Genomic DNA, 72089 nt, shown 5'->3' with positions numbered 1-72089 from the left:
AAATATGAATTTGATTCGTTCATTTGTGGTAATGTCTAAATTAACCAAATAAGGAAACTCATCACCCAAGTTTTAATTGGACCGAAACTTGGAATCATGCAAGTTGTATAGTATGATGAATGAGAACTTTCGAGCATTGGAAAAATTAAGACTAACTACTTGTTCACATGGATGTGTGAGTCAAGAGAAGGACTAAGGGATCAAGTACACTTCCTTGTGCACTTGTCAAAGTCCACCACAAAGATGGATAAGACTATTCGTCATAATTTACTAAGGTTTAGTAAATATGATTATACTTACAAGCTTAAGTATAATTCTGAAACATTGGAAAATTTTTCAATGTATGACAGAACGAATAAGAAGAATCAAATTAGGCAGAAGGATAAAAGTTTCTTAAATCTGAAAAGATGGGAGAGTACTTTAGTATCATGTTTTAAGGTCATCTTAATGATTTTGAGACCTTATCACAATTCATCCTCTAAGTACATTCTAATAGTTAAGAAGAGGAGTTATGAATTGTTGAAGTGGTTAAATCAAGAAGATGATTCATACTTCATTCCAAAACAATTCATAGAGTTATACTCTAAGATTGTAACTTGAGTGACATGTCTTAAAGAAGGTTTAAAACACTTGTCAAATGTAAGAGTAAAAGTTTTATACTCTTGTACATTTGAAATTGGTAAGTTGTGATGTTTTGGATAAAACAAAGACCAACTAAGGCTAATTGTGTTAAGTGTCTGTCTTGATTAGAATCCACACTATCTCTTGAATATTTGGCAAGAAAGACGTATAGGTCAAGGAGACAGTGGGAGTCTAAAAGATCCTGAAAAAGGTTTCAAGAAGTAATTAAGAATAAAACCTATATTTCATCGCTAGCACACGAGTAGAGGTTTATAACCTATCGTGCTGACATTTCTGTGCCCATTCCAGTTAAGTTGGCTATACATTTGAGTTCTACTTGTTCTCAATTTTTTGCATAACTACTTGGAAGCAATGGCAGACCCTTGAGCTGCCAGGTGGCAAGAAGTTAAGATTGCACAAGTTCAATCCATATGAGTTTGGATTTGTCATTATCCTTGTCTTGTGACTATGGTTTTGACAATTCACATGGATAAGAACACATACACCATTAAATCTAAGTGTCATAAGGTTTCTCTTCGATTCATGAAAATGATGGTAAGGAAACTCTTTCACTAAGTAGATTTTGAGTAGATAGCAATTGTGGGAATGACAAAAGGTCTAAACATTATGATTACGACATCCCTCTTCATAATTGTTTAGACACACATGTGAGCTAACTAAGAGAGGTGTATGATATTGATAAAGTCTTATCAAGGCAATCTAGTATCAGAATTCTAAACTTTGGTAAGAAAGTCAATAAAGTATTGATTTCTAGAAGTTCAGTTGATTTCTGGGTACATGTCAAAGCTAGTGGGAGCATAAGTGTTATGCTAATAATCATCATGTTATTGGGAGAATGATAATAAGATAAGTATTGCAAGTCAACAATGTTAGTTATAGAAAACAAAAGTTTCAATTCGTGAGGTTGCAGGGGTTGAAAAAGTTGTTTTGCTATAATTAAGGGAGAGGAAATTATACTTCATCTCAAATCTAAAAGCTTAGACTGAGGTCTTAATCGTATTTAGTCAAGAATATATATGAATTTCATGTTGGGATGGCTCAACATAAGGAAATTCTATATATGGGTTCATTATTTGCGTTCTAAAATTCGGTTATGATTATGACATCCCTTTTCATAATCTAAATTATGAGAACTTGGCAAATAGAAATGGAAATATTATAGCAAAAGACTGGTTTAGTCTTTATGTGAGACATCATGAATCGTGTCCCATATGCTTCGGATATAGGATCGATTACATGTGCTATATTCACTCTTTCTAAGTTTTTCCAAATGCCTGGGCATGAAGATGGGAAAAAGGTCTAGAAATTGATATGACTAAAATGATTAAGCAATTGTTGAGGACAATCTAAGGTTTACCGAAGATTGGTTGCTCAAGGACAGTTGGAAGTATAGTATTAATTCTGGAAGGACCATATTGACATAATCTGTAAGGAGGCAACTCTTGTTCAGAAGTGATAGTCAAAATGAATATGGAAATGCTTCAAAGTTAGAAAGTATTCAATCTGTATGATTAGGAAACTTAATGCAAGAAGGATGTTTCCAAGGAGTTGATCTCCTTTGGAATACTCTGTAATGATTGTTGCCAAGTCTTTGTGAATTTGTGGATAATCATTACAAGAGGATCAATGCATATAAGTTTAGAATCTAACAGATTTCAGTAAATGACATGAATTTGGAATTCTTGCATTTGCAATAAGATTTTGGACTGTGAAATGAGAATCATTGGAGTTATGTTCAATTGATCTATTTCACAAAGTAAAGATCATAGACAAACATAGTATGCATACTTGGTGTGTGGCATGACTAGTGTTTAGAAAAACATTGTGTACATGCTTGGAGCATGGGACAACTATTGTTTTAATTCAAGAATAAAGTTGATAGCTGAAACAGTATACAATGAATAATGTGTAATCATATGGTGATAAATAAAAGGTGTTTTATTTATATTCATAAGTTCTGAGACCATATTGGATTCGATTATTATTGTGTTTCACTTTGCATGTTTTGACTTCCAGAATAACTAGGTCATTGTTCTGATTGACTAAGTTATTCAAACCATCCACAGTCGGTCATATGTTGGAAGTAGATACGAATCAAGACTGTCATGGGTTGGCTTGTAGAGGTCTAAGATGTTGGACAAAGGGCTACTAACACTCATGAGTGCTCATAAGTTCTGAGTATTGGATTCAACCCGCGCTCATTGGAATCACTTCATGGATTTTATCACGAATGATCATGAGACGATAATATCTTATATTCTTCAAACCTAGAGATATGAGTTGTTACTATGAGTTGGTTATACATTGATTGCACGAAAACGCATTAGTAACTCGATGTTATAAAACGTGCCTTTGTGTATGATTCAACAAGTAGTAGAACAAGCCATATGAGTCGAAGTTTATCCATTCCTTTTACCTTCGGGATAAAAGCAATATATGTGGGCCCCTCGATGATTTGATGATGACAAATGGAAGTGCTCGGCCGGGCCAGGACTGATTTGATTTGTTCAATTAGTCAGTCGTCATAAATCGGAAATCGGGAAACAACAAATGGACAGAGAGAATGATTATCATCCATGTATCAGTCCATATGATATCTAGAATGGAGGAATATATGATCCCTTATCTAATGGACGCGTCATTGATTTGTTCAGAGTTCGACAACGACTTTAAGAGCTACGATTGCTAGTCGGGTTATGAAGTCGTACTTGCAATAATAGTTTTAGACTTATCCAAGTGGGTGATTTTTGGATTAGATGTCTAAGCCCATAACTATTATTGGTATGTACTTGACCTGAGAGTAGCATGGTCCATTTGGGTTGCATATCATCAGGACAATTTGTTAGGATGGACTTTTGAGAGAAGGTTATTTATGGTTTATTAATATATTATAAGTTATAATATATTAATATGAAATCATATGTTTTAAGTAGTATCGATCAAGAATTAATTTGGAATTAATTTAGTGATCAAAAGAGACTAATTAAATCTATGGGGACTAATTATGATAATTAGTTATATTTATATGTGTTGGGCTTATGACCCATGTTGGACCAAGTTTATGTATGGATACATAAAGAGTTGGGCCACATGAACCATGGATCATAAAACCCATGGGTATGGATTATGGGTTATACCCATGACCCTTGGAATCCTACATATAAATAGGTTACTCCATAGCCAAAATCACCACTTCTTTTCTTAGAGAAATATGGAGGTGTTTTGGTGCATGGAATTCTCTCTCAAGAGCCACCTTTATCCTAGGTGTGTTGTGATTCCATTTGAGGCATTTCATACTATTGGTGCTAAGCTCTTAAGGCCAAATACATCAAGACTTCAAGCCACATAAAAGGTATGTTTCCCTAACTAGTATATTATATGGTTTATGTCAAATGCATGCTAGTTATAGGTTTAATGCCTTGGAAACCATTTGCAAATATAATTAGTGAAAACATAGATCCAAGGTATTTAGGGTTGTATGTGCACCATAGGATGCTGTATTATACCAAAACCCAACAGTTATAACCTTACATCTAGTTGTTATACATCATTTCATCCATACATTCTTGATTTTCACTTAGATCTTCAAGTGTTCTTCAAAACACCAAGAACACACACTAGTGTTCTTGGACCTTAAACACCCAATCAAGCTTCTAGATTGTAAGTACACTTATCCTAGCTTGTTATGTACTTGAAATGAACTTGTTTACATCTAGAAATCAAAAAGAAACACAAGATCAATGGTGTTTATGGCCAAAGCATGTTCTTGGGCCGTAAACCCTTATAAGTGGGGCATAGTGCACCCTAGTCCCTTCCTTGGCCTTGGATACTAGTCTAGATTAATTCCTTGAAGTGTTTAGGACCTTAAACATCAAAAAGATCAATTCCACATAGAGTTTACGGCCGTAAACTCATAAGGAAATGGTCCTTAGGCCGTAAACTCTATAAAGTGGTGCCATTGTTCCCCTAATGCTTCCTAAGGATTAGACTTGATCATAGGATGCTCAATCTTGACTTATAAGACCTCAAATCACCAAATGGTACTAAGTACCATGAGTTTACGGCTGTAAAATCATGGGGGAAATGACCTTAGGCCGTAAACTCCTTAAGGGGTGGTCCTTGGGCCATAAACTCAAATGCAATGGCATACAACCTTTAGATGCAACCCTAAGGTACTCCTAGCACTTGAATCAAAGTGTTATCCATGTTTTAGGGTGTCTGTACTTGATTAATTGGTTGTTAAATGACTAATTGGATACATATATGTGTTATTATATGTTAATTAGGATCCGTGTGTGTGCTCAAGTCTTCACTTGACACTTAGCATCCTATACCATCCGTTCATCCAAACCACTCACTACAGGTGAGTTCATACTCCTTAATTAACCTTTATTATGTTTTTAAATGCTTTTATGGGGTGGGGGAATACAAGTTGAGTTATATTAGTTATTACATCAATTGCATGTGATTAATAACTAACATACAAATGGATTTACTATGCTTTAAACTGTCTTGTCGACAGAACTACTTTAAAATGATTCCCAAACACTTTTACATGTTAAACTCGTTATAAAACTTAGTTTTAGTTTCCAAATATTTACTTTCAAAACTCTTTAAACTTATATATTGTCAAATCATGTCCAATACATATATGGTTATATAAGTAAGGTTTGAAGGACTTAGGACTGATAATACGCTCTATTTCCTGTTCCTTGTTTGGTTGTGGAGTTAGAGTCCCCTATCGTTTGTCCGAGTGTCGTTTTATCCTTAGTTATATATCATGTGTATATGTATAGACATAAAAGCCTTCTGTCTTATTTCAATACACTCAGCTATACAATCGATCTCGCTAGTAAACTATAATATGTATAGTTTGATGATATACTACTTACTACTTCTAGTACAATGTAACATACAATGAGTCAGTTCATACATGAGTCAATACATACTGTAAACAATACACTACACTATACAACTGAACATACTATAATGAGAGTCAAAGAGAACATACACTAATACATACTATTCATACACACTACATACTACACTAGAGAACTCACTATGATGAGGGTTAGGAAAGTCATACACTACATTATTACATACACTATATACACATTATGAAATAAATGTGAGGCACTACCTCGGGGCACAACATTTCTGTTATGGCTCGTCTTGTATCCAGAGTCTCCTGAAGGGAGAATGTGAATTCGTCTATAGATCTATACTGGACTGACCGTCCTACACCTTGCTGCTAGCTACAGTGGGACTTGCAGGTCTTCGGGTGATGAATGCCATAACATTTCGATCAAGTATGGTTACAATTACATCACATTATACATTAATTAAAAATTTGATTAAGGTAGTTAGTATCATAATAATTATAACATTATTACACTATAGTACTTCATTATTTTCCCATTACATCTACCTTGTGATCTCCTCACGGGAAAGGTAATGTAAAACTATATTTTACTAACGATAGTCACGTTTGGGAAAAATACTCATTTTTACAATGAACATACATACATTACACTTGATGCCTTGGTAGAAGGTTGCTTTTAATGGAAAACATAGGGTTTTGCTAGGAAATACAAACAAACACTTACAAACATCTTACGTACTCTTACATTCGAACACTTACAAACATTTTCATACAAAACATGACACTAAATACTTATGGACTCACCAACTTTAATGCTGATAAACTCTTTCAAAATAACTTATATTCTCAGGTCATCAGTAGACAGGTACCGATGCCAACTTTTGAGAAGATGGAGCACTTACAAGACTCATCTTTTATTTTGATTCATATTTTTGGTGTCTATAAACTGTACAGAACACACTTGTATTAAAATACATTATTAATGCAATGGATGATGTTGTTTGCTTGTTTACTATATTTCTGTGTTGTGATACTGTATAAGATGTCCTCCGCCCCAGAACGTTTTCGCCGTTCTTGGTTTTCGGGTGTGACAGTTGCTGAAGCTCCACAGTCGGTGCAAACTCTGCCCTAAACCTGGTCACAAAGTCAAACCAGGTCATAGCCTCATTGGTTGCGGCTCCCAAGGAATCACCAACTGACTCCCACCAGTCTCTAGCTCTGTCCCTCAAACATCTCGCAGTGTAACGAACCTTCGACCCCTTAGGGTAGAAGCTCGTCATCTATGCAGACTCCATGTATGTAAATCATTGTCTGGTAGCAATGGGGTCCTTCGCTGCATGGAAATCCGGCGCACCACTGCCCCTGAAGTCCTTGAATGACAGTGTGCGTGATCCTGATTGGCTAAGTGCCATGACGCTCTTGAACGCCCTGAGGCGATCCTGCACGAGCTCTATGATCCCTTCCTTGATCGACCCAAAAATCACCGAGATCGACTCGAGGATGCCTCTCGTGATCTCGGATGCGATAAACTCGCGTAGTCCCTCATCCGCAGGCTCGTAACCTGCACCCGAACCTAATCCTGAACCGGATCCTGACCCTGAACCTCCCCCTCCATGACGTGTGATCATCACTATTCTGAAACAGAACACATAATCGTCAGAATAATACATAAATATAGGGAACTCTCATACCCTCTACAGTTTCCCGATTCCATCTTAGCCTTCCTTGACTCGAGTATGAATCCTCTGCTTCCAGTAGTATGGACCCATACTACCTTCCACATCTATCCGTACTTTCCTCAAGGATTGCTTCGACTTCACCAAGTCCCTTCTACTACTGTTGCACTCTTTGCAAATCCCATCCTAAGCTTACCCTAGGGTAACTCTCCAACTCAACCTCTGCCATCAACTGCGTAAGAAGTCCCTGCTACCTTCACTCAACTAACTTGCGAATACCATCGCATATCGCTAAGACCAGATAATTCTTCGAACGAGAGGTTCTGCCCTACAACGGTTGGACTCAAACAAGAGCTGGGAAATAGGGCTAAACCTAACCTTCTAAAATTATCTAGTTCTCATAATACGTAATGTAATGTATTCACTTATTAGTTAAGTAAAGATAACTAGAACTCCTATTAGCACAAAGCAAGCAACATTCGGGCATTAAGAAATCCTATCAAACGTACTGTATCCAAGCCATCATATATCTGGCTAATTAGTATTATCTTATAGCTCAAACATATATAGCAGGCATATCAGACATCTTCCTAGATCCTTATCCCACTGGAAACCTTCTTTTTGATAAAACGGTAATCTATACGCACTGGTACTCAACCACGGGGGTTGAGATTCCAACATTATCTATCGCAAACAACATCGGGTTATTTGGAATCATTCTCTTTCTATTTTCACAAACATTAACACACATACATTAATATAAGATCGTAAACAAATATTTCAAACCATTTCTTTTTAGAAAATATCGGATTTCTAAAAGCACTACGAAAACTATTCTAAACAAGTACAAAAACCATTTTTATACAAAACTGCTTATGAACTCACAAACTTTTTAGTTGACGCTTTTCAAAACGACTTGTATTATCAGGAATTCCAGTAGCAGATAATAAGCTTGGCTATGAGATCAAGTGGTGCGGCTTCAAGAAATTTTACTTTCTTACTTTTGTGTAACTGATGAACAAGTTCAATATGTAAACAATGTAAGTGTGTATTTCCAATGTATAATGTTTGGTTGCTATGTTTCATTCATATTCAATTGTTATGATAGTGTACAATGACGTCAACTGCCCCAGACGTTTCCGTCGTCCCGGTTCGGGGGTGTGTCACCAAGCCCAATCGATTGTCATAAATCCTAATCCACGATCATATGGAAGAATCATCTTACCCGATGAATCGTTTAGAACAATGGTATGACTACATAATTAGGGGATTCCTTGGCCAGTATAAGACATAATGGCAACCCAAGCCATCATAGTATTTGATAAATATGGTTTCCCATTTCATATATGTCTGTTGGTTATAAGTCCATACTAGTAACGTAATTCACAAGATTGTGTAGATTAATCAAGTGTTGTCATCTTACTTTGATAGATGACCAGACATACCCCCGGTTGGCTGATACATACATATAATTTCTGGCTATCTAGAAAGAGGATGTATAACTTTATAACTGAAGATGCTTTATCAGGGATTTTATTTATAACTTATTTACTATTAACTTTTATTTATTTATTGACCACCAAATCTCATGGTTGCAGAAAACGTTAGACGTTAGCTCATCGGTAGACTAGGATGTAGGGATTAATCGGCTAGGCGGAGATTAATCGATGGATTAATCGAAGACCATTAAATATTAAGGAAATGATTAAAAAAATTATAAATCTGACTTTAATCGTAAGCATATAAATAAATAAGGATAAAATTTTAATAATAAGTTTAACAAGCACACCAATTTATCATCCAATAAATAAGAAAAATTATTCAAATTTTAATATAGCTTAAGAAAAAAAGTAAATTTTGGTATTTGTATATTTGAAAACATATAAATTTTTAAAATTTTGGAGATAAAATTTAAAATTTAATTTTTTTTAATGTTTTTTGTATATTAGTTGACCATTGAAATACTATAAACTTTTGAAATTTTAAAAAATTTGGTTTAATATTTAAAAACTTAAAAATCTGAAAATTTGGCTGATCAGGCCGCCTAGGACCGATTAGAACCATCTAGCTCCGACTTTGACCACATTTGACCATAACAGATTAAATCGACCGATTAGCCTTAATCCTATTCAGTTGAAGACTGCCTAACGATTAATCCCTGATTAATCGGTCGCCTAGGCCGATTTTTACATCACTACTAAATCTTATTAAAACATATAACTTATGTCTTTTTTTTATTGACGAATGATAATTCAATATAATATATATTTAGTGGTCATTATATACTTTTATATCATGTACAATTAACCCTCTATCTTTAAATCATATTTAATTTGAGTCCTTCAAATATATTTTATTTTATATATGTTTTATTTATTTACTAATAAACAATTATATCAAATAGTTAATAACATTTTATATATGTATATAATACTAGTATTTGAGTCCGTGCTTTGCTGCGGGTTCTTAAGTGTTTTTATTACGTATTAAGAATGAGAAATAATTAAATCAGTATAACATATCAGAGTTTATTACAGTGTCATACGTATCTCAGTGTATGATAGTGAAACCCTGAAAAAAATTGTTCAATGAATAAAAACGCATCTTAGTGGCTTAAGATAATAAAACCCTGCAAATTACATATGTTGTATTAATACTTTTAGTTTGCCCACCGCGTGTTACAACGGGTCGTAGAAAATATAGAGATTGGTACCATTGTACATACGGATCTCGCAACGTGTATTTATAAAAATGTAATTTTTCAGGATCGAAAAGAAAGAAAAAAAAAAGTTAAAGTGCCGCAGATGGCAAAAGAAACAATTCAACGTAAAAAAATAAAAAAAGGATATCAAGGGGTAATACATATTGATTATAATGGTAAAAATCTAAAAAAAAAGGGAAAGATGTTACAAATAACAAGTTAATTGAATTGTAAGGGCATAGAGTAAAAAAAAAAAGACAGAAAAAAAGCTGTAAGTGTAAATTAGATGGATGGTTTATGAATAGAAAGTAAAAGTGTAAGGACTATTTCTACGGTTAAGCTCAAAACAAATTAACAATTGATGCGTGAAACCAACGAAAATCAGCCTCGTACAATATGCATTACAAAATTGCTTGTACATTATGCTTTAGGAGATGTACTTTTAGCTACAATACATCTCCCTCACATTAAGAATTTAGTAGTTATATATATTTATAATTTTCATGCGTTTTTTACAATCATATCGTACTAATTTTTCTAAATGATGTATTGTAATATATTTATTTTGAAATAATATATTGTAATAATTCTAATTATTTAAACCATAATGTGTGTTTAAAAACTATTAATTAAATGAGAGGACTAATATATAGAGATAAATTAATTATTACTAAAAAAGGTAAATGGAACAAGTTAACGATTGAAAATGTTATTTAATTAAATCTTAAAGTCAGAGGAATAAGAACTTGATAATAGTTTTAACTCTTGATATAAATTTATGACAAAACTTCAAAATGGTCCTTGTGGTTTTCAAAAATATCAAGTTTAGTCCCTAAATTCAAAAAACCTCACTGATGGTCCCCGTGGTTTCAAAACTTTTAACATTTGGTCATTCCGGCTAAATCCGTTAGCTTTTGGCCGTTAAGTCAGGGGCATTTTTGGCATTTTACTACACAGGGACCATTTATGAGGTTTTGCAATTACTTTTTTTTAAATAAATAAATAAATAGTATTTAATATGCAAGGGTCCCACCCCATCTCTCTCTCTCTCTCTCTCTCTCTCTCTCTCTCTCTCTCACAGATACCATTTAAACATCACCACCTCACCTCCTTTTCTCTCCCTCCCGTCAATCTACTACACAAATCGAAGAAAGAAACAAGGACAACCAAGGACTGCCACCCTCAACCACCCACCGGTGACCCCCACCGCCGTGAACCACCATAAACGGCCACCCTCTCTCCCCCATTGTCGTTGCTTTGCACCTTTGAATATCGGATTAAAACAGTCATACTGGAAAGCACCTCTAACCACCTCTTCCACTGAGCTTATTATCGTCCTCGGTAGTCTCTCTGATGTCTCCAGCGTTATCATTCTCGTTAGTCCCTGTGGCTATTCCATGTCTGATTCCCTCATCGTAAGTAAACCTAGTCATGGAATGGAATTCCCAAATCCTGGTAACCAAACTCATTTATAATTTCATATTCTGTTATTGTATAGGTCCAAATTTGGGCAAGCAACAAAATACACAAGGAAGAAAGACCGTGTGTTGGAAAATGGGATGTGAAATCAATGCTCACATCTTCGCCGGAGCTTTGTGGTCCAGAAGAATGCAATACTCAAACGCCTCGCCACATCAAATTCGACTTCCGAAATCCTGTTCGATGTCGTATGATTTGTATAAAATTGAGTATCCAGAATGAATTTTAATCATTACAAGAATGAATTTGGACAAGATATTAACAAGGTATGAACATTGACTTATTGACGACTTTTTTGGCAATTTTAAGGGCAACAATAAAGGGATTGACGTATCCTATGAAATACTTTGAGAAAAGGTTAAAGCTAGCAATTGAGAAGACAAGGACTGATGAAAGTGCACTCTCAAGAATTGTGGCTACACGAGCTGAATTTGACATGAAAATTTATTGACTTTTGTTGCACACACCAACCGTTTGACAGATTGCTCCAAAGAATAATGATTTTCTAAAATGTTGTTTTTTGATTGGATTTGTTGTACAAATTGTAAACCCAAATGTGCATATTGACTCTCTACAACATCACACAAGAAGCCATGGAGGAGAGCTGGAGAGGTTGGTAGAAAAACAGAGAAGAAAGGGAAGGAAAGAGCAAATCGGAAACATCACAATAGGTAGGGGTTCGTGGGTTTGCTTAGCAACCGAGGGGAGGTGAAGAGGTGGACAACCGATTTTTCTGATGGGCTCTTTTCCTCGACTGTTAGCTTATCTCACCAGAGTTGTGGCTTCTGGGAAAGCAGGGGTCGAGCAAAACAATAATAGAGGGTGTTTGGGGGTGATGCCTCTTAACAAGAGAGGGAGAGAGAGAGAGAGAGAGAGAGAGAGAGAGAGAGAGAATATGGTGTGTGTGTGTGAGAGAGAGAGGGGGTGAGACCCTTTAATATTAAATAATTATATATATATATATATATATATATATATATATATATATATAGATAGATATATATATATATATATATATATATATATATATATATATTAAAAAAATAAGGTAAAACTTCATAAATGGTCCCTGTGGAAGTGAAATGACTGAATTGTCCTTCACTTAACGGCCAAAAGCTAACGGAGTTAGCCGGAAGGACCAAATGTTAAAAGTTTTGAAACCACAAGGACCATCTGTGAGGTTTTTTGAACTTAGGGATTAAACTTGATATTTTCGAAAACCATAGGGACCATTTTTGAAGTTTTGTCTAAATTTATCATTGAAGACGCTCAAAGAAGGAGTTTATTTATAACATACTAGTTTATAACATGTGGAAACCACGATTACAAAATTAATTAAAATTTCATAGTGAAAACTCAAAATTATTAGTTAATTATTTTAAAATAAATTATTAATTAAGAGATATTTTTAATATATAAAATTATAATCGTTGATTCAAATAAATACGTGAAATTATATCACCTTATAATATTTATTAATTTTATTTTATTTTTTATTTTAATGTTATTGTTTTAATATAATTAGGGTGATAAATTTCAAATTTGAAATAGAAAATCAATAGATTATAAGTGACATGACATTAATTAGGAGACCTAATAAGATGACACATGACAAAAAAACTACTCTTTTATTAGTATAATAATTTATTATTATTTTTTTTATTGACCACTAAATCTCATTTACATATAACTTATTTGTTTTTTATAGACCAATGACGATACACTATAATATATTTTTGAGTGAGCAAATATACTTTTATGTTATGGGCAATTAAACTGCTATTTATTAATCATATTTCATTTTAGCCCATTAATTATATTTTATTTTAAATATGTTTTATTTATTTACTAATCAACTATTTCTATCAATTAATACATAATGACATTTTATTTATGAAACATAAATTTATAACGATTGTATATTCCTTTTAAATCTATTTTATAACTATGACGTATTAATTACTTCATATTAATTTTTTCAAACTGATGTATTGTAAAGTATTCCTTCGAAACAATCTATTGTAATATTTCTAATTATTTAAAATACGATGTGTTTAAAAAATAACTAACTAAAATGATGCGAATCTTGTAGAACATTTTAAATAGATATGAATAAATTAGCAAGGTATTGTAGTTATAAAGCTAAAAAAATTTCAAAAAAAAAAAAATTAGATTTTGTATTTTTTAAAATATTCTTTTTGAATCTGATAAAATACTATTTTGAGTTTGCTGAATATTTTTTCACTAGTTGGTTTTTTAGTTTGAAAAATACTTTTTTCTTTTACTAAGTGGACTTATTGGTTTTTCAAAATAATAAGTTTTTAAAAACGGAGATGCTCTTTAAAGCATTAGTCGACAATAGGAATGGCAACGGGGCGGGTTCGGGGCGGGGCATGGATTCCCAAACCCGCCCAGATAACTTTCGGGTATCTTATCGGGGCGCCCCATTGGGTTTCGGGTTTCCCCGTCGGGTTTCGGGTATCTTATCGGGTTTACAACAATTGATAACGAAATCTTTATTCTCTTTTAGGGTACCCCAATGTCTTATAAAATATACATGTTCTAGCAACTCTTTTAAATTAAAAACATGATGCATCACTTTAATAAAATAAACTGTATGTTATATTAAAAATTATTTGATTTAAGTTTTTTTTTTTAATACGTCAAAACACATAAAAATGATCATTAACACCAGATTGTTAATAACTAAAAAAATTGTCCACGATAAGTATTTTATATTTGAACGCGTACAATTAACAGCAAAATTTTTTGAACATATATATATATATATATATATATATATATATATATATATATATATATATATAATCGGGGCGGGACGGGACGGGGCGAAGATAACCCACTCCCTGCCCCAAACCCGATAACGACCCGTTACCCGACCCGAAATGATCGGGTTTCGGGTTTCCCCGTCAGGTTCGGGTTTTTTTGCCATCCCTAGTCGACAATGACTTGACAACACATGCACAAACAAGAAGGATCGTACGCATTCTTTGTAGCGAACACTCCTACACACATACCCACACTCCATTTATACATATAATCAACATCAGATAATGTTTCACCATCACAGCATACTCTAAAGTCTAAAGGTACACAGTTCTATGACATTAGCTCTTTTTGTTCTTTCGACTAGCCGCACTATACCTTCAATTTCCTGAAACCTTCAATGGCGTCTTCATCTTCATCATCTGCTATACCAACTAGAATATGGACACATGATGTATTCCTAAGCTTTAGGGGAGAAGACACTCGCAACAGCTTTGTAGATCATCTTTATACGGCTCTAGATCAAAGAGGAATAAACGTGTTCAAAGACGATCCGGCGCTCGATAAAGGGAAACCGATCTCCAAAGAGCTGCTGAAAGCCATTGAAGAATCAAAGTTTGCTGTGGTTGTTTTCTCTAAAAACTATGCGGACTCGTCATGGTGTTTGGATGAGCTTGTCAAAATCATGGAATGCCAAGATCAGATGGGACAGATGGTGTTACCGGTGTTCTATCACACAGATCCATCCGATGTGCGTGGAGTGAAAAGAGACTTCGATACTGCCTTTCAGAAACACGAGGGCAGGTTTAAGGGAGAGATGGACAGAGTGAACAATTGAAGGAAAGCTTTAGCTGCAGTTGCTGGTTTATCTGGCTGGCATATCAAGGAAACAGGCAATCATCAGTAAGTTTTCCTAGATCTGTTGCTTGACTTACTCTCAGGAACTTAGTCTTTCTGTAGTGGCGAATCTTGCTAGATCTGCAGCTTCAGTTACATACATGGACCTGTGGACATAGTTTATTATGTTTTATTAGAATATTGTGTCAAAAACGATAAGGATTTTGTTCAAAACCATTTATGATCCAGCTGTAGGATGGACTAATTTTTATTAACCAATTTAGTTCGGTTTCATCTATTTAGCATGCTAACCTTAATTTCAAACCTGTACAGGGGAGAATCTGCCATCGTCATCGAGATTGTGGAAAAGATCTTATATGGTACACGACCATGTGATATGGAGAAAAATTTAATTGGTATCAAGTCTCGTATAGAAGAATTATACTCATTATTGTGTATGAAAGCAAAAGAAGAGGTGCGCATGGTAGGGGTGTTGGGAATGGGAGGAATTGGTAAGACAACTATCGCCCAAGCTTTATTTCGAAGAATTTCTTGTATGTTTGAGGGTTGTAGCTTTCTTGAAGATGTCAAAGAAAATAGTTCTGGTAAAAAAGGTGTACGTGACTTACAAGAACAGATTCTAAGAGATACTCTAGTGACACGTCGCCATAATTTTCTGGAGGGTCCTGAGCATGGAGCCGATGTGATACGAAGACGACTTTGCAAAAAAAAGGTTCTTCTAGTTCTTGATGATGTGGATGATGTTGAGCAATTAGAGTTCCTAGCTGGAACACCTGATTGGTGGTTTGGTCCTGGAAGTAGGATCATTATAACCACTAGAGATGAACGTTTACTGTTAGATGCAAATGTCATTTACAGACCTGATTTTTTATGTAAGAGTGAAGCTGTAGAGCTCTTCTGTTGGCATGCTTTTCGGAAAAGTAGCCCTCCTGAAGGGTATGAGGAGCTCTCAGAACGTGTAATACGGTATGCCGGCTGCCTTCCTTTAGCCCTGAAAGTGCTAGGCGCATTCTTCCGTGGAGGACAAGTAAGTGTGTGGGAAAGTGCTTTAGATAGATTAGCTGAAGTACCAGATGGTAAGATTGTTGACAAACTGAAGTTAAGTTTTGATGGGCTGCATGTTCTTGAGAAACAAATATTCCTAGACATTGCATGTTTCTTCAAAGGGAAAGAGGTAGAACATGTAACTAGAGTACTGGATAGTTTTGGTTTTCACCCGGGGAAAGGGATTAGTGTTCTTATTGAAAAATGTCTTATAACCGATTATAATAAAAAGCTAGATATGCATGATCTCATACAGGAAATGGGTTGGCAAATAGTTCGTGAGAGTTTCGTGGATAGCAGGCTATGGAAACTTGATCAGATCCATGATTTCATCAAGGGAAAGAAGGTAAAATTATTTAGTGTCTTGAAAAAGTTGCTATCGTTGTTTCTATTCATTTATGTTTCTAGTGTCGCCTAGGTACATGAATTTAATCATAGCTAGTTCTTTGTAGCAGAAGCAAAAAGCAATTGAAGCGATAATGATGATGGACAATGAATACCTTGTTGATGACTATGATGGAAACTTGGCTACTAGTGCTGATGTTTTTGCACACATGAAAAATCTTCGGCTTCTTGATATTGATGGGAAATTCACTTCTAGCATACCTACATTTCTCCCTGACGAGTTGCGATGGCTTCGTTGGACTGAGTACCCATTCTTGACTCTGCCGTTAGCAGATAGGTGTAAGCTTGTTGGGCTTGAAATGGCCAAAGGAAACCTCAAATATTTATGGAAGGGGCAAAAGGTATTTGGCTTTCTATTTGTATTGATTATGAAACGACCTCAATATTAAGTTTTTTTTTTTTTTTTTTCAATTTTTGTTTTACTCGTCAGATTCTACCAAACTTGAAATTCGTTCACCTCGAATGGTTGCCCGGCCTCACATCATTTCCAGATGTATCTGGGGCCCCAAATATTGAGAGGTTAATCTTGTCAAACTGTGGGAAATTGGAGGAGGTTCACGAGTCTCTTGGATCTCACAGAAGGCTTGTTTACTTGGACATGAATGGTTGCAGGAGTCTCAAGTGTCTCCCATCCAGGCTTGAGATGGAATCCTTGGAGACTCTAATTCTCTCTGGATGTGAGAGTCTTGAAAGATTCCCAGAAGTCTCCCCATGTATGGCTAAACTATCCGAAATAAATCTTGATTCTTGCTCTAACATAAAGGAGTTGCCATCATCAATAAGATACTTGTCTGGATTAAGATTCTTAAGTCTCGCAAACTGTGTGAAGCTTAACAACATACCAAACTCAATTTGTGGCTTAAAATATCTCAAGTGCCTTCGTCTTCACAACTGCGTGAAATTGAAAAATCTTCCAAAGGAGCTTCAAAAAATGAAACTGTTAGAAGAGCTCTGGTTAGGATTTGATGACTTTAAAAGGCCAGAGACGTGTGTTGGTTTTCATAGTTTCAGAGGTTTGTTGTCCTTAAGAAAATTAGATCTCAGTGGGAGGCAAATTGGAGAGGAAAGTTTCCCTGAAAATCCTGATGCGTTTTCCTCCTTGGAAGAATTATATTTAAGTGGCAACTCTAAATTAGTCCGGTTACCATCATTCATTAGCCGTCTTTCTTGTCTTAAACGCCTGGAGTTGAATGAGTGCTGCAGACTTGAAAGTTTGTGTATGCTTCCATCAAGCATACAAGTGTTGAAGGCAAATGGTTGTACCTCATTGAGAAAGATTGGAGATCTATCAACGGAGGGTAAATGGTTGTACAAGATATGGCTAATTAATTGCCAGCAACTCTCAGAGGATGAAGAAAATCAAAGATACCTTCATAAGATGTTCCAACTATCTTTCATTAAGGTCTCTCTCTCTCTCTCTCTCTCTCTCTCTCTCTCTCTCTCTCTCTCTCTCTCTCTCTCTCTCTCTCTCTCTCTCTCTCTCTCTCCTTTTTAGGGCTAGATGAGCGCATTCATGTCGAGAATGAGTCCTGGTCCCACCATGTTTTAGCTTTTTGGGCAGAACAAAAACCACAAATTTTGTTCCATTGGCATCGTTCCCAACTAGCATCCATAATATATGATAATAACAGTCACCCCAATATCTTGGAAGCAACTTTTGTATTGTTTACGACAGAAACAATGCAAGCATGATGTTTTTTGTTGATTACAGAAATGTGCAGCTGTAAATCATCGTTTAAGTATTGCAATTCCTGGAAGCAAGATTCCAAGCTGGATCAAACAACAAAAGCGTGGGGACAGAATAGCTTTGAAGTTACCTCACAAATGGCATACCCGGGTGATGGGTTTTGTGGTGTCTGGTGTGTTTCGTGGGAGCTGGAAGTCGCATCTTGCTTGTCCTTGCATCACCTTCAGCATTGTAAGTGATGGAAACATGATTCCTAAGTCAGAGGTTGATTCTATGATGCTTACCACTGAAACAGACGAGAATAAGAATGTGTGGATTTGCTATATGCCGTTAGGTTTCTTTCAGCAGATGTATCAGGATCTTCAACCTGAAGATTGGTCTCTTATTGAAGGTAATCTTGACATTACTGTAATGTTAAGAAATGGCACACGATCCCTAAGATGTGGGGCACATATTATCTCCAAAGAAGATGTCCAACAGACTACAACTTGTATCTCTGATTACGGGAGCATGGTGCATTTTAATGATGAGGATCTTGGATATGATGAAAGTATCTCTGGAAACACTTATGTCTATGAAGAAAAGCTTGATGAGAAGAGCTTGATGCCTTTAAGAAGTAGAACCTCAACGAGTCGTCCCACAAAGGAAATATTCTGTATCGCACTGAGTTCCTCATGTGGTGGTATCTGATCCTTTTGTTCCAAGGCCACCTTTTTTTTCACGAATGGATCACTACTACGATAAGACCCGTTTAACTTACAATAACGAATAAATTACAATATTACCATTCATTAGTATTTAATATGTCTTCTTTTAAATTCAAATTTTAAATTTTAAATTTTAAATTTCAAATCTAAAATTTCAAATTTAAATAAATTTTTGTTTAAACTTTTTGTTTTTATACGGGTCTCACAACTAGTATTATAATAATAGTCATCAGATCCCAATATCTTCTAGGGAAATCTATAGAAAAAAGTCCTAAACTTTTGACAAAAGTTTTAAAAAAGTCCTAAATTATTATTTTTGAATAAAAAGACCAAAAAAAATGTTGGCTTTTTCCAGGAATGCTAACAACTTCTTTTCAAGAAAATAAAGTAAACAGGGGATAGAAGCTCAAAGTAGAGGAAGCTAAAATCAAAATGAGACAAACATACACAGGGCATAGGCAGAAAAACTGCAATGTTTCATACATAAAAATGGAAAAACTAGAGGAATGCATCTCTAACGGGGCATAAAGCCTTACAATTTAAACACTAAGAAATGCATGAAAATCGGAAACAAGCTAACTAAATGCCAAAGACCAGGAGAATCAACTTTCCACGTGCTTTGATTTATTCTTGTGCCTTTGATTTATTCTTGGACTAAAATTAACAAGTCTTGAATTATCTCAACACTTTCCCCCTTAATTCAAGACTTTTGTACCTTCTTGATTCCAATCAGCTCCTTCATCTCTTCATATTTTATTCTTCCCAACGGTTTTGTGAGGATATCTGCTTTCTGTTCTTTACCAGCCACATGACTAACTGTTATCTTTCCATTTTCAACACATTCTCTTATGAAATGATATCTTATGTCTATATGTTTGCTGCGTCCGTGGAACACCGGGTTCTTCATTAGCTCAAGTGCAGATTGGTTATCGACATGTAGTGCTACAGGTGGGACCTTTTGACCTGTAATTTCAGTGAGAAGGCGATGTAACCAGATACCTTGACAAGCTGCCATGGTGGCAGCTATAAACTCAGCTTCACAGGATGAGAGGGCCACTACCCTTTGCTTTTGAGATGCCCATGTGACCAAGTTTCCATTTACATAAAAAACCATTCCTCCGGTGCTTCTCCTGTCATTAACATCCTTGGCCAAGTCACTATCTGAGTACCCTGTAACTGTGATTTCTTTCTGTCCCCTTCTGTAGGTTAGCCCATGATCTAAGGTTCCTTTAATATACCTTAGAATTCCTTTGACTGCCTGTAAATGCTTTGTGGTTGGTCGCTCCATGAAGCGACTAACTACCCCAACTGCAAATAATAGATCAGGACGAGTATGTGTCAAATACCTTAGTCCTCCAACTATACTTCTGTATTCAGTGGGATTTACCAGGTCTCCATCGTCTCTTTGTAGCTTCAGTTTGTGCTCCATTGGTGTTTTTGTGGGATTGCAGTTCAACATCTGGGTCTTGATCAAAATGTTCTTTGCATAAGTTTCTTGCTTCAAGGTTATTCCAGCCTCACTTTGGCTCACTTCGATTCCCAAATAATAACTGAGCATGCCAAGATCACTCATCTCAAACTTGTTATTCATCTCTAGTTTGAACCTTGCCACATCATCTTGATTGCTTCCAGTCACCAAAAGATCGTCCACATACACACCTATTATCAAAATGTGACCTTCTTTCTTTCTTGTATAAACAGAGTGTTCTTGCTGGCGTCTAACACATCCCAGGCTCTTCAAATACTTATCCAAACAAGCATTCCAAGCTCTGGGTGCTTGTTTTAGCCCATAGAGAGCCTTTTTAAGTTTGTACACCATTCTTTCTTTCCCTTTTTTCTCGAAACCCTCAGGTTGGGTTACGTATACTTCCTCTTCTAAATTCCCATTCAGGAACGCTGATTTCACGTCAAGATGATGTACTTTCCAGCCATTTGAGCCTGCAAGAGCTAGGATAGTGCGTACCGTCTCAATTCGTGCAACGGGAGCAAAAACTTCCTCGTAGTCGATTCCCTGTTTTTGGACATAGCCCTTTGCTACGATTCTAGCCTTGTGCTTTATTATCTCCCCTGTTGGATCCCGTTTCACCTTGAAAACCCATTTTAGGCCAATTGGCTTTCGTCCGTTTGGCAGATTCACAAGGCTCCAAGTATTGTTCTTCTCAATCGATGACAACTCTGCCTTCATGGCATTCACCCACTTGACTCTTTTCTTGGCTTCTAGGTACGTGGTTGGTTCTTCGTCTTCACAAACCATCAATATTTGTTCTGTGGCATCATACAGATCTGTGAGTAGCCTGTAACGTTTGGGAGCACCGCCACCAGTTGAGCTTGAATTTGTACTTGAGGAATTTGGCGTAGATACAGACGAATTCGATGAAGTCGGAGAATTTGGTGTTGGCGGTGAGTTTGACGCATGTGGTGAATTTAACGGACTCTCATTTTGACCTGATTGGGAGCCCAATTGGTGATTAGTGGGCTGTGAGTCAATACCAGTCCAGTCCATATCGGAAGTTGGATCTTCTCCATCGGGTGTACCCGGAATTTCCCTATCTCCTTCGTTAGTCTCGCTTTCAGCGACTAATTGGTCATCATCAAAGTTGAAACCTTCAACTGTGAAAGTCAAACCTGGTATTGCTCGTATTTTTGTCGCCTTTTCCCACATCCATGCTTGATCTTCATGAAACACAACGTTCCTACTTATGTGAATCGACCCAGTGTCAGGGTCTAGCAATCTGTACGCCTTCGTTCCCCTCTCAATTCCCAAATGTACCACAGTCTTGCTTCTTTCTTCCAATTTCTTTAAATGGGTCTTAGTGATCATCATGTGCGCCAAGCACCCAAAAACCTTGAGGTGCCTAATTTGTGGTTTACGACCGGTCCACATCTCGTATGGCATTGATTCATTGAGAGCTTTGGTACTGATTCTGTTCAGGATGTGAACAGCATAGCTCACTGCTTCACCCCACAGTACATCTGGCATGCTCATCGTCTTCAGGTTGCATCTAACCATCTCCAGAATGGTTCTATTGCGTCTCTCTACAACGCCGTTTTGCTGTGGTGAAAACGGTGACGTGTAGTGACGTTCAAGCCCCGTTTCCTCACAATACTTTGTAAACTGGTTTGAGAGAAACTCACCTCCACGATCTGTTCTTAGTGTCTTTATCTTCTCACCCGTTTCTATCTCCACTTTTACCCTGAAGTTTTTGAAGAATTGAAAAGCCTCATCTTTCGTCTTTAGCAAGTACATCCACATGACTCTACTGTAGTCATCTACCAATAGCAAGAAGTATCGGTTCCTTGCGGGTGTGGGGGGTGATATAGGACCACATAAGTCCCCATGGACGAGCTCCAGTCTCCTCTGTGCTCTATAGCTTGTATGAGACGGATAGGGATTTCTTGACTGCTTCCCTACCATACAGCCGTCACAACGGTGTGAGGGGATTTCTATCTTGGACATACCTTCGACCAACTTCTTATCAGACATCTCTTTGAGTGCAGCAAAGTTTACATGTCCCAACCTCGCATGCCATAGCCATGTCGAATTGCTTAATTTCGCAATTAAACAATTTGTTCTGATCTCTTCCAATTCAATTTTGTAGAGGCGATTTAGGGATCGTCGGACCTTCATCAATAGTCGCTCGGTTGCATCATGGACCCATAGAAACGGCTCCTTGATTCTGATTTCGTCTCCTCCTTCAGACAACTGACCCAGACTTATGATGTTGTTACAGAGATCAGGTATATAATATACTTCCTGTAGCTTTCTTTGTTCTCCGTTTTTGCATTGAAAAACTATACTCCCCTTTCCTTCAATTCTAACTTTGGATTCATTCCCAAATCTTACATAGCCCTGGATTGCTGTGTTAAGATCATGAAATTTCCTTCTATCACCTGTCATGTGATTACTGGCCCCTGTGTCTAAATACCACAGGTTTGCTTGACTTGATTCATCTCCTTCTGTTTTCAATTTTTGGTTCATCTTTTCTTCATTCAGAAAAACTTCACATGTCTTTTCTTCTGTTTCAAGAGATGCCAACATGAGTGCAGGTTCGTCATCTTGTATTAGGTTGTTCTATTGAACTCTTTCACGCTTAGGATTCTTGCATTCGGCTGCGTAGTGTCCGAAATCTTGACAATTGTAACATTGGACTCCACTCTTGTCTTGATTACTGGGTGAGGCTCGGTTCTCATTCTTTTGGCATTGTGAACCACTTCTTCCGTGACCACCACCTCGACTGGCTTGATTATTACCTCTGCCCCGTCCTCTTCCTCTTCCACGTGAACCCCCCGTACCTGCTCTATTTCCTTTAAATTTAGAGCCATCTCCACCTTTCTTCTTATTTCTTTCTGTCCACTCTTGATGGGTCAACAAAAGTCTTTTTTCTTCTGTTTCACTATGGCCCTTCATCCTCTCCTCATGAGCTTTTAGTCTACCTATTACTTCTTCTGTGGACATTTCATCTAGATCCCCAAATTGCTCTAGAGTTGAGGCAATTTGCAGGAACTTAGATGACACGGCTCGCAATAACTTCTTTACTACATATGACTCTTCCACTGTGTCCCCCAATGCTCGTAAAGTGCTCACCACATTGCTTACCTTCACGACAAAGTCATCTACACTTTCAGATTCCTTCATGTTTAGGGCTTCAAACTCCGACTTCAAGGTTTGAATTTTCGCCACTTTCACTCGATCGGCTCCCATGAACATTATTTTGAGAGCATCCCATGCTTCCTTAGCCGTCTTCTTTTCAGCCAATTGCAGTAATAGGTCTTCAGGTATCCCTTGGTAGATTGCTGCTAGAGCCATCTTGTCCTTCTTTGTTTCTACAAGGGTGTTGGGGGTTCTTGGTTCAACAGCCTCCCATACGCCATGAGCCTGCATGTACACCTTCATTTTAATAGCCCACGCTGCATAGTTGCTTCGAGAAAGCATTGGGTAATGCAACGTGATCTGACCATCCTTCTCACCATTCCCTGACATTTCTTGTGGACGTGGCTGATATTTGGGCATGCACTAGATTCGCTCTGATACCAAATGTTGGCTTTTTCCAGGAATGCTAACAACTTCTTTTCAAGAAAATAAAGTAAACAGGGGATAGAAGCTCAAAGTAGAGGAAGCTAAAATCAGAGTGAGACAAACATACACAAGGCATAGGCAGAAAAACTGCAATGTTTCATACATAAAAATGGAAAAACTAGAGGAATGCATCTAACGGGGCATAAAGCCTTACAATTTAAACACTAAGAAATGCATGAAAATCGGAAACAAGCTAACTAAATGCCAAAGACCAGGAGAATCAACTTTCCACGTGCTTTGATTTATTCTTGTGCCTTTGATTTATTCTTGGACTAAAATTAACAAGTCTTGAATTATCTCAACAAAAAAACCGGTAAAATCCTTTAGCCCAATTTAACCTTTACAGCTGATCATTGCCTACGTGGCACTCCAAGGTGGCAACATTTGCATGACATGGCATCCACGTCAGCACCTTTCTTATTATTAAAAAATTCAAATTTTTTTTTTTAAATAAAGGGTGTAGGTTTACGTAACTCCCAGCTGATCTAGAGGCCTTAATTGAGGTTTATCCTTCACTTTTATATATATCTAATATAGGTTGCAACTTTTTTCTTTACAAAAACGATTGTAGAGGGGATCGAACCCGGGTGGTTATGTAACAAATACATCAGCCTTACCACTTGAGGTGGACACATTAAGAATTATTTATCCATCAGACCTATATATAATAGTATATGTTAAAGCTTTAAATATATTATTTTTATAATTATAATTATTATAAACATATGTCAATACATTTTTTTCAAAATTCGTTATATCAATATTAGTAAATATATAAATACATTATTTATATGTTTTTATAATTTAAAAAACGTTTTTATACCTTTTTTCCAATTAAATATATTTCTACTTATTTTTTCAAAATACTCATTATTATTAAATAAAATACGTATGAATACGTTTAGTTAGAAAAAAAATATAAAAACGAATTTAAAAATCATGTAATATTTTCACATACAATAATAATAATAATAATAATAATAAATAAATAAATAAATAAATAAATAAATATATTAAAAATTCAGAGGAAAATAAGTATATAAGTGTGATGTATAAAAATCACTTGGTGTTAAGCTAAATTGGTAATAACCTAGCTTGCTTCAGAGTTAGCCCATGTTCGACTCCTTTGGGACTTTTTCGAAGATTTCTTTATCTCCTGAGCAACGTTTTTTAATGTTTTTCATTGATTACAGAAATGTGCTGCTGTAAATCATCGTTTAAGTATTGCTATTCCTGGAAACAAGATTCCAAGCTGGATCAAACAAAAAAAGAATGGGTTCAAAATAGCTTTGAAGCAGGGCCGGTCCAGACGGTGGGCAACCCGGGCGACCGCCCAGGGCCCACAAATCCAGGGGGCCCAAATTTTTGGGCTATGTAGTGAATATATATAAAAAAATTATTACCAAAATGATTTTTAGGGCCTAAAGTTAGTTCAAACTCAAAATAGCTCAAAAATAAACAATTTGACTTATATGTTATTTTTAATTGAACGCGTCTATAGTGAAGAATAAATGATAATTTTTTTTAATTTTTATTATATTTGTCTTTAGGGGGCCATTTTTTTTCTTTTCGCCCTAGGCCCCATATATGTTTGGACCGGCCCTGCTTTGAAGTTACTTGACAAATGGCATACTCGGATTGCAGGTTTTGTGGTGTGTGGTGTGTTTCCAAGGTATTTTTCTTATCCACGCATCACCTTCAGCATTTTAAGTAATGGATTAGCAATGTCTATTCCTGAGTCGATGATTAGTATGATGTTTACCCCTGAAGAAGAAGAGCATAGCAATGTATGGATTAGCTATATGCCGTTGGGTTTCTTTCAGCAGATGTATCATGATCTTCAACCTGAAGATTGGTCTCATATTGAAGGTAATCTTAATATTACTGTAATGTTAGCAAATGGCACACCATCCCAGAGATGTGGGGCGCACGTTATCTACAAAGAAGATGTCCAACAGATTACAACTTGTATCTCTGATTACGGGAATATGGTGCATGTTGATGATGAGGATCTTGGATATAATGAAAGTATATTTGGAAACACTTACGTCTATGAAGAAAAGTTTGATGAGAAGAGCTTGATGCCTTTCAGAAGTAGAACCTCAATAAGGCGTCTCACGAAGCACATATGTATTCTGATGCCCTTAAGTGGCACGGTAGCTAGGGATAGTGATCTTTTTAATGATGATGAAGATGAGAATCTGTTTTTTCCAAAAGCTTGTCTGAAATGGTGTTGTTCCAAGGTTACCTCTTTTTTCACCGACAGATGTTTAGCATAATTCCCGGTCTTTGAAGATTACAGAATACATGCCTTGCACTAGGGGCCCAAAGTTACCCAAAGTCCTAATATGGCCATGCTGATCAGAAAATTGAAGCGATTCCAAATCCCCAAATCGAAGCTCCATGTATAGCCAGGGGCGTGGTGGAATAAAAAATTCAAAATCAGTTTCTTGGAAAGTTCTAATGGAACAACAATCAAATTGCTCATGTCTGAATACGTATTTGTTGCAAGCCTTCAAAATCAAAATCTTTTCTTGGAACTGAAACGTAATAATCTGCAAGCCTGCAAAATCTAATTATCAAAATCGTTTTTTTGGAACTTCTTCAATTTTCACATAATAATCAAGGAGGGGCAAGGCCAATTCACATGCAAGGAAAAAATTATGTGTGTAGTTTAATTGTGCTCTGATTTTAAGATTGAGATCGTTTTCTTGTATCTTGATTCTTTGTTTCTTAGACTATCAAGTTTGCGTATCAGGTTAATATGGTTTGTATCTCACTGATTTTTTGTGTGTATATCAGGATTAATTAGAAGTTTTGCTTGTTTAATAAGGACTTTCTCATTGTTGTTTGTAAGCTCAGATTTTTTTGTTTGTATGTTGTATCGAGAATCACCTTTGGGCTTTTGTGAGTTGTTCCATCCCCGAGTAAACAAAACTTCTTTATAGATACTATTGGCTTACTTTTCCACTGATACATGAAAAAACTTACGATGGTTAATAATTTTTTTTATTTGTTTGGGATTAGTAGAAAACTTAATGCAAACTGAATTTGACTTATGAAGATTTTAGAAAATGCTTTGTTTTATAAATATACTAGTTTATAACCCGTAGAAACCACGGTTACCAAATTAATTAAACTTTAATAGTAAAAACTCAAAATTATTAATCACTTATTTTAAATAAATTATTAATGAATAGATTTTTTTAGTATTATAAAATTATAATCATTGATTTAAATAAATATGTAAAATTATATCACTTTATAATTTGTATTAATTTTATTATAATTTTTATTCTAATGTTATTAATTTAATGTAATAAAAGTGAGAAAATTTAAAATATGAAATCTGAAATGGAGAATCAATAGGTTGACAAATGACATGTATTTATTAGGAGACATAATAAGGTGACAAATGACAAAAGAAAAATAAAATATGCATTAACTAGGTGTGAGACCCATGTATTACATGAGTTTAATTAAAAAAACAAATATAAAATTTTAACAATTTGAAAAGTTCGAATTTATAAGAAAAATGAGAAAAATTTGAATTATTAAAATTAATGAGACTTTAATGTATTGAATACATTAAATATATAAACTCTTTCTAATAAATACTTTACATATATATTACCTTACACATTAAATGTGAAATTTTAAATTAATAAAATGAAAAATACAATAAAATGACAAGTGGAAAATAGAAAATTTAAAAAATCTAGAAAATGTCATGTGTCCAAATGAATGATAAGAAGACATGTGCCAAAAAAAAAAACCTTCATTTATTATAGTAGATTATGATAACACATGTCAAAAGGAGAATAAAACTATTCTTTTATTAGAATAGGAAGATTTGGTGGTTGTATGTTTATAAGAACCATTCAAAATCTAGAAATTTATTGGATAACATTTCTTATATCGATATACTACCTCCTCCAGCTTAGCCTTTTAGTAATTAATAAAAAAAACTAAAATTATACTCTTAAAGCAAACACCATGAACGTAAAAATGAGATCTTCAATTTCTCCTTTGGTATTCGATATTCTTTTTTTCTTTCTATATTGGTCATTATGTTATCTTCTCATATGACATGTATGAGGCTGATACATAATTAAAGCTTATAGATTTTAGACTAATTGCAAGAAATTGTTAGCCAGCTAATTCAAGTTAGTTAAGAGTTTGTTAGCTCTAAGGTCATTTGAGTACGTTTACGTGATTAGGGTTATTTATTTTGTTTCTTGTTATTGTATATAAGTAGTGTGCTTGTATGATCAGATGGGTCAGATTGTGTTACCGGTGTTCTATCACACAGATCCATCCGATGTGCGTGGAGTGAAAAGAGACTTCGATACTGCCTTTCAGAAACACCAGGGCAGGTTTAAGGGAGAGATGGACAGAGTGAACAAGTGGAGGAAAGCTTTAGCTGCAGCTGCTGGTTTATCTGGCTGGCATATCAAGGAAACAGGCAACGATCAGTATGTTTTCCTAGATCCGTTGCTTCAATTACTCACAGGAACTTATGAACACAATTCTAGATCTTTCTATAGTGGCGAATCTTGCTAGATCTGCAGCTTCAGTTACATACATGGACCTGTGGACATAGTTTATTATGTTCTATTAGATTATTAACGATAAGGATTTTGTTCAAAACCATTTGTGATCCAGCTGTAGGATGGACTAATTTTTATTAACCAATTTAGTTCGTTTTCATCTATTTAGCATGCTAACCTTTCAAACCTGTACAGAGGAGAATCTGCCATCGTCATCGAGCTTGTGGAAAAGATCTTATATGGTACACGACCATGTGATATGGAGAAAAATTTAATTGGTATCAAGTCTCGTATAGAAGAATTATATTCATTATTGTGTATAGAAGCAGCAAAAAAGGTGCGCTTTATAGGGATATTGGGAATGGGAGGAATTGGTAAGACAACTATCGCTCAAGCTTTATTTCCAAGAATTGCTCATAAGTTTGAGGGTTGTAGCTTTGTTGAAGATGTCCGAGAACATAGTTCTGGTAAAAAAGGTGTACGTGACTTAGAAGAATAGATTCTAAGAGATACTCTAGTGACACATCGCCATAATTTTCTGAAGGGTCCTAAGCATGGAGCCGATGTGATACGATGACGACTTTGCAAAAAAAAGGTTCTTCTAGTTCTTGATGACGTAGATGATGTTGAGCAATTAGAGTTCCTAGCCAGAACACATAAATGGTTTGGTCCTGGAAGTAGAATCATTATAACCACTAGAGACGAGCATCTTCTATCAGATGTGAATGCCATCTACAGGCCTGATTTTTTAAGTAAGAATGAAGCTGCTGAGCTCTTCTGTTGGCATGCTTTTCGGAAAAGTAGCCCTCCTGAGGGGTATGAGAAGCTTTCAGAACGTGTAATACCGTATTCCGGCTGCCTTCCTTTAGCCCTGAAAGTTTTAGGCACATTCTTCCGTGGAGGAGAAGTAAGTGTGTGGGAAAGTGCGTTAGATAGATTAGCCGATGTACCAGATGGTAAGATTCTTCACAAACTGAAGTTAAGTTTTGATGGGCTGCATGTTCTTGAGAAAAAAATATTCCTAGACATTGCATGTTTCTTCAAGGGGAAAGAAGTATAACACGTAACTAGAGTACTCGATAGTTTTGGTTTTCACCCGGGGAAAGGGATTAGTGTTCTTATTGAAAAATGTCTTATAACCGTTTATAATAAAAAGCTAGATATGCATGATCTCATACAGGAAATGGGTTGGCAAATAGTTCGTGAGAGTTTCCTGGATAGCAGGCTATGGAAACTTGATCAGATCCATGATTTCATCAAGGGAAAGAAGGTAAAATTATTTAGTTTCTTGAAAAAGTTGCTTTCGTTGTTTCTATTCATTTATGTTTCTAGTGTCACCTAGGTACTGTTGAAGACTCATTCAAAGTTTCTCAGGAAAATAATAACTCTCGTGACTGGCTTAGTAACTGCTAGAAGTCTACTATTTCCAGCTTTTACTTTTCAGTTGTAAAACTCTACTATTTATAGCTGCCTTCTGTTCTCTTTTTGTTCATCAATAATATCACGAAAGTTCTCCTGCACTTCTTTTTCATTCTATTAAGATCCAACATTGTGGTATCAGAGCTTGGTCTCTTATCCAAATGGCACAAAATAGCAGCAGCACTATTAGCATGTCACAACCACAGATTCCTGTCTTCAAAGGGGAGTCCTATGAATTCTGGAGCACCAAAATGAAGACCCTTTTCAAGTCACAAGACTTATGGGAATTTGTTGAAGCAGGTTATACAGAGACAAGTGCAGATGAAGCCCGTCAAAAAGATAATCAGAAGAAAGATGCTAAAGCCTTGTTCTTTATTCAACAGGCAATAGATGAGACCATCTTTCCTAGAATTACTGCAGGAGTCACATCAAAGGAAGCTTGGGATATTCTCAAGACTGAATACCAAGGATCAGCCAATGTTTTTACAGTCAAATTGCAATCCTTGAGAAGACAGTTCGAGACTTTAAACATGAAGCCAAATGAAGCAGTACAAGAATATCTAGCAAAAGCAGCATCCATAGTGACACAGATGCGTGCCTATGGAGACAAGATTTCTGATGAAATTGTGGTGGCCAAAGTTCTCAGGAGTTTACCAGTGAAGTTCGATCACGTGGTGGCAGCAATCGAAGAATCAAAGGACTTGAAGACTTTTACCTTTCATGAGTTAATGGGGTCACTACAAGCGCATGAGGCAAGAATCAACAGGAGCCACACACAAGAAGAAGAACAAGCCTTTCAGATCCAAGGGGAGCAAAACAGATTTTATGGCGGTAGAGGAAGAGCAAGAACATCATCATTTCGAGGCCGTGGACGAGGCAGATCACGGGGAGCAGTGGTTCGATGTGACCACTGTGGAAAGCTTGGTCATAAGGAAGAAGATTGTTGGGCAAAGCAAGGTCAAGCAAAATATACGAAAGAAGAGTATGTTGAACAAGATGAATGTCTATTCATGACCTATGCAAACCAAGCTAGCCGAAAGAAGGAGATATGGTACATAGACATCGCATGTTCAAATCATATAACGGGTACACGTGAAAAATTCAAGAATTTGGATGAATCAGAAAAATCCCGTGTGAAACTTGGTGATGATAAAGTTGTAACCATAGAAGGAACGGGAACTGTCACTATAAGCGTAGAAGGAGAAGACAAACTCATCAAGGATGTACACTTCGCTCCAGGTCTCGCTCACAACCTGATAAGTGTGGGACAGTTGATAGAAAACGGTCTCAAGGTTGAGTTTGATGATAATACGTGTGTGGTGAAGAGGAAAAATGGTGAAATTGTTCTCTATTCAAGGATGACAGGAAACAGAATGTTTCCTGTGGACTTTTCTCATAAAGATGGTTACATGATGATGAACAGCAGGGTTGATGAATCGAAACTTTGGCATTGCAGATACGGGCACCTACATGAAAAAGGATTAAGGTTGTTGTCAAGTAAGCAAATGGTAAATGGGTTACCTGCCATACATGATTCAAAGCATGTATGTGAAGGATGTGTTCTAGGCAAGCAATCACGAAGGTCTTTTCCAAAGGGCAAGGCAAGATGAGCAACTGAGAAATTGGAATTAGTGTGTGCTGACATTTGTGGTCCAATGAAGAACGAATCTCACTTTGGAAATAAGTATTTCTTGCTATTAATTGATGACTTTACCCGTATGTGTTGGGTATATTTCGTTAGAATGAAATCTGATGCCTTAGAACACTTTATGAAATTCAAAGCTCTTCTTCAAAAACAAGGAAACACTACAATCAAGACTCTAAGGACTGATAGAGGGGGAGAATTCATGTCACGGGAATTCATTACCCTATGTGAGAAAGAAGGGATAAGAAGAGAGATGACAGCTCCACATACCCCAGAGCAGAATGGGATTGCAGAGAGAAAGAATCGAACCACTGACGAGATGGCCCGATCAATGTTGAACACAAGCAAGCTACCTGATGTTTATTGGGCTGAAGCCATTGCTACCGCTGTATACCTAATCAACATATCTCCTACAAAAGCTGTATGAAACAAAACGCCATTTGAAGCATGGTATGAATTCAAACCTACAGTCACTCATTTATGTGTTTTTGGCTGTGCATGTTATGCATTAGTCACATCTTACAGACACAAGCTGGAAGACAAGTCCAAGAAGTATGTTTTTGTGGGATACTGTACACAATCAAAGGCCTATAGACTCTTTGATCCCATAAACAAGAAAATTGTTGTTAGTAGGGATGTAGTCTTCGAAGAATATGCAAGTTATGACACTACACAAGAACAAGTCAATACTTTAGTTCAACCTGAGTTACTTGACGAAGAAGAAGTTCATGATCAAGCACTAGTTACTCAAACCAATTCCTCAAACATCTCATCCTTGAGTTCAAGTTCCTCGCATGGAGTGTCTTCACAAGTTACTCCTCCAAGATCAAACACAACATCTCCTAGCAGCACATCACCAAAAACAACACCACTCAAAACCAGAACATTAGCAGATATTTATACAAGCACAATGGCACTATTTGCAGGTGATCCTATATCAACGAATGTTGCTCTTCAAGATGATACATGGAGAAGAGCAATGGAGGAAGAGATTGCTGCTATTGAGAAGAACAATACTTGGGAACTCGTGGAACTACCATCTGATAAGTACCCTATATCACTAAAGTGGGTGTTCAAAACTGAGTTCAAAGCTGATGGGAGCCTGCAAAAACACAGAGCCAGATTAGTCGCTCGAGGTTTTACGCAAGAACAAGGTGTGGATTATGATGAAACGTTCTCGCCGGTGGCAAGGATAGAAACAATACGATTGATCCTCGCATTAGCAGCACAAAGAGAGTGGGAAGTCTATCAACTTGATGTTAAGTCGACTTTCTTGAATGGAGATCTTAAAGAGGAAGTCTTTGTTTAGCAACCTGAAGGATTCATAGTAACCGGGCAGGAGGAGAAGGTATACAAGTTACGAAAGGCTTTGTATGGGCTCAAACAGGCCCCACGCTCGTGTTATAGCAAAATTGACAGTTTCTTCTTGGAAAATGGCTTCACGAAGAGTCCCAATGGGCCCACTAGGTACTACAAGAAGCAAGGCGTAGAAGATTTCATGTTGATTAGTCTTTATGTAGATGACATGATATACACAGGGTCCTCAATGAAAATCATACAACAGTTCAAAGAGGAAATGATGAGAACTTTTGAGATGACTGATCTTGGAAGGTTACATTATTTTCTTGGTATCGAAGTAAAACAAATCAACAAGGGTATTTTTATTGCACAAGAGAGATATGTCACAGACTTGCTGAAAGATCTCAATATGGTGAATGAAGAACCCATCGCAACACCTATGAATACTAATGAAAAGCTTGTAAGTTCCGATGGTACAGGAATGGCAGAACCCAGATGTACAGGAACATAGTTGGGAGACTAATATATCTTACACACACAAGACCAGACATAAGCTATGTTGTTGGTGTGGTCTCAAGGTTCATGCATTCACCTACAAAACATCATTTTGGAGCGGTAAAAAGGATCATTCGTTATATTGCTTGCACCAAGCATTATGGAATATGGTATATGAAGTCAAAGAAACTACTGTTGGAAGGCTTTACATACAGTGACTAAGCAGGGTCACAAGAAGATAGAAGGAGCACAACTGGAAATTGTTTCAATGTGGGAACTGGAATTATCTCATGGTTATCAAAGAAGCAAGAAACCGTGGCATTATCCACAACAGAGGCCGAGTATGTGGCAGCCTCAATCACAACATGTCAAGCAATCTGGTTAAGAAAACTTATGAATGATCTCATGCAAGAACAAACTGAAGCAACTGTGATCTATTGTGACAATCAATCCGCGATTGCAATGACAAAGAATCCTTTCATGCATGGTCGAACCAAGCACATAGAAATTAAGCATCATTTCATAAGAAAGCTAGTGGCAGATGAAAGCATCAAGCTGAAGTTTTGTAGAACTGAAGAACAACAAGCAGACCTGTTTACCAAAGCTCTTCCAGCAGCTCGTTTTGAATATCTTCGTGCAAAGATTGGTGTTGGTACCTTTGAATCAAAGGGGAGTGTTGAAGACTGATTCAAAGTTTCTCAGGAAAATAATAACTCTCGTGACTGGCTTAGTAACTGCTAGAAGTCTTTCAATTTTTCTGCATTTACTTAAGTCCTTCCATATTTCCAACTTTTACTTTTCAGTTGTAAAACTCTACTATTTATAGCTGCCTTCTGTTCTCTTTTTGTTCATCAATAATATCACAAGAGTTCTCCTGCACTTCTTTTTTCATTCTGTTAAGATCCAATAGGTACATGAATTTAATCATAGCTAGTTCTTTGTAGCATAAGCAAAAAGCAATTGAAGCGATAATGATGATGGACAATGAATACCTTGTTGATGACTATGATGAAAACTTGGCTACTCGTGCTAATGTTTTTGCAAACATGAAAAATCTTCGGCTTCTTGATATTGATGGGAAATTCACTTCTAGCATACCTACATTTCTCCCTGACGAGTTGCGATGGCTTCGTTGGACTGAGTACCCATTCTTGACTCTGCCGTTAGCAGATAGGTGTAAACTTGTTGGGCTTGAAATGGCCACTGGAGACCTCAAATATTTATGGAAGGGGCAAAAGGTATTTGGATTTCTATTTGTATTGATTATGAAACGACCTCAATATTAAGTTTTTTTTTTTCAATTTTTGTTTTACTCGTCAGATTCTACCAAACTTGAAATTCGTTCACCTTGAATGGTTGTCTGGCCTCACATCATTTCCAGATGTATCTGGGGCCCCAAATATTGAGAGGTTAATCTTGTCAAACTGTTGGCAATTGGAGGAGGTTCACGAGTCTCTTGGATCTCACAGAAGGCTTGTTTACATGGAAATGAATGGTTGCCGTAGTCTCAAGTGTCTCCCGTCCAGGCTTGAGATGGAATGCTTGGTGACTCTAATTCTCTCTGGATGCGAAAGTCTTGAAAGATTCCCAAAAGTCTCCCCATGTATGGTTAAACTATCACAAATAAATCTAGATTTTTGCTCTAACATAAAGGAGTTGCCGTCATCAATTAGATATTTGTCTGGCTTAAGATTCTTTAGTCTCGCAAACTGTGTGAAGCTTAACAACATACCAAACTTAATTTGTGGATTAAAATATCTCAAGTGCCTTCGTCTTCACAACTGCGTGAAATTGAAAAATCTTCCAAAGAAACTTCAAAAAATGAAATTGTTAGAAGAGCTCTGGTTAGGATTTGATGACTTTAAAAGGCCAGAGATGTGTGTTGGTTTTCATAGTTTCAGAGGTTTGTCTTCCTTAAGAAAATTAGATCTCAGTCGGAGGCAAATTGGAGAGGAAAGTTTCCCTGAAAATCCTGATGCGTTTTCCTCCTTGGAAAAATTATATTTAAGTGGCAACTATAAATTAGTCCAGTTACCAACATTCATTTGCCGTCTTTCTTGTCTTAAACGCCTGGAGTTGAATGAGTGCTACAGACTTGAAAGTTTGTGTATGCTTCCATCAAGCATACAAGTGTCGAAGGCAAATGGTTGTATCTCATTGAGAAAGATCGGAGATATATCAACAGTGCATAAATGGTTGTATAAGATATGGATAACTAATTGCAAGAAACTCCTAGAGGATGAAGAGAATCAAAGATATATTACAAAGATGCCGCAACTATCTTTTGTTAAGGTGATTCCCCTCACACACACTCTCTCTTTCTCTCATTTAATTTATCTAGGCTGCATTTGTTAGATTAAGCGGACTGAACTGAACTATACAACACTAGACAAACTTTGTATAACTAGTTTCTATGAAGATGATGAGATGGGCATTCACACCTTCAACATAAGAGAAATTGAAAACGAGTTCATGTCTTAGTTGAATTCAAGTGCAAAACATTACATACACATTACAATATGGGTTGGATCCATTAGGATCAATAACTTTTTTAAGATCAATACCATAATTTTTTCAACATTAATTTCAGAGTTTTTCTTATATCGAATATATATATATATATATATATATATATATATATATATATATATATATATATATTCATCATTTCTTAACTTCTTTCCATATTGATATTTAAAAAAAGTTGTAACATGTGCATCTACATACACATTAATTGGAAAAACATTTTTTTAAAGCTTGTTTTCTATCGAAAAACATAATTAAAAATATGTAAATTTATCATTTTTAACTTCAATTAATATATATATATATATATATATATATATATATATATATATATATATATATATATATATATATATATATATATATATATATATATATATAATGTAAAATGTGCACCATATGCACATAGTCGAAAAGTGTTTATTTTGATTTTTTTTCTTCAAAAAATCACCTTCTATAGCAATGTCTTAACTTATAAAGATGTTTTTCATCTGTACATTAATGTACATATATGCAAATTTTCATTTGTGTATATGTGCATATCGTGCATAAATTACGTAATTTTTTTTTTGAATATCAATATCGAAAGAGGTTAATATATGATGAATTTATATATTTTTAGTTATTTTTTTATATAAGATAAGCTCTAAAAGAAAGGTTGAAAGATCATACACATTTGAGCTTGTGCATCTCTGCACATTCTTTAAAACTTTTTCAAGATATTTTTTTTAAAATGTCTTAGCTGTCTAACATGTTAATATAAAATGTGATTCTTTGAAATTTCTTTTTCAAAAAAAAAAAATGAGTTCTTTTACCAAAAATGTGCATATGGTGCATATTTTTCGTTATTTTTTTTCTTTCGAATTTTAATAGGAAAAGTGGTTGATAAATGATGAATTTACATATTTTTAGTTATTTTTTTTCGATAGAAGATGAACTCTAAAATGAAGGTTGAAAAAGTGATACTATTGACCCTAAAAAAGTTAGTGATCCTATTTGAACTTAACACACACACACACACACACACACACACACTCTCTCTCTCTCTCTCTATATATATATATATATATATATATATATATATATATATATATATATATAAAGGTTGTAAAAAATGTTAGATGTTAGCTAGTCGATAGACTAGGGATAAGGTATTAACGGCTAGACGGAGATTAATCGGGGGATTAAGCTGATACCTTAAACTGCTATTTCATTGAGTTTTAAAAAAATTAAATATGACTAAGAGTTTAACAAAGTTCATAAATACCATTAATATCATAACAAAATAGATTAATATGATCAATATACCACTAATCATTATTTAAATAGTTATATTAAGATACAACTTCTTCAAAATGTTAAAATTTCATCATTTTCTACTGCTTCGCTAATTTTGTAAGTTGGGATTAATCGCTAGGCGTCTTCAAGTTGGTCGATTAGCGCCTACGGATTAATCGGAGATTAATCCGGATCTCGTTGGGATTTTTACAACAATGATATATATATATATATATATATATATATATATATATATATATAGAGAGAGAGAGAGAGAGAGAGAGAGAGAGAGAGAGAGACTAATTTGAATATCTGATATATGTTATGTATGTGTAGATATTTAATAGTATTATGATTTTATAGAACGGATCCTACCTCCGATATGATCCTACATGGTTGTTCCTTACTTGATAGATCATGAAAGTAAACTTTGATTTAATGATGAATCTGTTTACTTGATATCTATGCTGGATGAACATTTTTATACAAGTTTTAAATGATTTAAACTATATATGTATTTTATATCTATAAAAATGTTGGGGTAAAACATGGGTATATGAAATAGATGATGTGTGATAAAATGATGAGAGGCCTCGATGTTGACGATGTTCCAATGATCTAACGGAGTATAGATGACGACCACAGACTATTCTAGACAGTCCAGTGGAACGCTAGAAGGATCGCAACATGTAGGTGTTTATGAATGACGTGTTCACAAGTGTACTCCATTCCCTCATGGTTTCCTTAAGGACATTTATTGTTGAGGAACCCCCTTAGCAGTAGTGTCTATCCCGATGAAAATCCTTAGGATATGTACCTTATGATAGATGTTTTAGGGACTTAAAGTGAGGATAATGGGAACGGGTAATCGGGTTGACTGTTGTGATAAAACTAATAAACAATTTATTGTGGGTTGAAAACCCTATGTGCTCACTAGGATCCCAAGCCTGACCCACTAACTTTCTTCTATTACAGGTAGTGGCACAAGAGAATAGGTGGATGACTTGATGAGGGATTATGGATCATAGGCCAGTAGATATAAATAAATGTTTTAAGGCCTTTGTTGTTTTGTTTATGTTTTTGATCTGTATCGAAAATGACATCCCGAGATTTTAATATAATGAAATACATTTCTTCGAGATTGCATTGATAAATCTTTATCATATTTATCTTTTGGGAACAAATTCTGTTACACTTTTCTTTAAATGGTTACTCAGATTTTCAAACAAAGCATAAACAAATCGGTCTTTTCTGGCCGTGAAAATTGGGATGTCATAGTTGGTATCAGAGCATTAGCTTAAGCAAACTAGGAAATCGTAGGATTTCTTGTAACACCCCCACCTTGAATTATAGCAAAACAACTTTTCAAACCCTGCAACTTTGCGAATTGAAACCACTGTTTTCTATAATTAACATTGCTAACTTGCAACACTTACCATAATTAATTATGTTCCCACCAGCTTAACAATTTTTTTTTGTTACTAGCATAACTTTTATGCTCCCATTAGCCTTGACATGCATCCAAATCAGTTGGACTTCTAGAAATCAATACTTATTGACTTTCTTACCAAAGTTCAGATTTTTGATATGAGATGCTTCGATAAGCGTTTATCTAAGCTCACACACCTTTTATTAGAAAGCTTATATATGTGTGTTTAAACAATTTTAGAACTTACAACAATAAGTCTCAAATGTTTAGACCTTTTGCCATTTCTCACAATTCGAACTATGAAGAGGGATGTCATAGTCATAATCGAATTTGAGAATGCAAATATCACAATTGCTAACTCTTTAAAATCTACTTAGTGAAAGCGTTTCCTCACAATCATTTTCATGAATTGGAGAGAAACCTTATGACACTTAGATCTTATGGTGTATGTGTTCCTATCCAAGTGAATTTGTCATAACCATAATCAAAAGACAAGGTTAGTGATAAAACCTACCTCATATGGACTGAACTTACTCAATCTTAATTTCTTGCCACTTGGCAGCACAAGGGCCTACCATGTCTTCCAAGTTGCTCAACAAATTACTCTTACCGATCAATGAACTTTCACTGATCAATGTGCTTTGCCCTATGCAAACAATTGAGAACTCATAGAACTCACATGCATAGTGAAATTTAATTGGAATGTCATATAAATAAGAATATGTCAACACAATAAGTTACAAATCTCAAGTTGTATGCTGGTGATAAATGATAGGTTTATTCTTGATTAGCTCTTGAAGTTTTTCAATGTCTTTAAGGCTCCCACTGACCTCTTGACATATAAATTTCTCTTGTCAAGAACCATTCCTTAACAAACAAATACTCTAGAGTTAGTGCGGATTCTCATCAAGAATAACACTTCACACAATTGGTCTTAGTTGGTCTTCGTCCTTACCAAGACATCACAACTTACCAATTTCAAATGTACAAGCGTAAGAAACATTTTACTCTACACTTGATAAGTGTTATAAACCTTCTTAAGATATGTCACTCAGGTTACAATCTTAAAGTGTGACTCTAAGACTTGTTTTGGAACGAAGTATGATTCACCTTAATTAATTTAACCATTTTAAAAATTCCAGATTCCTCTTCTTAGCCATGCAAATGTACTAAGGGGTCCTTAGAGGATCAATTGTGATATGATTTCCATAATCATTAAGACGATCATAAAACACGATACTCAAGTACTCTCCCATCCTTTCAGATTGGAGAAACTTTTATCTTTCTACCTAATTTGATTCATCTTATTCGTCTAGCTGTACATTGAAACTTTTACAATGATTCAGAATTATTCCTAAACTTGTGAGCATAACCATATTTACTAAAATTTAGTAAATCATGACGAATAGTCTTATCGTTCTTTGTGGTGGACTTAGACCAGTTCACAACCAAGGTGTACTAGATGTTTTAGTCCTTCACATGACTCTCTTATACATGTGAACAAGAATTAGTCTTGATTTCCCAAAGATGAAGGTTCTCATTCATCATACAATACAAGTTGCATGATTCCAAGTTTCTGTCCAATTGAAACTTGGGCGATGAGAATCTTCCCTTATTTGGTAAATTTTGACAATACCACAAACGAAAGAATCAAATCCATTTTCAACATTGCTAGAATATACATAAGCATCAATTTTCACAAACGCTATTGCAAGGAGATATAAAATAAGATAAAAATCAAAAATTATTTATTTATAAAACGCGGAAAAACTTTTCTTACAATGCAGTTACAAATGAAAACTATGTTATTACAAATTTCTAAATAATCTATCATAACTCCTAAGTTGCAGCTCAAAAATCCGATCATCGAACCATGCGATCGAAATCCATCTCTTCGCGATCCGACTCAGCATGCCTATCCTTTAATCTTCCCTTGATCCTACATAAACATCAAAATGTAATCTTATCACATCATGTATTAAGAATCTATAAACAGAAACTTAATAAAGTTAGATAGTGAACTTACCTGAAGCAGAGTTAAACTTTTTGATTCTACCTTCTCTCAGATCTTTCAGGTAGTTAGGGCAGCTTCGCTTCCAATGTCCCTTCAAATGGCAGTAGAAAAAAATGGCTTCTTTTGCATTGGCACATGAGACAATCCCAAAATGGCCTGTCTCTTATGATCAAAACTTTTAACCATGGCCAATTCCTTTCCTTTAGGAGAAGGAATCGTTTCCGAGATGTCCATGTCATTGACCATGTCAGCTTGAGAGGCAGATCTTCCAATCAAATTTGCTTTAACATTGCGCCAAATCATTGTTGGCTTAGCCGCAATTAGCAAATAGGTAATATCGATGAAGGTCATTTCACGATCTGTCATATAGTAATCTTTAATGAACTTACTATGTGACTCAGGAAGTGATTGAAGAACCCAGTCAACAACCAACTTCCTTAAGACAAAGACACCCAATACTCCCAGCTTGTCAATATGTGACTTCATCTCCAAGACGTGAGTACACACAGACCTTCCATATTGATGTTTCATTGCATGTAGGGCTTGAGTGAAGTATGATATTGTGGAATATCATCTTCATGTGGAAAGCTTTTTCCAACAGATTCAGGAATACCATAGTTGTTTGAACTAGACAGCTACAAGGGAGAAATTCAAGTTGGTTGATTTACGTCCTTCACATAACACCCAAAATGAAATATTAAGGCTAGGACCAAACACAATATTTTACTATTGCGAAGAGGGATATCGTAATACAATTCTAAAATATTTGAAGGTAGGTAAATGACGATTTACCAATTTCCACCATGAAAAATGAAATAGTTTATTAAGTTTTAATTTGTTTGAAATTCCTAGATCCTCTAAGATTCATTGAACCTTTCAATGGCATGTTTAAATCTGTCCCAACTAGAAATTTTGGTGCCTTGTAACTACAACACTTATGTCAATTATGAATCAAAAACATGAAAGCATGCATGATGCTTACTCTATGACAACAGAATTTCAATCAAACACTTCATACAAACACTGCAAATAGTCAACAAACAATTGGAAACCTTAGAAATCCTTGTTTAAGTCCATTTTGGATTAGGATTTCCTTATTGGGCCCAATGGACCAATAAGCTTCCAATTGGACTATCTTGGGCTTAGAACTCTTGAATGGGCTCTAATTGGACCCACTTTCATTTATTTTAATATTTTGGGCCATATTGGGCCTAGAATGAAACAAAATATTTAAATGGACCTTATTAAGCCATAACTAACCTGATTTAGCCCTAATAGGTCATAAAAATCATATTTATATTTATTTGGGCCAAAAATCACTCAGCATAACTATAAAATTTGGGCTTAAGCATTTAAGCCCAAATACTCTTTCTTCCCTCTCCATTCTCGGCCCAAGCCCAAATAAAAGGGAGAGTTTACTTTTTAGATTTGCCACCTCATTTTTACATGGAGGTCTTCCATGCAATATCTTATGCTTCTATACAACCATCACCTCACACACTCTCTCTTCTCTCCTCTGCTTCTTCCTCTCAGCCGAACCCAAACACACACACCCTCACTTCACTCAAAAATCCTCTCAAGAAACTCTCTCATTTCTTCACCAAGTTTTCGAGATTAGGAAGCTTTTCAAGGAAATTATCCCACAAATTCTTCATCTAAGGTAAGATCATGCTTGGATCTATGATCTAGATTCTTTGTTTTTATCAAAAATCTCTTCCTAACCCATGCAAAATCATGAGCACTCTCTTAGAAACCCTCTAAGTTCGAAATCAACAAAGGAAGGCTTTCTAGGGCCGAAAATAGCACCAAACTACTCCAAATCTTCTTCAAAACCGATCCACAACTCAAGGTGAGTTTCATACCCCCTTCTTTTCGGTTTTTATGAGTTTTTATGGGGGAGAATACAAGTAAATGTGTAGATCTATGTGTGATTTGATGCATGTATGTGTGTGATATCATGTGTTTGTGATGAATATGTTATCCAAAAAGTGTGTAAAAACCGAGATCTAAAACATGAGGAAGGAAATAAACATAGCTTAAACTATTTTACACTAATCAAGTCAATAAAAATAGTTTATATGGTTAGGATGAACATACTTGAACATAAAACCCATTTTTGGGCTTAAATTGTCAAAAATACAAAACTTAGGGTCCAAACCGACAAATTATAGTTTCTGGAGGGTCAAAAGGGTCCAAACAGTTTCTATAATAATTCTTTCTCAACACCAACATTTTTGAGGGGCTTAAAATGTAAATTTTGAATTTAATGGGCTAAATTTGGGCTTTTCGGCCCAATAAGCCTCAAAATGCGAGATTTCTAAGTTTGAGGGGCTGAAAATGCAACTTTCTGTAAAACAGGGGATTTGAAGTGTATTAAAACTATTTCAATGGTCACAAATGCTTTTTATATTAAAAAAGGATCAAAAATGTAAAAATTTTCTATTTTGGGCCAAAACTATAAAAGTTGTGAAATTGGGGGTTTTAACCGAGAAAACATCATTCTGGAAGGACTAAAGCTGTTTACAAAATAAATTTGGGCTAAAAATGTATTTTCAACAAGTTTATGATACAAAAGTGTCAAAATAATGTTTTAAGGACTAAAATGAAATTCTTTTATATAAAGGACTAAAAGTGCTATTTTTATAAAAAAAAGTTGTGAAAAGGTAAAAATCTTACTTTTAAACAAATTAATTCATTAAGACAAAATACAAGGTCCACGACTACCGACGAAACGTAAAAACAAATACACTCTCAACAACCAATATCGTTACAAAACGAATTGATTCGGTCTCGAATCAATAACAAAAAAAAAATCAAGAAACCATAGTATTTCAATAAACACGCGATAACTATGAGGAGTCAACATTCAAACTTTGGGCTTGAAAGTTTCAAATCGTACTTGTTGGGCCTTGCTAGCCCAATAACATGATCTTTGGGCCTGAAGGGAACACGCTTACATGTTAATGGGTCTTCTATGACCCAATTTCATGTAAAAGGACTTTCAATAGCTCTATTGTGCTATTGGGACCTAATGGTCCATTAGTACCGCTAGTGAGGTCGAGAAGTCAAATGCGAGTCGGGCGAAGTGCCTTTTCGCATTCCCGATAGCCTTGAATAACTTATGGAAATAAAGGGGGCTTCGTACCCTCCTTTCTCCTTGGTTGTTGGGCTTATGAGAAATCGAGTAAACAGATTCGTGGCGTAAATCAAGAGAAGTCAGGGTGGTTGGATTAAGTGAGTAGTACAGACGACGCCTTAAGGATCGTTCGTAATTTGTAGTTATAAACTAGTCATTTTCAGTAATGCGTGATTGTAACAACTCACAAACCTTAATTAATCCAATGTCACCTGCGTAATAAAAAACAATCGTCGTATCGGTATAACAATAAACAAGTCATGTAATTTACATATTGGGAAAACATTGGGTTTTCCCATGGAGTTCAACATTTTACCTATGTGATGTATACAAAGTTCAACACCTATACATGTTTACAAAATTGACAAGCATATTTACGGATCTTCACACTTTTTATAAACAAATACTCTTTTCAGAAAATATCGGATTTTCTGGGTTTTCAAACTCCACAAAAACCATTTTTCCATAACATTACTTATGAACTCACCAACATTTCATATGTTGACGTTTTTTCAAAATAACTTGTATTCTCAGGTAACAGGTAAGCCGAAGAATAAGTACCAAGTTATGTCATGGTGTTTTGCTTAGATTTCCTATCGAACGGTTTATGTTATGAAATTGTAATGACTAAAACAATGTAATAGATGTAAACAATACCAGTTGTATTATTTCAATGCATGGTGATGAATGATGTTATGATTCATATATAATCATTGTGATGGTATTCAATTTAAGTCACACGAGCCCTCAGACGTTTCCGCCATTCGGTTCGGGGGTGTGACAAAATCTCGATTGTGCCCTTCAAGTGTGTGACTGGGACGCAGAGAATCACAAACATGGTGTGAATAACCAAGCAAATTAGCTTGGTACACCCAATGTTACAAATCACCTAATCAATGTGCCGGTTAACCACACATGCTCCATAGATCTATGATCAACATCAAGCTTCCCTTTGCCACACATTGTCAGTCCCAGATTAGTGTGCCTGTTAACTACACAGGCTCCACTAACGACTTAACAAGGTGAAAAGTGTAATTTCATGGATTAGCACCATTTTCACATTTTTTCTAAAGTAACTAAGATTGGGAATTTAATAAAAGTTTAGTTACTTTATGTTTATCATTATACTTTTAATGAGGGAGAATTAGTGTCCTATCCTACACGTTCGGCTAACGACCCTCCACCAGTCAAGGAAGCGGTGGGTGAGAGTGGACACCCATTAAACCACCATTTTTTAGGCAGTAACCTTATATCCCCCCCCCCCCCCCTTATAGACCGGCTTCGTGAATGAGGCCTACTAACAGTAAGACTGACTTGTCTTTTATATATATATATATATATATATATATATATATATATATATATATATATATATATTATTAAAATTATAATATTAAAAAGTATGAGGATGGAATTTTAACTTTTAAAACTCTAGGGTTTGAAATTAAAGTTTCATTGATGAGACTTTACAAATTCCAAAACTTGAGGGCAAGTTTCGAAACTTGTCAAAACTCTTCACATTCATAACTTATGAGTTTAATTGGATTTTAATGGATGAGACCTTTCATTTTCCATAACTTAAGGACAAGTTATGGAGGTCATTAATATTCATTTAGATCATTTTTTTAACAACTAAAATCATCACATAATTCATGATCTAACTAAACTCACAATCAAGATAATTTCATGTCAACAATTTGAAAGCAACTTTGTTTATCATATAAAAAAACAATTATTTTAAACCTTTGACAATTATCTTGTGGTTGGATGAGTATATGCACTACTATATCATAAAAAACATTTCCAATGATCCAAAACAGTTTGTGGTAGTGTTCCCAATCCAAACCAGGTCAAGAAACCCGAAATTCTGCAAACAGAGACTTCAACTCGTCGAGTGCATGAACTGACTCGCCGAGTTGCTCTATTACTGAGTGGACTCGTCGAGTCTGTTCATGGACTCGGCGAGTTCACCAGTCAGAGGCCAAAATTTCGACTTTTTCAGTTTTGAAAAACTAGTATGCATCAAATATAATAGAAAACAATCCTAGGCTATGATACCACTGTTGGGTTTTGAGCACTATAACCCTTCCTAAGTGCACATGCAACCCTAAATGCTTTGGATCTATGTTTTCTCTAATTATACATGCATTTTGTTTTCCAAAGCATTCTCCCAAACTAGCATACAATTGAACAATTGAACAATACAACTAGTTAGATAACTTACCTCTTAGTAGGACTTGTTGTTCTTGACCTTTGAAATCTTGAGCACCTCAAGTGTGATGCCTGTAATGGTTCACAAACACCATATGCAAGAGGAGGCTTGAGAGATAAGTTAGTAAGCTCAAAATCATGTATCACTCTCTTGGAATGATGGGTGCAACCGATTTTGGCTCTAAGGGACTCTGTTTATAGTGTGGCAAATGCTAGGGTTATACTTTGCAAACCCTAATGACCTTTCATATTACTTAGGCTCCATGGGTTATACCTCCATGGACTATCCATGGATTATCTCAATGTTTTAGCCCATCCTAAATAACCATGGATCATTGGTCCACACTATAAGAATGATTGATTTACATAGTCAATCCCCATATATTTAATTAGTCTCTTTTGATCACTAAATTAATTCTTGATCAATACTAATTAAATAATATGATTTCATATTAGTATATTAGAACTTATAATATATTAATAAATCATAAATAACCTTATTCTCAAAAGTCTATCCTATCAAATTGCACTGATGAAGACAACCCAAAAGGACCATACTACAATTGGGTCAAGTACATCCCAGTTATAGGTATGGGCTTAGAAATTAAATCCTACAATTATCTCTATGGCACGAAGTGCAAACTTTTCACTGATCATAAGAGTCTCTAGTATCTCTTTAATCAGAAGGAATTAAACATGAGACAATGACGCTGGCTAGAGTTGCTCAAGGACTACGACTGTGAGATACTTTACGACCCTAGTAAAACAAATGTTGTAGCTGATGGTCTAAGTCGGAAAGTAAATCTTGAAAGAAAAAGGCCAAGAGCGTTGAGAATAGAAGTTGTCTCGACAATTGTGGAAAGCTTTAAGAAAGCTCAGGAAGAAGCTTCAGAGAAAAATGACCGAAAGGAAGAACGTTTTGGCAAAACATTAGTGTTCGATATGAATAATAAAGGATTGAAGGTATTCCAATATAGGATTTGGGTACCTAAGATGGGAGGAGTAAGAGATCTCCTGATGGAAGAAGCTCACTAGACCATGTACTCGATTCATCCCGGCAGCATAATAATGTATAAAGATCTAAGACTCTATTACTGGTGGCTGACGATGAAGCTTGATCTTGCAAAGTATTTAGCCGAGTGTGTAAAATGTAAAAGCGTTAAGGCACGATATCAGAAATCGTATGGGAGTTTAGAACCTTTACATGTACCCATGGGTAAATGGGAAGACATCACCATGGATTTTGTAACTAAACTACCCAGGACGAAGAACGGTCACGACATGATTTGGATAGTTGTGGTTCGGTTCACTAACAGTGCATACTTCATAGAAACCAATGAGAGATGATCTATGGATAAGCTTCCAAATGCTTACGTGAAGGAGGTAGTAAGACTTCACGGTGTTCCTTTAACGATTGTATCAGACCGTGATAGTCGTTTCACCTCAACATTTTGGAGGAGCGTACAAGACGAAATGGGTATGAAGTTGTGTTTCAGTACATCTTACCATCCACAGACTGATGGTCAGAGTGAAAGAATGATTCAAACACTAGAAGATATGCTAAGAGCATCTACCCTGGAATTCCAAGAAAACTGGGATGAGCACTTACCTTTGGTAGAGTTTCCTACAATAATAGTTTCCACTCGAGCATCAAGATGACATCTTATCAAGCTTTGTAAGGAAACAAGTGTCGTACACCATTTTTTTGGCTTGAGGTGGGAGAAAAGCAGTTTATGGGCCCCGAAATAGTCCATCTGACTGCTGAAAAGATGAAGGTGATTAGAGAAAGGATGTTAGCAGCTCAAGATCGTCAAAAGAGCTATGCTGAAAAAAAAACGACGACCGATGACATTCAAAGTTGGAGATTCGGTTTCGCTTAAAGTATCACCATGGAAGGGACTTATAAGATTCAAAAAAAGAGGAAAGGTGAGTCCAAGATTTATTGGACCGTTCAAAGTTCTTCAGAGGATTGGGAACCAAGCTTACAAGCTAGAACTACCAGAAGAACTAGATGGTATTCATAACACTTTCTATGTGTGTTATTTGAGGAAGTTCACGGGAGAAGTTACCGACATAATTCCAATCTCAGAGTTAAGGATGGATGAAAATAAAAGACTAATAAAAGAGCCTGAGGAAATCGTTGACCGTAAGACTAAGAAGTTACGACGCAAGATGGTCGACTTAGTGCTTGTGCGTTGGAAACATACAAATGTGTCGAACCTTACCTGGGAAACAGAGAGTAACATGATGAGTCGTTATCCACATCTGTTTGTTGATGCATGATTTCGGGACATAATCATCCTAAGGGGGAGAGAATTGTAACGCCTGTGTTTCTAGGCTACGCATTAGTATAATGATGTAATAGTCAAGGTCAACGATTATAACTCATTTTGAAGTAATGAAAAAGAATTACTTGAATATTATGTGAATTGCATGATTTTATGTGCTTATATACTTGTTTATAAAGATATAATAAATTAAGAATGAAAATAAGCGCAAAAAATAAAAGCGTAGATAAACCCAGTATCTATGAAGAAAGTGGTAGTGGTCGTGACAAGGATTTCAGAAATATAAATAACATCGAAATCCGAGTTATAACGAAGAAGTTATGACCCGCCGAAGTTTTACGGCTAAACCGGCACGACACCAAGTAACTTAAAAAGTAAATTTTTGATAAACTACTTTTTAGCCTTGGAGATTTAAATGAAATTTTTAGTATACGTTAAACAGAGAGCATGCATAAAAAAAAGTCCGAATCTGACTTCGTATGAGGAAGTTATGCTTTTTCTAAGATTTGGCATAACAGTGCACATCCCGAAATTCGAATTTTAGATCAATCGATTTTTGGCCAACGCAACCTAAATAAGAATTGAAGATCTGATTAATAGGAGCTCAACGATAAAAAGACAGATGTAAACAGAGTTCATATGGAGAAGTTATGAATTTTACACCGTCATTTAACAGTGTAATCTTCTCATACTATTAAATTTAGAATCGGTTGAGAATTAGGTGACAGAGTGAAAAAGAGAGTTGTAGATCCCATCAATACCTACACATCAATATAAATAACATCAAAATCGGAGCTCGTATGCGAAAGTTATGGGGTTTAGAAGTCGGCAGGGTGCTGTTGCGAAGGGGGTGACATGGCTGAATCTGGGGCCATTGCTTTCTCCACAAGTCTTGCCACCAGATGGTGACATATAAATAGAACCCCTTCCACCCTCATTTCTTCACACCTCCGCCCTTCTCTCTCCCCCCCTCTCTCTCTCTCTAAACCTCCCAAAACCCCCCCTAAGCCCTAAGGAACTCCCCTAGCGCTAGAAGAAAAGCCCCGGGCGCTGGACTACTCCGAGAAAAAGAGTTTTTCGGCTCAGAAGCTCTGCTCCAGTGGAGCCCGGTGTTTAGCAAAAACCTGTTGTAAGTAAGATACGCCTACGCCACTTTAAATATAGCTTATATTTAAGTATTACTACCTCCGTCCCAAATTGATAGTCCACTTTTGACTTTTAAAGTTTTTTTTTCTTCAACTTTGACCTTAAATATGTTTGTTTTTGATAGATAATACTTGATATGCAAAATATATAAATGTATTGTATTTTAAATGTTTTTTCATTATTATAAGTTTTATCAAATAATATCTAACACAAATAAAAGTATTTAAGGTCAATGTTAAAGAAAAAAGACTTCAAAAGTCAAAAGTGGACTATCAATTTGGGATGGAGGGAGTATATCGTTATTATGAACCTATAAACAAGATTTATCAGTGATTCAAAGTCATTATACTGATTGATCTACTTACGAGGATGATGTTTAGCATGTGATTTAGTGAGGTTTTTAAAGTGGGATTTCCAAATAGTATACTTTGTATACGAAACGGACCCTACCTCCGATATGATCCTACCTGGTTGTTCCTTACTTGATAGATCATGAAAGTAGACTTTGATTTAATGATGAATCTAAGACTAATAATTAGTCACAGTAAATATTAGACTAAAATGAAGTGGTAATGATACTAGGTTTCGTTGAAGGAAAATAAATTAAAAGAAGTGAAACGTTGTCTGAGTTCAGAATCACCTCCTTAATTGGTGAGTGCATAGTTACTCTCATCTTACACATAGATATGAAGTATTTTATATAAATTATGTGCCATGTGTGCATATTATATGTTTACTTGATATCTATGCTAGATGAACATTTTTATACAAGTTTTAAATGATTTAAACTGTATATGTATTTTATATCTATAAAAATGTTGGGGTAAAACATGGGTAGATGAAATAGATGATGTGTGATAAAATGATGAGAGGCCTCGATGTTGACGATGTTCCAATCATCTAACAGAGTATAAATGACGACCACATGCTATTCTAGACAGTCCAGTGGAACACTAGAAGGAACGCAACCTGTAGGTGTTTGTGAACGATGTGTTCACCAGTGTACTCCATCCCCTCAAGGTTTCCTTAAGGACATTTATTGCTGAGGAACCCCCTTAGCAGTAGTGTCTATCCCGATGAAAATCCTTAGGATATGTACCTTATGATAGATGTTTTAGGGACGTAAAGTGAGGATAACGGGAGAGGGTAATCGGGTTGATTGTTGTGACCCACTCAGTTTCTTCTATTACAGGTAGTGGCATAAGATCATAGTTGGATGACTTGATGAGGGATTATGGATCATAGGCCAGTAGATATAAATAAATGTTATAAGGCCTATGTTGTGTTGTTTATGCTTTTGATCTGTATTGAACATGACATCCCATGGTTTTAATATAATGAAATACATTTCTTCGAAAATGCTTTGATAGATCTATCATATTTATCTTTTGGGAATAAATTCCACAACACTTTTCTTTAAAAATTTACTCTGATTTTCAAATAAAGCATAAACAGATCGGTCTTTTTTGGCCGTCAAAATAGGGATGTTACACAAATAGCGTCTCATACACACACATACGCAGATGGAGTCAAATACGAATAAAGTCACATCAGCAAAAACATATAACTTTGAAAACATCATTCGACTTACATATTAAAAGGATTCAACTAAGAAACATACACATCATCAAAAACATATAAATTGGAAAACGACATCTTATATATAGATTAAATGAAATTTAATGAAGAACGGTATACATTTAATTGACAAATCAAAGTGATGGGAAGCGTGATCTTTTTTTTTTTTTTTTTTTTTTTTTTTTTTTTTTTTTTTTATGGAGAGGATCCGTGAGATAAACTTTGTGTAAATCGAATACACAATGCTTTGAAACATATATACCGGCAAATAACATTATAATGATTCCATTTTATTCAAACGAAAAATCATTTAAAATTTAAATTAGAACATATAATGATTTAAATCTTAATCAAAATCATATATATATATATATATATATATATATATATATATATATATATATATATATATATATATATATATATATATATATATATATATATATATATATATATATATATATATGTATTTTTCTTATAGATGTCCTGATAATATGAGATTCTTATTAAAAAATTTGGTAGAAGTAAGATTGATTATCAAATATTTTGCAACTCATATGTATTGAAAATATAATTTCTTAATATGTATTTAAAGGTTACCATATTAGAAACTTTTGATGGGTTTTATATAATAAAAAAACTATTTTTTTAGCAGAAAAACATAAACCCTAAGTTTACATACACCTTAAGGATCCATATTCTCACTATGATTTGCAAACAACTATTGAATATCAGGAACCCTAAAAGTACATAGCTATTTTCAAAATTACTAATAGGTTATTAGAAAATGCATACCTTAGTTTACTATTGCAAATAAACTAGTGATCCTTCCTTGTTGGTCTTCAAAAAGGAAGCACCAGCAGTCTTGTGCTTCTAGTGGTTCACACCTAAACTCTAGAAAGTTGGAGACTAAAGAGGAGAGAGGAAAAGGAACGAAATTTTTAGAATTCTCTTACGAGTTATGATTTCCGAAAATATGAAACCCAAGGAGGGTTTATATAGGTGTTACGAAGGTATTGGATAAGGCAAGTATCTCCAGACTGCGCGTGCGGATGATTTTGTTCAATTTATCGTGTATTACCGAAGAAGAAGGATTTTCAAAAACATTGGGAGCGGAGAAGTTTCCCTTCTGTTGAAGTTATTAGACGGGATAAGGGATAAGGAATGTGACCATGGCAAGAGCCATCCTCGAGATTTAAGGTTTAGTAAGTTGACCGGATAAGATTGATGATTTTTAGAGTGCGTAAAGTGTTGTATATGATGCTTTGAGGGTTATACCTCTTAAAATTTAGCATTTTAGGCTATATATATATATATATATATATATATATATATATATATATATATATATATATAGCCAGGTTCTTTTGAGAACCAAAAGATTTGTGGGAACTTGCAAACTCAAATCACCTCATCATTTTTCAATACCAAAAACACTAATGTTCTCTAAATGGTGCGCCTAAGCCATATCTAGGCTATAAAAAGATTTGACGATTTATTTTCTTTATTTTTTTGTATGACTGCTGATGAACACAATCAGCAGTCATATATATTATTGATTGCTCATCAATAGTCCATATGGTTGCTGATTGTGCATATATGTAGTCCCTATGACTGCTAATTGTGCTTATCACAAACCATATGACTTTTGATTGTGCATACATTCAAATATCAAAAATAAATTAAAAAATTGTCAAATCTTTTTTTGAAGCTAGATATGGCTTAGACACACCATTTGGAGAAGATTGATGTTTTTGGTTTTGCAAAATAATGAGTTGATTATAAGTTCACAAGTTAACACACTTTTTTTAGTTCTTACAATAACTCAACTCTCTCTCTCTCTCTCTCTCTCTCTCTCTTTATATATATATATATATATATATATATATATATATATATATATATATATATAGGCCATGTTATAATGTGGATGAACAATTATTGTGCGGACGTGTGGACAGTGTTATTCTATGAGAATTACTAATAAAATAAGTTGTTTAGTAATGTGAATACATTAAACTTTACAAAAGTATCGTCATTTTTCATGCATTTTCTCTAATTCTTATTCATTTTTGGTTCTCAAACATCGTTCTTCACTCACTTTCATTCTGACAGAATACGATTCAGTAAACATTATGACAGAATGAGAATAATAATAATAATAATAATAATAATAATAATAATAATAATAATAATAATTCTATAATAACCTTATAGACGATTTAATTAGTGAGAATGCGTGTTAATGACAATAGTTATGTAATATTGAACGTATTCATATTATCAAACAACTTATTTTCTTTGTCATTCTCACATAATAACATTGTCTACATGACCATACAATAAATGTTAATCCACATTTGAACCTCTCTCTCTCTCTCTCTCTATATATATATATATATATATATATATATATATATATATATATATATATATATATATATATATATATCACTTAAGTTAAAAATCCCTGCTAGCATCCTTAGTATATGATAATAAGAGTCATCCTAATATCTGCTAAGCAACTTTTGTATTGTTTAAGAATGAAACAATATAAGTATGATATTTTTCATTGATTACAGAAATGTGCTGCTGCAAATCATCGTTTAAGTATCGCTATTTCTATAAAAAAGATTCCATGCTGGATCAATCAAGACGAGGATCGGTTCACAATAGCTTTGAAGTTACCTCACAAATGGCATACCCAGATTTTAGGTTTCGTGGTGTGTGGTATATTTCCAGGGGGCACGTGGTTGCATTTTACTCATCCTCGCATCACCTTCAGCATTTTAAGTAATGGATTAGTAGTGTCTAGTCCTGAGTTACTGGTGAATTGTAATTTGTGGTTTCCCCCCGAAAAAGTAGAGGATAGCAATGTGTGGATTAGCTATATGCCGTTGGGTTTCTTTCAGCAGATGTATAATGATCTTCAACCTGAAGATTGGTCTCATATTGAAGGTAATCTTAACATTACTATAACGTTAGCAGATTGGATAGTATCCCAGATATATGGGGCACACGTTATCTACAAAGAAGATGTCCAATAGAGTACAACTTGTATATCTGATTACGGGAATGTGGTGCATGTTGATGACGAGAATCTTGGATATGATGAAAGTATCTCTAGAAACACTTACGTCTATGAAGAAAAGTTTGATGAGAAGAGCTTGATGCCTTTAAAAAGTAGAACCTCAACAAAGCGCCCCACGAAGCACATACACTGTCGGCTATTATTTGCCGGAGATATTGATGATGATGATGATGATGTTTGATGTTGTTTGTTTTTTCAGTCTTCTCTTATATCCTTTTATTCTAAGGTTACCTCTCTTTTTTAGCATAATTCCCGGTCTTTTAGTTGGATAGGATATTGGCTCTTTATCTTCTTTTTCTAGTACTATGACCAGCCCAGCAGCCCTGACAGTGGACAACCTACCTGCCCATGGCTCATGATCCTAAGGGCTGAAAGTTACCCCAAAGTCCAAATGTAGCCCATTGGATCTACTTTTCAACAAGCAAGATGCATGCCTGATTTTCGAAAGTTCCAAGTTCCATGTATTGTATATCTGGGTGCGTTGGGAATCAAAATCAGTTTCTTCGAAAGTTATAATGGAACAACAATTAAATTGCTCATGTCTGAATACGCATTTGTTGCAAGTCTTCAAAATCGAAATCATTTCTTCAAACTGGAACGTAATCCGCCGCAAGCCTGCATAATCCAATTATCAAAATTATTTTTTTGGAACTTGTTCAGTTTTCACATAATAATCAAGGAGGGGCAAGGCCAATTCACATGATAAGGGAAAAATTATGTGTGTAGTTTAATTGTGCTCTGATTTTAAGATTGAAATCGTTTTCTTTAATCTTGATTCTTGGTTTTTTAGACTATCAAGTTTGTGTATCAGATTAATCAGGTTCGTATCTCACTGAGTTTTTGTTTGTATAGCAGGATTAATTAGACGTTTTTCTTGTTTAATAAGGACTTTCTCATTGTTGTTTATGTGAGTGTAAACCTACTTCGGTGTGAACTTGCCATGAGTAGCTGCACCACCCTCTTTAGTTGACAAATGAATCCCTCATTTGTTGACAATAACAACTAGAAATGGCTGCCTCTTTATTTCATACGATGAACACAATAAATTGCCACAATACTTATAGTGGCTAGCTTTTGTATAAATAGAAGTTGTAATCTCAGTTGTAAGGTACCACTAAAACAGAGAGTGATAGAGTGAGTATTTGTAATAGAGGGTTGTTTTTCTTTTCTTGTAATTGAGCTAGTAAGCTCCTCCTTTTGTTCTAGTTCTGAATAAAAGTGCGTTTCAACCCCCAACAAGTGGTATCAGAGCTTGGTTAAGCTCCGAGGGAAGTATTCTCTGTTTTTTGGTCAAAATTTTTTTGTCTCAAAAAAAATTTCGGAGTACACCGTTGGAAAGGTCTTGTTCTGAGGATTCCGAAAATATATTTTTTTGAATTTTTTGACCACCGGAAGGCTTCCAAATCGCCGGTCAAAGTTGGTCAAAAGTCACCGGAAAGTTGGCCGGAAAAACCAGGTGCCCTAGAGAAGACGACATTGTAGCGAGTATTGTAGCATCACTGTAGCAATGACATCATCAGTGACGTCAGCAGCTGAACAAAGTTCTGAAAATTGCAGTTTAGCCCCTGTTTTTCAGAAAAATTGCATTTCTGGTCCCGTTTTTTAGAAAATTTTAAGTTTAGCTCCTGTTTTACTTCTGTAAAAGTTCTATTTGCCCCTTGAACTTCTGAAAAATTCATATTGGTCCCTGTACTTCAAAAAAAAAAAAAAAAATTCATACTCGTGTATGCCCAAGTATATGCCAAAAATAACTACACCAACTTCGTCATCTTTTCAAGCCAAAGTTGAAAGTTTTCAAAGGACCGGGAAAGACAGTAGCGTTACGTTACACTATCCAATGCTCACGAAGATGAACTACGCGGTGTGGGCCATAAAAATGCGAATGAATTTACAAGCACAAGGAGTATGGGATGTAATTAAAAATGCAGAAACGGATGAACGTAAAGATCGGATGGCTCCTGCGGCTATTTATCAAGCAATTCCAGAGGACGTAGTTCTGGTGTTAGCTGAGAAGGACACAACTAAAGAAGCATGGGAAACACTCAAGATGATGTACATGGGAGCCGATCGGGTGAAGGAGGCTACAACTTAAACCTTGAGAAGTGACTTCGAGGTGATCCGGATGAAAGACAGTGAATCGGTAGATGATTTTTCCATGAGATTGAATACTATCGTAATCGGTATTCGATCTCTAGGTGAAAAGATTGAAGAAATTACGGTTGTGAAGAAGTTTTTGCGAGCCCTACTGATACGATTTATACAAATCGTAACATCTATTGAGAAATTCGGAGATTTGAAGAATATGATGGTGGAAGAAGTTATGGGGTGTCTAAAGACCCATGAAGAGAGACTTCGAAGCTATGGAGAAAAAGATGGAGGACCTTCTTTATTGCTTACACATGCCGAGTGGGCATCTCGTTCGAAGCAAACTGGCGAGAGAAACTCGTCGAACACTTCAAGAGGACGAGGAGGACATGGTAACCGAGGCCAGGGACGAGGCCGAGGTCGTGGACGTGGCCAAGGAGGTGTTCGCTAGTACAATACAAATCGGAATGACCATAATCCTTCTCGAAAGGATAAAAGTAAAATCAAATGTTTTACTTGTGAACAATTTGGTCATTATGCTTCGGAGTGTCCAAACAAGAATCGAGGTGAGGAGGCGAACCTCACTCAAGCCAACGAAGAAGAGCCTATTTTGATGATGACAACCTCACAAGAATATGCACACAAAAAGGTGTCTCTAAGAGAGAAGATTTGTGTTAATCTTCTTTCATTAGGAGAAATTCGAGTCGAGTCTGAGGTATGGTATCTCAACAACGATGATAGCAATCATATGACCGGAGACCTCTCAAAGTTTCGCGAACTAGATGAGCACGTTACAGGCAATGTGAAATTTGGGGATGGTTCGACCGTCACTATTTTGGGAAAAGGGTCGATTTTATTCGATAGCAAAAATGGCGACCAAAGACTCCTTAATGAGGTATATTTCATTCCAAGTCTAAAAAACAATATTATTAGTCTTGGACAAATGACGAAGGAAAGGAGTCGGGTCATAATGGATGGGTCGGATCTGACATTGTTTGACATAAACAAAACTCTACTTTTGAGAGTTAAACGATCCCCAAACCAGTTATATAAAACTCCTTTAAGGACCGGTAGATTGACTTGTCTTTTAGCAACAAAAGAAGAACCAGCTTGGATATGGCATTCTAGACTTGGTAATGTTAGCTTTCTCGCCTTAAAAAAGTTGTCCGAAAAGAATATAGCAATCGGAGTCCTAAAGATTGAGCACCCAAACCAAGTATGTGAAGGGTGTGTTCTTTCCAAACAAACCCGAATTCCTTTCCCGGATCATGCAGTTTTTCGGGCTCAAAAACCTCTACAACTTGTTCATGCAGACTTATGTGGTCCGATCACACCTACGACTGTTGGAGGGAGTAAATATTTTCTCCTTTTAGTAGACGATTTTAGCCGGTGGATGTGGGTTTACATGCTATCGGAGAAGTCTCAAGCCTTGAGCGCTTTCAAACGGTTCAAGTTGATGGTTGAAAAGAATTCGAGTTATCAAATAAAGACACTTCGAATGGACCGAGGGGGGAGTTCACTTCAAAAGAATTCTCATTATTTTATGAAGAAAATGGTATTCAAAGGCATCTAACGACACCATATTCGCCTCAACATAACGGAGTTGTAGAAAGGCGAAATCGGACCGTTATGGACATGGCAAGAAGTCTGATCTAAGGTAGAAATGTTCCGGGAGAGTTTTGGGGAGAAGCGGTTAGACATGCAGTTTATCTTCTCAACCGCCTGCCAACAAAAGCACTTCCCGATAAGACGCCTTATGAAACATGGTTTGGCAAAAAGCCCAACCTTGAACATCTAAAAGTTTTTGGTTGTGTTGCTTTTGCTAAACTTGTAGGTGGTCACTTGAAGAAGCTTGATGATCGAAGTAAAAGGATGGTGTATTTAGGTGTGGAAGATGGAACTAAAGGCAACCGTTTGTTTGATCCGCAAGACCGAAAGTTGCGAGTTAGTCGCGATGTTGTTTTTGACGAAAAAGAAGAATGGAATTGGTACAAAAACAAAGAAGAAGAGATGGAGACTCCTAAGACATTTACCATACTTGAACCACAACCCCAAATACACCTCGAAACACCTCAAAATGACCCCAAAATCAACCCAGAACAACCAAACAGTCCAGGAATCGTTGCTATCCAAGTTGGACAACCATGTGTTGAATTTGACGAGCCTGAACCAGCTCCACAAACTCATGTCTCAGTCCCGTTTTCTTCAACCTCGCCCCATATGCAAAGCCCTTCTAGTGAGATTGGGCCAAGGGGATTACGTCCATTAACCAATATCTATTCTGAAGGCGAAAATGTGCTCCTTGAACCCAGAGAATTGTTGATGATTGCAGCAGATCAACCCTTGAATTTTAAAGAGGCAGTAACCTCTAAAGTGTGGCAGGAGGCTATGCAAGAAGAGTTGGATGCAATCAAGAAGAACAAGACATGGCAACTTACCGATTTGCCACCCGGACACAAAGCAATCGGTTTGAAATGGGTGTTTAAAGTGAAGAAAGACAACTTGGGAAAGTGGTGAAGCATAAAGCTCGACTTGTAGGAAAAGGATTTGTACAAAAGGAAGGAGTCGACTTTGATGAAGTTTTTGCACCTGTAGCACGACTTGACATTGTAAGGCTCATTCTTGCCTTAGCAGCTCAACATGGGTGGGTTGTCCACCATCTCGATGTCAAGTTAGATTTTCTCAATGGAGATCTCAAAGAGGAGGTTTATGTCACCCAAGCAGAAGGATATGTTGATAAAGAAAACAATCAGAAGGTGTTCAAGCTTTATAAAGCTCTTTATGGTCTACGACAAGCTCCTCGAGCTTGGAACATTCGTTTGGATAAAAGATTAAGAAGGCTTGGTTTTACAAAAAGTTCACAAGACCCAACTGTCTACAAAAGGAAGTCAAAAGACAAAATTCTTATTGTTGGTGTCTATATTGATGACTTGATCATTACCGAGTCGAGCACTAACGACGTTGTCGAATTCAAAGAACAAATGAATAAAGAAGTCGAAATGAGTGATTTGGGATTACTTTCTTACTACCTTGGAATTGAAGTTTCACAAAAGAAGTGCGGAATATCTTTGCGACAAACGGCTTATGCAAAGAAGATTTTAGAGCAATTTGGGTTGCTAGATTTCAATCCGACAACGTCACCAATGGAACCTAAGTTGAAGGTCAAGAAGGATGAAGATGGTGAAAAAGTTAATCCAACTGAATATAGGTGAGTGGTAGGGTGTTTGAGGTACTTGACTCACACTCGACCAGACCTGTCATTTTCGGTTGGAATTGCAAGTCGTTTCATGGAGGAACCAACCACTTTGCATTTCCAAGTTGTGAAACACATCATACGATACGTAAAAGGAACCGTTGATTCTGGACTCAACTATGGAAGAGGTCGTGAAATTGAAGATTTGGTTGGTTTTACCGATAGTGATCTTGGAGGTGACCATGTTGATAGCAAGAGCACAAGTGGAATGATTTTCTATCTAGGAAGGAATGCGATAACTTGGCAATCCCAAAAGCAAAAGACTATTGCTTTGTCCACGTGTGAAGCCGAGTTCATGACAGCTACAACAGTAGCATGTCAAGCCATTTGGCTTGCTAATCTCATGAAGGAGCTCACGGGACATCATATCATGCCTATCACCTTATATGTCGATAACAAGTCAACAATCGCATTGATGAAAAATCATGTATTTAATGGACGAAGCAAACACATTGACATTCGTTATCACTTCATACGAGAATGTGTTGAACGTGGGCAAATTATAGTGGAATATGTCAACTCGAAGGATCAACGGGCGGACATCTTTACAAAGGCTTTAGCATACGTGAAACATGGTGAAATGCGAAACATGATCGGAGTGACTATTCTCAAGCCAAGTGCGGTTTAAGGGGGAGAATGTGAGTGTAAACCTACTTGGGTGTGAACCTGCCATGAGTAGCTGCACCACCCTCTTTAGTTGACAAATGAATCCCTCCTTTGTTGACAATAACAACTAGAAATGGCAGCCTCTTTATTTCATACGATGAACACAATAAATTGCCACAATACTTATAGTGACTAGATTTAGTATAAATAGAAGTTGTAATCTCAGTTGTAAGGTACCACAAAAACAGAGAGTGATAGAGTGAGTATTTGTAATAGAGGGTTGTTTTTCTTTTCTTGTAATTGAGCTCCTCATTTTGTTCTAGTTCTGAATAAAAGTGTGTTTCAGCCCCCAACAGTTTGTATGCTCATATTTTTTTTTGTTTGTATGTTGTATTGAAAATTACATTTTGGCTTTTGTGAGTACTTCCATCTTTGAGTAAACAAACTTCTTTATATGTGAAAAACCTTACAATGGTTAATGATTTGTTTTATTTGTTTGGGATTAGTAGAAAACTTAATGCATATTGAATTTTATTTATGAAGGTTTTAAAAAATGCTTTGTTGTAAAGCTTAATGCAAATTTTTTTTTTATTCAAATATCTTTCGAACCATCCAAAACCTAGAAATTTATTGGATAAGCTTTCTTATATCAATATACGACCTCCTCCAGCTTAGCCTTTTAGTAATTAATAAGAAACTAAAATTATACTCTTAAAGCACACACCATGAATGTAAAAATAAGATCTTCAATTTCGCCTTTGGTATTTGATTTTCTTTTTTCTTTCTTTATCCGTCATTCTGTTATCTTCTCATATGACATGTACCCAGTTGATACATAATTAAAGCTTATAGATTTTAGACTAATTTCTAGAAACTGTTCGCCAACTAATTCAAGTTAGTTAAGAGTTTGTTAGTTCTAAGGGCATTTGAGTACTTTTACGTGATTAGGGCTATTTATTCTGTTTCTTGTTATTGTATATAAGTAGTGTGCTTGTATGAATCAGTTAGCCATAATGAATAGATATAAATGTTGAAGCTTTCTCTCTCTTTCGTATAAATGATTACAACATGGTATCTGTTTTTCTCGTTCCATATTTCCGCACGAATGTGATTCAATTTCATTTTTTTAATCCAATTCTCACATCCTTTTAATTCAATCTTATCATCTCTGTTCTTATTTGATTCATTTTCATCTTCAATTTCTCTCGATTTCATAGTTTTTACTTCGTGAATCATGGTTGTTGATTGATTCAACAACATATTCTAGCTGATATAGAGTTAACTCCATGGCGATTACCTTGTTGTTGAATTGTCTTCATCACAATATTATTGAGAGTATTTTGTTTCTTTCCACTGCTTTAGAAATATGGAAAGAACTCAACCATCAATATGAGCAAACCGATGGTGCTCTCATTTATCAGATACAACAACAATTGTATTCTCCTTCCCAATGATCTGATGATTTCTCAAATTATTTTTACCAAATTGATGAAAAATTGGTATGAACTTCATATTGTTCAATCACCAAACTTACATCTCAGCTTCAAACAATCAAACCTTTGTTTTGTTTACAGATGAGACATGTGTCGTGTAGGACCCATCATAAAAGAATAGTAATGCTCTTGCTATTCTTGGGAAGAGAATAAATTATCCTTATGTCTTTTACTATGTCATCTCAAAAGTAATGTGTCATATAGTTTGTCTGTCTTTTTTGTTTTATCTTCAACGAATTATGTATCTATATCCAAATCAAATTGTATGCTACGACACAAATGATTTGGTAATGTGTCTGTAGACAAATTAAAAGATATTTTGTATCTTCCGTTTACTTACACTCAACCTGATATTGATTCTTGTCTTGTTTGTGCTCAAGCTAAACAAAAACGACCATGTTTTCATCATGGCCATTTTCACTCAAATTCCCATTTTGATCTTATCAACATCAATGTCTAGGATCCTTATAAACACCAAACCAATTATGGTCACAAATATTTCTTAACAGTCGTTGACCATACATACTTGGATTCATTTGCTAAGTCAAAAAAGTTATACTCTTACTTTAATAAAATTATTTGTTACATTTGTAAAACTCAATTTAATGTGAATATTAAGTGTATTCGTATTGACAATGTTAAAGAGCTTGGCTCAAGTTCCGATGGGAATAATTACTTTTAATAAAATGGAACTATTCATCAAAATTCCTCTTCTCATACTCCTCAACTGAATGGATTAGTTGAAATGAAGCATCGACATATTATTGTAGAGGTGGCCAGAGCTCTATACTTTCAATATGGTGTTGATCATATGCAACGAGTTTGGTAAAATGGTTGTTCATATAATCAACCAGACTCCTTTAAAGATTATTCAAAATAGATAACCTTTTGAAGTGCTATATAGCAAAAAGCTTGACTGATAGTCTTTGAAAGCTTTTGGGTGTTTATGCTTCGTATTCTATACTCCTTGTTAAGAAGCTCATGACAAGAGCACATCCATGTATATTCATTAGACATCCTTATGGTCAAAAAGACCTTCAAAATTATCAATTTAATCACCTACAAGATACTAGTTTCAAGAGATATTAAGTTTTTTGAGGATATTTTTCCTTCACTTTCCATGCAAAAACATACATCCATATCCTATTATATCCATGTTAATACACTATATGTTGAACACCTAATTCAGATATACATTCCATTCATCATTATCCACCAAATCCCACTTTTCCTCATAATGAAAATTTTACCTATGCCCCTAGTTTACATAGTTCTGCAAGTAATACTGTTCCATCCACTCATTTAAGGGATTAATTATATATGTAATGCCTCGATATTAATCATTGTCTAAATGACGTCGCTTCTAATAGTTTGGTTTGTCAAATCTCTTCAATGTCAAACATACCTTTTGAACCATCCTTTTATCATCAAGAGAAAGGTATTCCTGAGTGGGAAATTGCTATGAAAAATGAATGAAATCCACTCAATGAAAATAACACTTGGGATATTGTCAAGCTTCCTAAAGGAAAAAAGCCAATTATATATATATATATATATATATATATATATATATATATATATATATATATATATATATATATATTGTGACTACCCAAAAATTTCTCTACTGTACAACCATCGACTACAATCGAAGTCAAATCTGTTTCTGCTAACTTTCAAGCTTTTGGGATAAGTTTGAGTGTTTTAAAGTTAGTGCTTCAGAAGATATCAGGAGAGAGGATACCCTAGGGTTTATTATGTAGCAATAAGTGCCCGAAACTTCAAGAGTTTGGAATTTACGGTCCAAAAATGGTATTGGGTCTGAAAACCCTCAAGGCTATATAAGTGAGACATAGCCATTTTGGATTCATTTCTTACATTTCCAACTAGAGAAAACTCCCTTTTCTCTCCCAAGGATCTTCATCCGTTCACCCCCAATTTTAAGTACTTCAACCCTAGAGCATATTAAAGGGTATTACATGCCTATATAACATGGAAATCATCCATATATCCCAAGGAGAAGGTGTTCACGACCCAAGATCCTCTTTTACTGTGAACACTAAATATGAGGCCAAAAGTGTGCCCTATGTCCCTATAGACCTTGGAACCAAACATAGAACTACTCTTGACATGTCTAGACCTTAAAAACATTAAGAAACAAGGGTTAGAAGAGAGTTCATGTCTAAGGATGTTCTTGGGCCGTGAACTCCCTTTTATGGTGCCAAGATGCCCCAAATTCCTTCTTTAAGCCTAGAGACTAGCCTAGCACTTTACCTTGATGTGTTTAGGACTCAAAACAATCAAAATACCATCACCCATAGGTGATTACAGCCGCAAATACATGCCAAAGTGGTCCATGGGCCGAAAACTCAATTTAAGGGTGTTTTGATGCCACAAACACTTCCTAAGGCTTAGACTTGAAGTTAGGATGCTTCATTATGACCTTTAGGACCCTAAACAACTCTCATAAACATAAATGGCCATGCATTTACGGTTGTAAACTCATTAGGGTCATGAACACCTCAAAAGCTCCAAAGAAAGCGGTCTTCCTCATCCTAGGGTAGAGCTAAGGTCCCTAAATCATCTATAGCCTTCAAAGTTGCACTTACACATGAGTAACCATGAGTTTACGGCCGTAAACTCCCTTGGTCCGCAAACCCATGGTAGTAAACTCATGTGAGTGCCATTCTACCTTCCTTTGATGAATCACATGTGATTCCAACACTTGGTCAAGGTCTTTCCTAGTCTCGAAAGGTGTTTCCTTTCATATAGTTGTTATAAACACTATATTCATGCCAATATGTGTCATTATATATCATTTAGGACTTATTGTGTCTCGGGACTTCATTCATGAAACTTCTCATCCTTACACGCATACCCGTTTGAATCACCCACATCAGGTGAGTTCATACCCCGTAATGAATCTTTTAACTATTTTAACTGTTTTAAGGGGGGGGGGGGGAATATAGGTTGAACACAAAGATAATTGTGTAAATGTTTGTTGTTAAACATCTTTCAAAATGTTACTTATGTTATTTATAAGTTGTCAAAACATTTCAAAACTCGTTTAAAGTTATGTTACTTTATAGTTATATAAAACTCTATTTTTAAAGTACAAGCATAACTTAGTAGAGAAATGGGTCTTTTCAGTAACGGTCCAAATAGAGCATTAGTAAACTGTTATAGGTATAGTTTAGGAGAATACTATTCATTACTTCTAGTACAATGAAGCACACAAAGAGTCAACACCAAAACAGAACATAACAAACAAGTTAAGTTGCTATAGCATGAGAACACACAAACAATATCTAATTATACCAATGAATCACTAAAGCATTAGTGATAGTTATATTGGGTATACATGATCATATAACTTTAATGTGAATTACACGACTTGCAAGAAATTGCTAGGGTCGCGTTTGGTTCCCTTAATCTCTTTACATTGAGAGCTTTTAGTAGGGGTTCTAGCTTTCACATTATGACCGTAATAAAACAAATATGTCATTAGGTTATTAGTACATCCGCATGTCATTATAAACGACATCTGTGTACTTACTTTTCCCATTACTTTCATAAAGTGTCAGTAACACTTGAAAGTTGATCTATTTTCTAGTCAAGATACTTATAAACTAGGGAGAATATACTTTTACATTTGACAAAGGAACAGTCGGGTTTAACACAGATCAAAAGATGCCTTGGTAGAAGGCTACGATTAAAGGTTAGGATCATAATGCTAGCTTTATGATTCCTTAATGTATACACTATAGGATACATATATACTAATAGATTCCGACAGCTAATAGGATGTGTGCTCTTTGCTTCATTTCCTGTTCCTATTGCATCTGGGCTCGGAATGAGGTCACCCAATCTATTATCTACCCGAATCTATATATATATATATATATATATATATATATATATATATATATATATATATATATATATATATGCTTAGTATCCATTAAGTCATCATAAGGGTACCAGGTATGGATCAGGTTATAGGACACAGAGTCAACGCACAATTTTTCTAGTACAAAACATACTTTTCAAAGTCAGTACTTTTGGTATACAAAACTAGAGATTTCCCAAGTAAGGGCTTAATCCATTTTATTAAGCCAGTACAGTTTTAGAGACTTTAGGTGAGTAACTCTATAACACCTTAGTCTATACACCATGTTTATATATAAAACTAATACCCAATAGATAGTTACATGTGTGTTTCCTCCTTACTTCCTGTTCCCGTTGGATTGTGGGCATAGGGCAGATTCACTCAATTAACTTTCTACCCGATATCAGATTATATATAGCAGTATAAACAAAGCTATTATAAAAGTAGTCACCATAGTCATTATTTTACTATAAGGAATATAGGTTTTCTTAAAGAACCTTTCATTAGATATAAAGGAACCATTACAAATAACTCCATGAGTAACAAGTGAATACACCAGGGTTATATATGACAACGATCTAACAACCAATGGAATGTTTGCTATCCGCCTTACTTTCTGTTCCCCATTGGGTTGTGAGCTTGGGCAGATGCGCACAATCGATTGTTTGTTTACTCTGAGTATATATAACTTGTACGCACTTAGTACCCATAGAAAGGCTTGTAGTGTTATTTTACTTAACTTTCATTCAAGTAGGAAATATATGATTTTCTAGAGGAACAGGCGAACTTTTCTAAATAGAACTTACAACTTACATCACTTTTACATATACATTTTCCGCAACACTTTACAGCTTACTCACATCACTAAAATCTTATGAACTCACTAGATTAATTTCTGATCAACTCTTTCAAATAACTTGTATTCTTAGGAGACTATTAGATAGGTGCTCGTGTTGGGAATTTAGAAGATGGAGCATTACAGCTTCAAGTCTTGTTTTGTTATTTGTTTATGACTTTTATGTTTTGTGAACACACGCATTGTAAACACTTTCTTCCTAAATGAAATGGTTGTTCATTACTTGCTTACCATATACATATCTCGTGATACTTGACATGACGTCCTCCACCCCCGAACGTTTCCGCCGTTCCGGTTTTGGGGTGTGACATATATATATATATATATATATATATATATATATATATATATATATATATATATATATATATATATATATATATATATATGGGTGTATGAAGCCAAGACCAAGGCCTATAGTTCAACTGAAAGATACAAAGACCGACTTTTGGCTAAAGGATTCACCCACCAAGAAGGAGTCGACTATCATGAAACATTTTATCTAGTTGTGAAATTCACTAACTTTTGAAGTCTTATAGCTCTTGCATTTAAAAACAACTGGGATACCCATCAATTTGATGTCAACAATGCTTCCTTTCATGGGGATTTGAATGAATAGGTTTATATGAAGCTTCTACCAGGGCATGAATAATCCTCATTGTTAGGGGCCAAGACAGGATATCGGATCTTAAAGTGTAGTCTGGATCCTGAATATTACCAATATTATTTCCTAACGAGATTAACAAATATATTTTTTGTTTATTGTTCACATGTATAGAAATATTAAACATAAGAAACGTTTACACTGAAGAATCGCTCCAGTCAAGCTTAAAAACCTGGAGTTACCAAGTCAAGGCAACATGCAAGGGCTTGTTTAACAGGATCCCAAAAATATTGGACATCTAGTTAGTCAACCTAGGCTATAAATACATATGTATAAATCATACAACATATACCTAGAGTGACTAAATCACTTGTACTCGTATTCTCAAACACACTTTTGTAATTTACATTTCGATAAATTAGATTAAACAAGGCAGGTTATCATTATCACCTCCCAAGGTTTTATGTTAAAGATCCTAGCAAGGATCAAGGTGCTTCATTGTAAGATCACTCATGTCACTTTCATTTCATTTTCACATTCCTATTGATTGCAACACCACAACCTCTTATATACTTTGGTTGATATTTCCTTGATCATTTTTTGACCAAAACAATTTGGTGCCTACCGTGGGGCCGTGATGTTCATAATTCTCAAAAAATCAATTCTACACAACAAACTTTATCTTCTTCCTCTATTCATCCCACTTCTTATAAAAGTCTCCCACCACCTCCAAGTAGACCTCCTAATTAGAAGAAAACTTCTGATACCTCTAAGAAGAGCACCTCTCCGATTACAAGCCATGGAAGTCTAGGATTTGGGGGATTCCAGGATCCTCCCATTTTGATTCCAACAATGAACTCTTCTCCATGATAAAGAGTTCATGCAAAACGTGAGTCAACAACAGAAGGAGAATAGGGCATTGCTCAAGTAGATGGAAAGAATGAGTGTAGAGATTCGCAAACCTCATGAAGCACCACCCTCGATCTTGCAACCCAAGGTCCTAAATTCTGATAGTGCAAGATCCTCAGGGAAACGTCATGAGACTACAACTGTAACATCTACCACTGTTTCAACATGGGGTGTAATCCCATTCAATCTCCTACGATCCAAGATCACGACTAAATTTCATTACTCCTAAAAACAAAGATGTTGGTAACTTCTTGGAAAATAATAAGGTTAATACTAATTTTGTGGATCTTGATGCAGGGATAAGTCCAATCATGGCTAGGGAACTTCAGCGACTAAGGCAGATGATCTCGAATGTACCGGGAGTAGTTAAACCTATACCTAAAGTATCCCCTGTTAGCCACAGAATCTCAAGATTTTTTCCCTCAATAGTTGACACTGAAGTTCCAAAACTCCTAACATGAAACCTTATGATGGATCTATGGATCCTGAAGAGCACATAGCATAATACAGGGAAAGGATGGAACATTTCCATTCCATCGTACCTAAAAGAGGCTTATTTATGCAAGGGTTTTGGTTCAACCCTTACATAATCATCCTTGAAATGGCTTCTCAATGTTCCTCCTTATTCAATTACTTCTTTTTCTCATTTAGTTAACCTTTTTAATAATCAGTTCTCTTGTGGCAGGACATTCGATAGGATCACTAGTGATCTCGATTGAGTAGTCCAGGATCCTAAGGAACCCCTTAGAGATTTTGTAAGCATGTTTCGCATGGAAGCATTAAACATTCATAATATTAACATGGCCACTGCCATAGCAGCTTTCAAGATGGCCTAAAGAAAAATTCCCATTTCTATGAAGATCTTTTGATGAATGCATGCAAGAGAATGAATGAATTCAGAATTAGAGCATTGAGATTCATCAGACTAAAAAAATACAAGGAAATTTAGAAGAGAAACAACACTCCAAATACATATGAAAATCCTAATAGGATGGCCGTTTCCTCGACCCAAACACCCTATAAATCAAAACCATACTCCAAACCTGATCATCATAGGGTTAATGCCATTGATAATGAGGGTGGGGGGGGGGGATGAATTCCCCAGGATCACTAACTATTTTTTTTCTATGAATGTTTTAGGTGTTATCTTTGCTATGTAGGATCTTGGTGAGAAAGCAAGGTGGTCGTGGAAAGGAGAATGATCAAATGTATGGAAAGACAAATCTAAGTGGTGCACATACCACAAAGATTTTGGCCACATCATCGAGGACTGTATATGACTCAAGAAGGAAATTAGTTATGTCCTGAGCAAAGGATATCTTAAAGAAATCCTAGGAAGAAGGCAAGAAAGATTAAAGAAAATGAGCAAGATCCTGCGAAGATCCTGGAAAAACCAAGACCCCTCCTTCAAACGTCAAGGTAATTAATGTTATTTCGGGGGGTTATGACATTTGTGGAACTTCTTACTCTGCAATGAAAAGATACGCTAACGTATCCAAGGTAGAGAAAGAAGAAGGACCCCAGAAGAATACATCAATAACATGCGAGAAAGAAATCACCTTAGATGAACAGGATAGAGAGAACATCCAAGATCCTTACCATGATGGATTAATGATAACTATCTACATTGCCAATCACTTTGGTAGAAGGATCCTGGTAAATGGAGGATCATCAGTAAACATCATATTGTTAGACGCTTTGACTAGGATGAATATCCCAAAATATGATATAATAAAAAAATCCTCGGTAATGGTAGGATTCAGTGGTGAAACAAAGCATACAGTTGGAGAGATTAAACTACCTATCTACATCAAAGGGTAAACTCTATGCAACATTTTTGTGTTATTGATGGTTTGTATTCCTACAATGTTATATTAGGTAGGCCCTAGATCCATGACATGAAAACAGTACCATCGGCATACCACCAGTGCATCAAGATTCCTACCTCTTGGGGTACAGTAAAGATCATCGGTGATCAATAAGAGTCCAAGAATGCAATAAAACCCCCAATGAAGCCTTCCACAATACCGAGAAAAGCATAACAATTAAAGCAAAGGGCACAAGACGTATTAGAAGCAAAATAACAAGATATAAAAGAAGTACCATTAAATCTTCTAGATCTTGACACCAAAGTACTTGTAGGATCCTCAATACCTAAAGGAATTGAGCAAGACCTAGTGAAGTTCTTAAAGGACAGAAGAAAGACCTTCACGTGGAAACACGGAGATATGATAGGTATAAGAAAAGAAATTATAACTCACAAGCTTAATATAGATTGTTTGTTCAGACCTATACACCAACGAGAAGGAAGTTCGCACCAGAAAGAGACCAAATCATCCAAGAGGAAGTTGAAAAACTACTTAAGACATGAATGATTAAAGAAGTTAAATTCCCAAGGTGGTTGGACAACGTAGTGGTAGTACAAAAGAAGAACGGAAAATGGAGGGTATGTATGGACAACAAAGATCTTAATAAGGCTTACCCTAAGGATCATTTCCCTTTGCCACATATTGACTCTATGATAGATGCCACAATAGGCCATGAATTGATAACATTCATGGACTCCTCAAATAGGTTCCAACTAATACAAATGGAACCTTATGATCAAGAAGATATTGCCTTCATAACCCCCACACATATATATTGCTATATCACCATGCCTTTTGGTTTAAAAAATGCAGGTGCAACATATCAAAACTTAGTAAATTGTATGCTCAAAGACGAACTGGTGGACACCATGGAAGTATAGATTAATGATATGGTGGTCAAATCCAAAAAACCTGCCGATCACCTCAGGGATCTTGAGGAGGTTTTCAACATACTTGATGAATACAACATGAAGCTAAACCCATCCAAGTGCTACTTTAGAATGAAGGCAGGGAAATTCCTTGGTTACATGATCATTAAGAAGGGAAATAGAAGAAAGTCTAGAGCATATCAAATCCATAGTCAATCTAAAATCAAAAACTTCAACCAAGGATATCCAAAGATTGACAGGAAGAGTGGCAACTTGAATAGATTCATATCAAAATCCTAAGTGAGGTGTGAACCTTTCTATGACATCTTGAAGAAAAACAAGAAGTTTGAATGGACCAAAGAACATGAAGATGCCTACCAAGAATTAAAGAAAATTAAGTTTTGCACAACTATTGGTGAAACCACTAGATGGGGAATCACTCCTCCTTTATCTTTAAGTTTCATCCAATGCCATTAATGCAATCCTTTCCCATGATCTTGATGGAGATCAACATCCTATTTACTACACAAGTAAAAGTATCTTGGATCCTGAAACAAGATACTCTCACCTTGGAAAATTAATACTTGCACTAGTTACAGCTTCTACCAGAATAAGACATTATTTTGAAACTCATACTATGCACGTCAAAACTAACTATACTATTAAGAATGTTATGAGAAAACCAGAAATGTCATGTAGAATGGCTAATTGGTCAGTGAATCTCACACGTAAGACATTAAATAGGAGCCCAAATTTGCAATAAAGTCACAAGCATTGGCAGATTTTGTGGTTAACTTTAGTGATGACCTACAACCTAATGTAGAATTAGAAATTTAACAACTTCAGAAAGAAGAAAGAATATGGGAGTAGATACTCTACAAAATGGAGCATCTAGCTTAAGAGGAATAAGCCTTGGGATCATACTATAATCGCCACAAGGGGACATCCTACCCCTTTTAGTTAGTTGTGAATTCAATGCAACTAACAATGAAGCAGAATATGAAGCCCTAACCATGGGGGTACAATTACCTTAGGATCTTTAGATGAAGGATCTCCAGGTATAGTCTATTCACTATTAATAACTTACCATTCAATGGATCCTATGTAGTCAAAGGGGAAGGTTTAACATGATACCTTCAAATACTTACAACATTACATCAGAATTTACAAATTTTAGTTTAAACCAAGTTCCTAGAGAAGATAACCTGAAGTTGATGCACTAGAAAATCTAGGATCTACCCTCAGGATCCCATCGGAGACCAAGATCCCAATAGTTCATGTAATGATACTAGAAATAGAAGATCTCACCGCCTATGATCCTGATCAAGCATCTAACATCACATCAATCAAAGATCTAATTCTCCAATCCCCTCACCAGGATCCTAATGTTCAAGATCCTGGTCCAAACATTCAGGATCCAACAACATAAAGATCCTGGATTCAACCCACCATAAAATACCTCCAGAATGGTATGATCCCAAAAAAAGAAAAAGAGTAAAAAACAATAAAAATGAGGGTCTCGCGCTTTGTGATGATCCAAGGACTATTATACAAGAATTCTATGAAATGGCCATATCTAAGTTTCTTGGAAGATCATGAAGCTATGG

General features: G+C 35.6%; 5 protein-coding genes and 1 long non-coding RNA gene across 6 annotated transcripts; 4 read left to right on the top strand and 2 right to left on the bottom strand.

Moving 5' to 3' along the window:
* Positions 1-14407: 14407 nt before the first annotated feature.
* LOC145086128 (uncharacterized) lies at positions 14408-16687 on the bottom strand. Its single transcript, XR_013700302.1, has 2 exons — positions 16570-16687; positions 14408-15171 (listed from the first exon to the last, which is right to left on the bottom strand). It is a non-coding gene; the product is annotated as an uncharacterized LOC145086128 (long non-coding RNA).
* On the top strand, positions 14934-18963 carry LOC145086127 (TMV resistance protein N-like). The gene is made up of 5 exons (XM_079023862.1): positions 14934-15070; positions 15338-16415; positions 16525-16815; positions 16905-17876; positions 18186-18963. The coding sequence occupies exons 2-5, from the start codon at positions 15402-15404 to the stop codon at positions 18849-18851; spliced, it is 2943 nt and encodes a 980-aa protein (XP_078879988.1). The 5' UTR covers positions 14934-15070; positions 15338-15401; the 3' UTR covers positions 18852-18963.
* Positions 18964-22940: 3977 nt separating this feature from the next.
* On the bottom strand, positions 22941-23849 carry LOC145089154 (uncharacterized). The gene has a single exon (XM_079027634.1). It carries the CDS (start codon positions 23847-23849, stop codon positions 22941-22943), a length of 909 nt encoding a protein of 302 aa, XP_078883760.1.
* Positions 23850-28220: 4371 nt separating this feature from the next.
* Positions 28221-29455, top strand: LOC145086126 (disease resistance protein RPV1-like). The gene is made up of 2 exons (XM_079023861.1): positions 28221-28420; positions 28691-29455. The coding sequence occupies exons 1-2, from the start codon at positions 28221-28223 to the stop codon at positions 28992-28994; spliced, it is 504 nt and encodes a 167-aa protein (XP_078879987.1). The 3' UTR covers positions 28995-29455.
* Positions 29069-29908, top strand: LOC145089153 (disease resistance protein Roq1-like). The gene is made up of 4 exons (XM_079027632.1): positions 29069-29090; positions 29134-29549; positions 29652-29765; positions 29828-29908. Exons 1-4 carry the CDS (start codon positions 29069-29071, stop codon positions 29906-29908), a joined length of 633 nt encoding a protein of 210 aa, XP_078883758.1.
* Positions 29909-34324: 4416 nt separating this feature from the next.
* Positions 34325-54006, top strand: LOC145089151 (TMV resistance protein N-like). Its single transcript, XM_079027631.1, has 3 exons — positions 34325-34591; positions 34674-35645; positions 53542-54006. Exons 1-3 carry the CDS (start codon positions 34325-34327, stop codon positions 54004-54006), a joined length of 1704 nt encoding a protein of 567 aa, XP_078883757.1.
* Positions 54007-72089: the final 18083 nt, after the last annotated feature.

The sequence above is a fragment of the Lactuca serriola genome, chromosome 2, assembly GCF_051521515.1.
Source record: "Lactuca serriola cultivar US96UC23 chromosome 2, Lser_US96UC23_V15, whole genome shotgun sequence".
In the NCBI taxonomy this organism is placed as follows: Eukaryota; Viridiplantae; Streptophyta; class Magnoliopsida; order Asterales; family Asteraceae; genus Lactuca; species Lactuca serriola.
This window is presented reverse-complemented; position numbering and strand designations above follow the sequence as displayed.

Excerpts from the sequence above, each read along its gene's own strand:
- LOC145086127 (XM_079023862.1), top strand. The coding sequence starts at position 15,402 with ATGGAGAAAAATTTAATTGGTATCAAGTCTCGTATAGAAGAATTATAC. Across the intron at positions 16,416-16,524 it reads ATTTCATCAAGGGAAAGAAG|AAGCAAAAAGCAATTGAAGC; the intron begins GTAAAATTATTT and ends TCTTTGTAGCAG. Across the intron at positions 16,816-16,904 it reads ATTTATGGAAGGGGCAAAAG|ATTCTACCAAACTTGAAATT; the intron begins GTATTTGGCTTT and ends TTTACTCGTCAG.
- LOC145089154 (XM_079027634.1), bottom strand. The coding sequence starts at position 23,849 with ATGTCAGGGAATGGTGAGAAGGATGGTCAGATCACGTTGCATTACCCA.
- LOC145086126 (XM_079023861.1), top strand. The coding sequence starts at position 28,221 with ATGGGTCAGATTGTGTTACCGGTGTTCTATCACACAGATCCATCCGAT. Across the intron at positions 28,421-28,690 it reads AAGGAAACAGGCAACGATCA|AGGAGAATCTGCCATCGTCA; the intron begins GTATGTTTTCCT and ends AAACCTGTACAG.
- LOC145089153 (XM_079027632.1), top strand. The coding sequence starts at position 29,069 with ATGACGACTTTGCAAAAAAAAG. Across the intron at positions 29,091-29,133 it reads GACGACTTTGCAAAAAAAAG|AGTTCCTAGCCAGAACACAT; the intron begins GTTCTTCTAGTT and ends TTGAGCAATTAG. Across the intron at positions 29,766-29,827 it reads ATTTCATCAAGGGAAAGAAG|TGTCACCTAGGTACTGTTGA; the intron begins GTAAAATTATTT and ends TTATGTTTCTAG.
- LOC145089151 (XM_079027631.1), top strand. The coding sequence starts at position 34,325 with ATGATGATGGACAATGAATACCTTGTTGATGACTATGATGAAAACTTG. Across the intron at positions 34,592-34,673 it reads ATTTATGGAAGGGGCAAAAG|ATTCTACCAAACTTGAAATT; the intron begins GTATTTGGATTT and ends TTTACTCGTCAG. Across the intron at positions 35,646-53,541 it reads CGCAACTATCTTTTGTTAAG|AAATGTGCTGCTGCAAATCA; the intron begins GTGATTCCCCTC and ends CATTGATTACAG.